Here is a 61,089-nt window from a genome sequence, read left to right as displayed (position 1 = left end):
CTCTAAGCTTACTCCATCTTTGTGGTGGAAAGAACTTTGCCAAGAAGGCATTGACTAGCTTTTCCCAAGAGTCCAGGCTTTCTTTAGGTGAGAATCCAACCATATTCTAGCTCTGTCTCTTACAGCAAAAGGGAATAGCATCAGTCTGTAGACCTCAGGGTTAACCCCATTAGTCTTGACTGTGTCACAGATTTGCAAGAATTCAGCTAAGAACTGATGAGGATCTTCCATTGGAAGTCCATGGAACTTGCAATTCTGTTGCATTAGAAACTAATTGAGCTTAAGCTCAAAGTTTGTTTGCTCCAATGGCAGGGATAGAGATGCTTCTCCCATAGAAATCAGGAGTAGGTGCAGTGAAGTCACCCAGCACCTTCCTTGCATTGTTGGCATTGTTGTTGTTTTCGGCTGCCATGTGTTCTTCTTCCTTGAAGAATTCGGTCAGGTCCTCTAAAGAGAGTTGTGCTTTAGCTTCTCTTAGCTTTCTCTTCAAGGTTCTTTCGGGTTCAGGGTCAGCTTCAACAAGAATGCCTTTGTCTCTGCTCCTGCTCATATGAAAGAGGAGAGAAAAAGAAAATGTGGAATCCTCTATGTCACAGTATAGAGATTCCTTGAAGTGTCAGAGGAAAAGAGAAATAGTAAGAAGAAGGAGAAGAAGAATTCGAACTTTAATTAGATAAGGTTCGAATTGTGCATTTAGAAGGAGTGGTACTCCATAAATAGAAGGATGTGGGAAGGGGGGAAGAGAATTTTCGAAAATTCAATTAAAAAATTTTGAAAACATTTTGAAAATTTGATTGATAATTTTCGAAAATTAAAAGTGAAAAAGAAATCAAGTGATTTTAGAAAAAGATTTTGAAATTAGAAATTAAAAAGATTTGATTGAAAACTATTTTGAAAAAAAAATGTGATTAAAAAGATTTGATTGGAAAGTTATGGTTTTAAAAAGATATAATTGAGAAGATATGATTTGAAAAACATTTTAAAAAGATTTGTTTTGAAAACAATTTGAAAAGATATGATTTAAAAAGAAATTGATGACTTGCCTAACAAGAAAAGATATGATTCAAACATAAAACCTTCCTCAACAGAAAAGGCAACATACTTGAAATGTTGAATCAAATCATTAATTGATAGTAAGTATCTTTGAAAAAGGAAAGAAATTGATTTTGAAAACATTTGATTGAAAAGATATGATTTGAAAAAGATTTGGTTTTGAAAAACTTTGAAAACTTGAAAAAAAATTGATTTGAAAACAAAATCTTCCCCCTAGCACCATCCTGGCGTTAAACGCCCAGAATGGTATACATTCTGGCGTTTAACGCCCAAAATGCTACCTTTTGGGGCGTTAAACGCCCAACCAGGTACCCTGGCTGGCGTTTAAACGCAGTCTGCCTTCTTCACTGGGCATTTTTTGAATGCTCAGCTTTTTCTGTATAATTCCTCTGCAGTATGTTCTGAATCTTCAATTCTTTGTATTATTGACTTGAAAAGACACAAATTAAAAATATTTTTGGATTTTTTAGTAATCAAAATGCAACAAGAATCAAATAACAATGCATGCAAGACACCAAACTTAGCAGTTTGTGTACTACTGACACTATATGAGACACATAAATACTCAAGCCAAAAGAATTCAAAGATCAAAACAAAGAAATATATGCATGGATTCGAAAAATGTAACAAAAACATGCATTTGACACCAATCCCAGGCATTGTTACCAAAAGCTTGCTCAAAACTTGAACAATCCCCGGCAACGGCGCCAAAAACTTGGTGCGCGAAATTGTGAACAATACTTTTCACAACTCTCATAATCCCCGGTAATGGCTCCAAAAACGTGGTAGCTCAATACCATGGCATTACACAACTTCGCACAACTAACCAGCAAGTGCACTGGGTCGTCCAAGTAATACCTTACGTGAGTAAGGGTCGATCCCACGGAGATTGTTAGCATTGAAGCAAGCTATGGTCATCTTGTAAATCTTAGTCAGGCAAACTCAAATGTATATGATGATGAACGAAAATAATATAAAGATAAAGATAGAGATACTTATGCATATCATTGGTGTAAGAGCTTCAGACAAGTGTATGAAGATGCCTTCCCTTCCGTCTCTCTGCTTTCCTACTGCCTTCATCCAATCCTTCTTACTCCTTTCCATGGCAAGCTTGTGTAGGGTTTCACTGTTGTCAGCAGCTACCTCCCATCCTCTCAGTGAAAGCGATTGCATATGTCCTGTCACGGCATAGCGGAATTCAGCTGTCGGTTCTCGGTCAGGCCGGAATAATATCCATTGATACTTTTGCGTCTGTCACTAACGCCCTAGCCTACTAGGAGTTTGAAGCACGTCACAGTCATTCAGTCATTGAATCCTACTCAGAATACCACAGACAAGGTTAGACCTTCCGGATTCTCTTGAATGCTGCCATCAGTTCTTGCCTATACCACGAAGACTCTGATCTCACGGAATGGTTGGCTCGTTTGTCAGGCGAGCACTCGGTTGTCAGGCGATCAACCATGCATCGTGCAATCAGGAATCCAAGAGATATTCACTAAGCCTCAGATGCTTGTAGAACAAGAATGGTTGTCAGTCACCTTGTTCATGAGTGAGAATGGTGATGGGCGTCAATCATCACCTTCATCATGTTGAAGAACAAGTGATATCTTGGATAAAGAACAAGCGGAATTGAATGGAAGAACAATAGTAATTGCATTAATACTCGAGGTACAGCAGAGCTCCACACCTTAATCTATGGTGTGTAGAAACTCCACCGTTGAAAATACATAAGAACAAGGTCTAGGCATGGCCGAATGGCCAGCCTCCCAAAGGTCTAAGATAGCATAAAACAAAGATAGCTACCCCCCAAAAGTCTCTCTAATACAATAGTAAAAGGTCCTACTTATAGAAAACTAGTACATAGATGAGTAAATGACATAAAAATCCACTTCCGGGCCCACTTGGTGTGTGCTTGGGCTGAGCAATGAAGCTTTTTTCGTGTAGAGACTCTTCTTGGAGTTAAACGCCAGCTTTAGTGCCAGTTTGGGCGTTTAACTCCCAATTAGGTGCCAGTTCCGGCGTTTAACGCTGGAATTTCTTGAGGTGACTTTGAACGCCGGTTTGGGCCATCAAATCTTGGGCAAAGTATGGACTATTATATATTGCTGGAAAGCCCAGGATGTCTACTTTCCAACGCCGTTGAGAGCGCGCCAATTGGGCTTCTGTAGCTCCAGAAAATCCACTTAGAGTGCAGGGAGGTCAGAATCCAACAGCATCTGCAGTCCTTTTGAGTCTCTGGATCAGATTTTTGCTCAGGTCCCTCAATTTCAGCCAGAAAATACCTGAAATCACAGAAAAACACACAAACTCATAGTAAAGTCCAGAAAAGTGAAATTTAATTAAAAACTAATAAAAATATAATAAAAACTAACTAAATCATAACAAAAACATACTAAAAACAATGCCAAAAAGTATACAAATTATCCGCTCATCACTACTCAAAATCCCTCTGAGGACAATCAGAGCCCAAAGAAGAATAATGCTGGCGCTGAACGCCCAGCCCATGCTCATTCCTGGCGTTCAACGCCAGAAACAAGCATGAATCCGGCGTTGAACGCCCAAGGGGAGCATAGTTCTGGCGTTCAGATGCCAGTAACAAATAAGGAGGTGGCGTCTAACGCCACTCCAGCTTCCACCCCTGGCATTCAAATGCCAGTGGGGGATCAATCACATACAAGTGCTGATAACAACCCTTCTAAAAAGGCTTCCCAACCCACTTCTGTAGGTAATAAACCTGCAGCAACTAAGGTTGAGGAATACAAAGCCAAAATGCCTTATCCTCAAAAACTCTGCCAAGTGGAACAGGATAAGCAATTTGCCCGCTGTGCAGACTATCTCAGGACTCTTGAAATAAAGATCCCGTTTGCAGAAGCACTTGAGCAAATACCCTCTTATGCTAAGTTCATGAAAGAGATCTTAAGCCATAAGAAGGATTGGAGGGAGACTGAAAAAGTTTACCTCACTGAAGAATGCAGTGCAGTCATTCTGAAAAGCTTACTTGAGAAGCTTAAAGATCCTGGGAGCTTTATGATACCATGCACATTAGAGGGTACTTGTACCAAGCATTCTTTATTTGATCTTGGGGCAAGTATCAACCTAATACCTGCATCTACTATCAGAAAGCTTGGTTTAACTGAAGAAATCAAACCAACCAGGATATGTCTTCAACTTGCTGATGGCTCCATTAAATACCCATCAGGCGTGATTGAGGACATGATTGTCAAGGTTGGGCCATTTGCCTTTCCTACTGACTTTGTGGTGCTGGAAATGGAGGAGCACAAGAGTGCAACTCTCATTCTAGGAAGACCTTTCCTAGCAACTGGCCGAACCCTCATTGACGTCCAAAAAGGGGAAGTAACCTTGAAAGTCAATGAGGAGGAGTTCAAGTTGAATGTTGTCAAAGCCATGCAACATCCAGACACTCCAAATGATTGCATGAGTGTTGATATTATTGACTCTCTGGTAAGAGAGGTCAATATGGCTGAGAGTCTCGAATCAAAGCTAGAGGACATCTTTAAAGATGTTCAGCCTGATCTAGAGGAATCAGAGAGAATAGTAGAACCTCTGAAAATCCCTCAGGAAAGGGAAAAACCTCCTAAACCCGAGCTCAAACCATTACCACCTTCCCTAAAATATGCATTCCTGGGAGAAGGTGATACCTTTCCTGTGATCATAAGCTCTACCTTAGAGCCACAGGAAGAGGAAGCACTAATTCAAGTGCTAAGGACACACAAGACAGCTCTTGGGTGGTCCATCAGTGATCTTAAGGGCATTAGCCTAGCTAGATGCATGCACAAGATCTTACTGGAGGGTGATGCCAAGCCAGTGGTTCAACCACAAAGGCGGCTGAATCCAGCCATGAAGGAAGTAGTGCAGAAAGAGGTCACTAAGTTACTAGAGGCTGGGATTATTTATCCTATTTCTGATAGCCCCTGGGTGAGCCCTGTCCAAGTCGTCCCTAAGAAAGGTGGCATGACAGTGGTTCATAATGAAAAAAATGAACTGGTTCCTACAAGAACAGTTACTGGGTGACGTATGTGTATTGATTACAGAAGGCTCAATACAGCTACCAGAAAGGATCATTTTCCTTTACCATTCATAGACCAGATGCTAGAAAGACTGGGAGGTCATGAATACTACTGCTTCCTAGATGGATATTCAGGTTATAATCAAATTGCAGTAGATCCCCAGGATCAGGAGAAGACGGCATTCACATGCCCTTCTGGAGTATTTGCATACAGAAGGATGCCATTTGGCCTGTGCAATACACCTGCAACCTTTCAGAGGTGCATGCTCTCAATCTTCTCTGATATGGTGGAAAAATTTTTGGAAGTCTTCATGGATGACTTTTCAGTGTTTGGAGACTCATTCAGCTCCTGCCTTAACCATTTAGCACTCGTTCTAAAGAGATGCCAAGAGACTAACCTGGTTTTAAACTGGGAGAAGTGTCACTTTATGGTGACTAAAGGAATTGTCCTTGGGCACAAAATCTCGAACAAGGGAATAGAGGTAGATCAAGCTAAGGTAGAGGTAATTGAAAAATTACCACCACCTGCCAATGTTAAGGCAATCAGAAGCTTTCTGGGGCATGCAGGATTCTATAGGAGGTTTATAAAGGATTTTTCAAAAATCGCCAAACCTCTGAGCAACTTGCTAGCTGTTGACACGCCATTTATCTTTGATAAAGAGTGTCTGCAGGCATTTGAGACTCTGAAAGCTAAATTGGTCACTGCACCAATAATCTCTGTACCAAACTGGACATTGCCATTTGAATTAATGTGTGATGCCAGTGATCATGCCATTGGTGCAGTGTTGGGACAAAGGCATGACAAGCTTCTGCACGTCATTTACTATGCCAGCCGTGTTCTAAATGACGCACAGAGGAATTACACAACCACAGAAAAAGAGCTACTTGCAGTGGTTTACGCCATTGACAAATTTAGATCCTATTTAGTAGGATCAAAAGTGATTGTGTACACTGATCATGCTGCTCTTAAATATCTACTCACAAAGCAGGATTCAAAACCCAGACTTATAAGATGGGTGTTGCTTCTGCAAGAGTTTGATATAGAAATAAGAGACAGAAAAGTGATAGAAAACCAAGTAGCAGATCACCTGTCCCGAATAGAACCAGTAGAAGGGGCGTCCCTCCCTCTCACTGAGATCTCTGAAACTTTTCCGGATGAGCAACTCTTTGCCATCCAGGAAGTGCCATGGTTTGCAAACATTGCAAACTACAAGGCAGTGAGGTTTATACCCAAAGAATACAGTAGGCAGCAATCAAAGAAATTAATTACAGATGCAAAGCACTATCTTTGGGATGAACCATATCTCTTCAAGAGATGTGCAGACGGAGTAATCCGTAGATGTGTGCCTAAGGAAGAAGCACAGAAGATCCTATGGCACTGCCATGGATCACAGTATGGAGGACATTTTGGAAGTGAGCGAACAGCCACAAGAGTCCTCCAATGTGGCTTCTACTGGCCTATTCTCCATAAAGACTCCGAGTGTTTGTACTTAATTGTGACAGTTGTCAAAGATCTGGCAATCTGCCTTACAGTTATGCCATGCCTCAACAAGGGATCTTGGAGATTGAGTTGTTTGATGTATGGGGAATTGACTTCATGGGACCTTTCCCACCATCATACTCAAACACTTATATTCTGGTGGCAGTGGATTATGTATCCAAATGGATGGAAGCTATTGCAACCCCCACTAATGACACTAAAACAGTGTTAAAATTCCTCCAGAAACACATCTTCAGCAGATTTGGTACCCCTAGAGTATTAATCAGTGATGGGGGCACTCATTTCTGCAATAAACAGCTTTACTCTGCTTTGGTTCGTTATGGAGTTAGCCATAGGGTGGCCACTCCATATCATCCACAGACTAATGGGCAAGCTGAAGTCTCAAATAGAGAACTCAAAAGAATCCTGAAACGGACTGTAATTAACCGTAGAAGGGATTGGGCAAGAAGCTTGGATGATGCTCTGTGGGCATACAGAACAGCATTTAAGACCCCTATAGGGACCTCTCCATACCAGCTTGTGTATGGAAAGGCATGTCACTTGCCAGTGGAACTGGAACATAAGGCCTACTGGGCAACCAGATTCCTAAACCTTGATGCCAAGTTAGCTGGAGAAAAACGATTGTTTCAGTTAAATGAGCTAGAGGAATTTAAACTCAATGCTTTCGAGAATGCAACAATTTACAAAGAGAAAGCAAAAAGATGGCATGATAAGAAATTGTCATCCAGAGTCTTTGAGCCGGGACAGAAAGTTCTGCTATTTAATTCCAGGCTCAAATTATTCCCCGGGAAATTAAAATCCCGGTGGAGAGGTCCATATGTGATTACAAGCGTATCACCATATGGATACGTAGAGCTTCAGGATAATGAATCCAACAAAAAGTTCATTGTTAATGGACAGAGAATTAAACATTATCTTGAAAGTAACTTCGAGCAAGAATGCTCAAAACTGAGACTTGATTAGAGCTTAGTGGAAGTCCAGCTAAAGACAATAAAGAAGCGCTTGCTGGGAGGCAACCCAACCATTTACAAAGTTTATTTACGAATTAAATAATTTTCCTTTTCTTTACAGGTATGTGTCCAAGTATCTTCAAAGGGTAAAATAGCAATTGATTGAATTCACAGAGTTACAGGGAAATTTGGAGGCTCACTGGCATGAAAAAGCCAGTAAGAAATGTTTTGGGCGTTGAACGCCCAAAAGAAGCACCCACTGGGCGTTCAACGCCAGTAAAGGTAGCCATCTGGGCGTTAAACGCCAGAAAGGAGCATCTTCTGGGCGTTAAACGCCAGAAAGAAGCACCTTCTGGGCGTTTAACGCCAGATTGACAGCGTCCTGGGCGTTCAGAAAAACGCCCAGTGACAAAGGACTTCCTGGCGTTCAACGCCAGAAAGAAGAAACAACTGGGCGTTGAACGCCCAAGAGAAGCAGCAATTGGGCGTTAAACGCCCAAAACATGCAACATTTGGGCGTTTAACGCCAGGATGGTGGGAAGGAGGTAATTTCGTTTTCAATTCAAATTTTTTCCAATTTTCATGTTTCAATTCATGATTTCTTGCATAAACATGTTTCAAATTATCATCCCTCAAATCAAATTAGTTTTCTAAAAACCCTAATTTCTAAAATCCCTTTTTCAAAAATATCAAATGTATCTTAATTCATAAACAAAAATCTTTTTCCAATCCAATTCTTTTTCAAATCTTTTTAATTTCTTCTCATATCTTTTTCAACTCATCTTATCTTTTTTTCGAAACTGCCTCTCCTTCTATTCCCCTCCTTTCCTTTCTTTTGCTTGAGGACAAGCAAACCTCTAAGTTTGGTATGATTTGCCATGATCACTGTGCTAAAACTCATTAAGATCATGGCACCTAAGGGAACAGGAAGAGCAAGGATGAACTTAAGGGAGCTGAAGCGTCAGAAATTAATTCTTGAAGGCACCCCACAGACTAGAGGAACATCCACTTCCCAAAATACAGGTTGTTAAGTTCTAATTCTAGCTTTAACTCTGTGATAGTATTATTATAGGATTTTACCTTAGAAGTTATATAGGAGTAGTAGTAATTAGCATATCTATTTTGATTTTATTTTCAATTAAGTTATAATTTATTTTTCTCATCATCATCAAACATGAATAAAATAGTAGATTTTTAGAATAAAGAGGCAATTTAATTTTTTCGAGTTCTTAATAAGGAAAATTCTAATTATTTATATGTGGTGGCAATACTTTTTGTCTTCTGAATGAATGCTTGAACAGTGCATATTTTTGATATTGAATTTTATGAATGTTAAAATTGTTGGCTCCTGAAAGAATGATGAACAAGAGAAGTGTTATTGATGATCTGAAAAATCATGAAATTGATTCTTGAAGCAAGAAAAAGCAGTGAAAAAAAAAAATTTTTTTGCGGAAAAAAAAAGAGAGAAAGAAAAAGCAAGCAGAAAAAGTCAATAGCCCTTAAAACCAAAAGGCAAGGGTAAAAAGGATCCAAGGCTTTGAGCATTAATGGATAGGAGGGCCCAAGGAAATAAATCCTGGCCTAAGCGGCTAAATCAAGCTGTCCCTAACCATGTGCTTGTGTCATGAAGGTTGGTGTGCGAAATTGTGATCACTACAACTTCGCACAACTAACCAGCAAGTGCACTGGGTCGTCCAAGTAATAAACCTTACGCGAGTAAGGGTCGATCCCACGGAGATTGTTGGTATGAAGCAAGCTATGGTCACCTTGTAAATCTTAGTCAGGCAAACTCAAATGGGTATAGTGATGAACGAATAAAACATAAAGGTAAAGATAGAGGTACTTATGTAATTCATTGGTAGGAACTTCAGATAAGCGTATGAAGATGCCTTCCCTTCCGTCTCTCTGCTTTCCTACTGTCTTCATCCAATCCTTCTTACTCCTTTCCATGGCAAGCTTATGCAAGGGTTTCACCGTTGTCAGTGGCTACCTCCCATCCTCTCAGTGAAAATGTTCTTATGCTCTGTCACAGCATAGGCTAATCATCTGTCGGTTCTCGGTCAGGCCGGAATAGAATCCAGTGATTCTTTTGTGTCTGTCACTAACGCCCCGCCTGCTAGGAGTTTGAAGCACGTCACAGTCATTCAATCATTGAATCCGACTCAGAATACCACAGACAAGGTTAGACCTTCCGGATTCTCTTGAATGCCACCATCAGTTCTCGCCTATACCACGAAGATTCCAGTTAAAGAATCCAAGAGATAAACATTAGAGCCTCGTTTGCTTGTAGAACAAGAGTGGTTGTCAGTCACTTTGTTCATGAGTGAGAATGATGATGAGCGTCACATAATCATCACATTCATCATGTTCTTGGGTGCAAATGAATATCTTGGACAAAGAACAAGCGGAATTGAATAGAAGAACAATAGTAATTGTATTAATACTCGAGGTACAGCAGAGCTCCACACCTTAATCTATGGTGTGTAGAAACTCCACCATTGAAAATACATAAGAACAAGAGTGATCATTGGTTTCGGCCCCAGAGAGGGAACCAGAAGAACCAAGATGAAAATACAATAGTAAAAGGTCCTACTTATAGAGAACTAGTAGCCTAGGGTGTACAGAGATGAGTAAATGACATAAAAATCCACTTCCGGGCCCACTTGGTGTGTGCTTGGGCTGAGCAATGAAGCATTTTCGTGTAGAGACTCTTCTTGGAGTTAAACGCCAGCTTTTATGCCAGTTTGGGCGTTTAACTCCCATTTTGGTGCCAGTTCCGGCGTTTAACGCTGGGAATTCTGAGGGTGACTTTGGACGCCGGTTTGGGCCATCAAATCTTGGGCAAAGTATGGACTATCATATATTGCTGGAAAGCCCAGAATGTCTACTTTCCAACGCCGTTGAGAGCGCGCCAATTGGGCTTCTGTAGCTCCAGAAAATCCACTTCGAGTGCAGGGAGGTCAGAATCCAACAGCATCTGCAGTCCTTTTCAGTCTCTGAATCAGATTTTTGATCAGGTCCCTCAATTTCAGCCAGAAAATACCTGAAATCGCAGAAAAACACACAAACTCATAGTAAAGTCCAAAAAAGTGAATTTTAACTAAAAACTAATAAAAAGTATACTAAAAACTAACTAAAACTACTAAAAACATACTAAAAACAATGCCAAAAAGCGTATAAATTATCCGCTCATCACAACACCAAACTTAAATTGTTGCTTGTCCCCAAGCAACTGAAAATCAAATAAGATAAAAAGAAGAGAATATACTATAGACTCCAGATCATCAATGAAACTTAGCTCCAAATTAGATGAGCGGGACTAGTAGCTTTTTGCCTCCGAATAGTTTTGGCATCTCACTTTATCCTTTGAAATTCAGAATGATTGTCTTCTTTAGGAACTCAAAATCCAGATAGTGTTATTGATTCTCCTAGTTAAGTATGATGATTCTTGAACACAGCTACTTATTGAGTCTTGGCCGTGGCCCAAAGCATTCTGTCTTCCAGTATTACCACCGGATACATACATGCCACAGACACATAATTGGGTGAACCTTTTCAGATTGTGACTCAGCTTTGCTAGAGTCCCCAATTAGAGGTGTCCAGGGTTCTTAAACACACTCTTTTTGCCTTGGATCACAACTTTATTTCTTTCTTTTTCTTTTTCTCCCCCTTTTTTTTCGCTTTTTCTTCTTCTTTTTTTTTTTTGTATTCACTGCTTTTTCTAGCTTCAAGAATCATTTTTATGATTTTTCAGATCCTCAGTAACATGTCTCCTTTTTCATCATTCTTTCAAGAGCCAACAACTTTAACATTCATGAACAAAAAATTCAAAAGACATATGCACTGTTTAAGCATACATTCAGAGAACAAAAGCATTGCCACCACATCAAACTAATTAAGCTAGTTTTAAAGATGAATTCGAAATCCTGTACTTCTTGTTCTTTTGTAATAAAAACAGTTTTCATTTAAGAAAGGTGACGGATTCATAGGACATTCATAACTTTAAGGCATAGACACTAAGACACTAATGATCATAAGACACAAACATAGACAAAAATAAGCATGAAATTTCGAAAAATAGAAAAATAAAGAACAAGGAGATTAAAGAACAGGTCCACCTTAGTGATGGCGGCTTGTTCTTCCTCTTGAAGGTCCTATGGAGTGCTTGAGCTCCTCAATGTCTCTTCCTTGCCTTTGTTGCTCCTCTCTCATGATTCTTTGATCTTCTCTAATTTCATGGAGGAGGATGGAATGTTCTTGGTGCTCCACCCTTAGTTGTCCCATGTTGGAACTTAATTCTCCTAGGGAGGTGTTCAGTTGCTCCCAATAGTCTTGTGGAGGAAAGTGCATCCCTTGAGACATCTCAGGGATCTCATGATGAGAGGAGTCTCTTGTTTGCTCCATCCTTTTCTTAGTGATGGGCTTGAGGTCATGCCTTCTCAGTTGAACTGGCTTCCCTCTTGAATCTCTCTTTCATTGAGCGCCCTCTTCATAAATATCTATGAGGACTTGGTCCAACCTTTGATCAAAGTTGACCCTTCTTCATGGCCACAACTTCATAGAAGTGGTCTTGATGCACCCTTGAGATGAATCTCTCCATCTCCCACGACTCGGAGGTGAAAGCTTTTGCCTTCCCTTTCCTCTTTTTAGAGGTTTCTCCGGCCTTGGATGCCATAAATGGTTATGGAAAAATAAAAAGCAATGCTTTTACCACACCAAACTTAAAGGGTTTGCTCGTCCTCGAGCAAAAGAAGAAAGAAGAGAGTAGAAGAAGAAGAAAGGAGGAAGAAGGGAATGGCTTTGTGATCGGCCAAAGAGGGGGAGAAGTGGTGTTGAGGTGATTGGTGAATGGGTGAAGAAGAGAGAGAGTGGTGGGGTTGGTGGGGATCCTGTGGGGTCCACAGATCCTGAGGTGTCAAGGAAAAGTCATCCCTGCACCAAATGGCATGCGAAATCACGTTTTGAGCCAATTCTGGCGTTAAACGCCGGGCTGGTGCCCATTTCTGGCGTTTAACGCCAGGTTCTTGCCCTTTCCTGGCGTTTAACGCCAGTCTGGTGCCCCTTTCTGGCGTTAAACGCCCAGAATGGTGCCAGACTGGGCGTTAAACGCCCACCTGCTAGCCTTACTGGCGTTTAAACGCCAGTAAGTTCTTCCTCCAGGGTGTGCTGTTTTTCTTCCTGTTTTTCATTCTGTTTTTGCTTTTTCAATTGATTTTGTGACTTCTCATGATCATCAACCTACAAAAAACATAAAATAACAAAAGAAAATAGATAAAATATAACATTGGGTTGCCTCCCAACAAGCGCTTCTTTAATGTCAGTAGCTTGACAGATGGCTCTCATGGAGCCTCACAAATGATCAGAGCAATGTGGGAACCTCCCAACACCAAACTTAGAGTTTGAATGTGGGGGTTCAACACCAAACTTAGAGTTTGGTTGTGGCCTCCCAACACCAAACTTAGAGTTTGACTGTGGGGGCTCTGTTTGACTCTGATTTGAGAGAAGTTCTTCATGCTTCCTCTCCATGGTGACAGAGGGATATCCTTGAGCCTTAAACACCAAGGATTCTTCATTCACTTGAATGATCAACTCTCCTCTATCAACATCAATCACAGCCTTTGCTGTGGCTAGGAAGGGTCTGCCAAGGATGATGGTTTCATCCATGCACTTCCCAGTCTCTAGGACTATGAAATCAGCAGGGATGTAATGGTTTTCAATCTTCACCAAAACATCCTCTACAGGTCCATGAGCTTGTTTTCTTGAGTTGTCTGCCATCTCTAATGAGATTCTTGCAGCTTGCACCTCAAAGATCCCTAGCTTCTCCATTACAGAGAGAGGCATGAGGTTTACACTTGACCCTAAGTCACACAGAGCCTTCTTGAAGGTCATGGTGCCTATGGTACAAGGTATTGAAAACTTCCCAGGATCTTGTCTCTTTTTAGGTAATTTCTGCCTAGACAAGTCATCCAGTTCTTTGGTGAGCAAGGGAGGTTCATTCTCCCAAGTCTCATTTCCAAATAACTTGTCATTAGCTTCATGATTGCTCCAAGGTATTTAACAACTTGCTCTTCAGTGACATACTCATCCTCTTCAGAGGAAGAATACTCATCAGAGCTCATGAAAGGTAGAAGTAAGTCCAATGGAATCTCTATGGTCTCATTTTGAGCCTCAGATTCCCATGGTTCCTCTTTAGGGAACTCATTGGAGGTTAGTGCACGCCCATTGAGGTCTTCCTCAGTGGCGTTCACTTCCTCTCCTTCCTCTCCAAATTTGGCCATGTTGATGGCCTTGCACTCTCCTTTTGGATTTTCTTCTGTATTGCTTGGAAGAGTACTAGGAGGGAGTTCAGTAACTTTCTTGCTCAGCTGTCCCACTTGTGCCTCCAAATTCCTTATGGAGGACCTTGTTTCAGTCATGAAACTTTGAGTGGTTTTGATTAGATCAGAGACCATGGTTGCTAAGTCAGAGGTGTTCTGCTTAGAACTCTCTGTCTGTTGCTGAGAAGATGATGGAAAAGGCTTGCCATTGCTAAACCTGTTTCTTCCACCATTATTGTTGTTAAAACCTTGTTGAGGTCTTTCTTGATTCTTCCATGAGAAATTTGGGTGATTTCTCCATGAAGAATTATAGGTGTTTCCATAGGGTTCTCCTAGGTAATTCACCTCTTCCATTGAAGGGTTCTCAGGATCATAGGCTTCTTCTTTAGATGAAGCATCCTTAGTACTGCTTGGTGCATTTTGCACTCCAGACAGACTTTGAGAAATCAAATTGACTTGTTGAGTCAATATCTTGTTCTGAGCCAAAATGGCATTCAGAGTATCAATCTCAAGAACTCCTTTCTTCTGATTAGCCCCATTGTTCACAGGATTCCTTTCAGAAGTGTACATGAATTGGTTATTTGCAACCATTTCAATTAGTTCTTGAGCTTCTGTAGGCATCTTCTTCAGATGAAGAGATCCTCCAGCAGAGCTATCCAAAGACATCTTGGACAGTTCAGAGAGACCATCATAGAAAATACCTATGATGCTCCATTCAGAAAGCATGTCAGAAGGACATTTTCTGATCAATTGTTTGTATCTTTCCCAAGCTTCATAGAGGGATTCTCCATCCTTCTGTCTGAAGGTTTGGACTTCCACTCTAAGCTTACTCAATTTTTGAGGTGGAAAGAACTTTGCCAAGAAGGCATTGACTAGCTTTTCCCAAGAGTCCAGGCTTTCTTTAGGTTGAGAGTCCAACCATGTCCTAACTCTGTCTCTTACAGCGAAAGGGAATAGCATAAGTCTGTAGACCTCAGGGTCAACCCCATTAGTCTTGACAGTGTCACAGATTTGCAAGAATTCAGCTAAAAACTGATGAGGATCTTCCAATGGATGTCCATGGAACTTGCAATTCTGTTGCATTAGAGAAACTAATTGAGGCTTAAGCTCAAAGTTGTTTGCTCTAATGGCAGGGATAGAGATGCTTCTCCCATAGAAGTCGGGAGTAGGTGCAGTAAAGTCACCCAGCACCTTCCTTGCATTGTTGGCATTGTTGTTGTTTTCGGCTGCCATGTGTTCTTCTTCCTTGAAGAATTCGGTCAGGTCCTCTAAAGAGAGTTGTGCTTTGGCTTCTCTTAGCTTTCTCTTCAAGGTCCTTTCAGGTTCAGGGTCAGCCTCAACAAGAATGCTTTTATCTTTGCTCCTGCTCATAAGAAAGAGAAGAGAACAAGAATATGTGGAATCCTCTATGTCACAGTATAGAGATTCCTTGAAGTGTCAAAGGAAAAGAAAAGTAGAAGACAGAAGTAGAAAATTCGAACTTATCAAAGAAGATGGAGTTCAAATTTTGCATTAAGGGATAGTGTTAGTCCATAAATAGAAGGATGTGAGAAGAAGGGAAGTGATTTTCGAAAATTAAGTAAAGATTTTTGAAAACATTTTTGAAAAACACTAATTGATTTTCGAAAATGAAAGTGGAAAAGAAATCAAGTGATTTTTTTGAAAAAGATTTTGAAATTATAAATCAAAGAGATTTGATTGAAAACTATTTTGAAAAAGATGTAGTTAAGAAGATATGATTGGTTTTAAAAAGATGTGATTGAGAAGATATGATTTGAAAAACATTTTAAAAAGATTTGATTTTGAAAATTAAAAACTTGGCTAACAAGAAAAGATATGATTCAAACATTAAACCTTTCTCAACAGAAAAGGCAACATACTTGAGATGTTGAATCAAATCATTAATTGATAGCAAGTATCTTTGAAAAAGGAAAGAAATTGATTTTGAAAACATTTGATTGAAAGGATATGATTTGAAAAAGATTTGATTTAGAAAAACTTTGAAAACTTGAAAAAATTGATTTGAAAACAAAATCCTCCCCCTTGTGCCATCTTGGCGTTAAACGCCCAGAATGGTGCACATTCTGGCGTTTAACGCCCAAAACTATACCCTTTTGGGCGTTAAACGCCCAACCAGGTACCCTGGCTGGCGTTTAAACGCCAGTCTGTCCTTCTTCACTGGGCGTTTTGAACGCCCAGCTTTTTCTGTGCAATTCCTCTGCTGTATGTTCTGAATCTTCAATTCTCTGTATTATTGACTTGAGAAGACACAAATTAAAAATATTTTTGGATTTTTAATAATCAAAATGCAACTAAAATCAAATAACAATGCATGCAAGACACCAAACTTAGCAGTTTGTATACTACTGACACTAATGAGAATGCATATGAGACACACAAAACACTCAAGTCAAGAGAATTTAAAGATTAGAGTAAGAAATCATCAATAACATCTTGAAGATCCTTAAGATACATGAATGAATGCATGCAATTGACACCAAACTTAAAATGAGACTAGTGTCTCAATAAGAAACATAACATATTTTTTTGGTTTTTATGATTTTGTAATTTTTTTGGATTTTTCGAAAATTAAGTGGAAAAGAAAATAAAGATATCAAAATTCTTAATGAGAATTCCAGGAATCATGCAATGTTAGTCTAAAGCTTCAGTCTAAAGGAATTAGACATGGCTAGCCAAGCTTCAGCAGGACATTGCATTCAAGAGCTAAATTGATGATAATCAATCAGCTTTGGTGATGATAAGAACATCACCTTGAAACACTAGAATTCATTCTTAAGAACTCTGAAGAAAAATACCTAATCTAAGTAACAAGATTGTTCCGAGGGTTACCTGAAACGTGTAGCTCGGTCGTTCAGGCAAGGTCCGAGGTAGGGGTCTGTGACCCGAGCTTGGTGTGCTGAACGGCGGGGGGATGTACCTGCAATGACACTCCGATGCTTAAGTTAGCATGGGTCCAAGCAGATATCGAGTAGAATTAGAGTGTGTGTTATACCTGGGTGCTCCAGTGTATTTATAGTAGTTGGTCGTGATCATCCCTGGATAAGATATTCTTATCTTATCTTATCTTTTGGGAGTTTTATCTTTATCTCTGTGGAACCGCCTTTCCTAGGCCTTTTCGGCCTTTAGGTTTTGGGCTTCGCTCCTTTTTAATGGGCCTTTTCCTTTGTTGGTCCGAGGTCCGACCTCAGGCGTGGGCCTTTGGGACGAGGTCGGACCTTCTGTGGATTAGCCGAGTTAGGAGAGCTCGGTCAGGGTATGAACAGTGCCCCTGCCCGAGTTCGTCCTTTTGAGAGGTCGAGCTCGGGCATAGTAGTTTCAAAATTTTGAAAACGGTCGTTTCAGCATTTATTGCTTGTTACCGTTTCTTCCTTGATTTCCGTGCGGGCTCTGTGAAGGCATTATATATTTGCCCCTTTCCTCGTTTTCTTTGTTTATTCGTTTCCCTTTTTCTGAGTTTTTCACCTCCTCTCTTCCGAGCACCTTCATCATCTCTCTGTTCTTTTTCTCCGGTTCTTTTGTGCGCCTTTTCGGAGTTTCTTCTGCGCCGCCGTTCTTGCTCTCCTTTGCGTCGGAGCTCGTCGTCCTTCTCCTCTTTCCCAGGTTTGTTTTTGCTTTTCGCTGTTCCCATATGCTTCTGTTTCTTTTTCTTCTATTGCTTGGGTTGCCCCGAAAAGAGGCGCCGCCACTGTTTTGTTTTGCCCGTGTGTGGTGGGGGCTCTTTTCTCTGATTACCTTGTTTATCGGGTTGCTGCATTTTCCTTCTAAAGAACTTTGTTTTCTTGCTTCTGCTGAATGAGTTTTTTGCTGTCTGCCTATTATGTGATTTTTGGCTTTGCTGTTTGTACTTTTCTTTGTAGGCAAGATTTTTTTATGTCTCGAAAGGTGTTTCAGGCGATGTCGACCAAGATTCCGAGTGGTCTTGGTTGGGTAGATCCTGTTCCTCTAAGGGTCCCGTCTGTTGTAGATTCTGAGTACCTGATTAGGTTCCGTAGGGAGTGTAGTATTTGTGAGAACAGGGAGTCTGAGCGGGATTACGAGCTAGTAGCCCCGGAGTCCGAGGAGAGAGTGTGCTTTCCCCCTTTAGAGAGTTCCGAGAAGCTCTTCTTCTATGCTTACGATTGTTTTTTCTCTAAGCTGGGTGTCCGACTTCCTTTCACTGACTTGGAGTCCGAGGTCCTTTGGTCTTGTAATCTTGCCCCTTCGCAACTCCATCCGAATTCTTGGGCATTTTTAAAGCTGTTCCAACTTTTGTGTCAGATTTTGGGTGTCTCCCCTTCTGTTTCCCTTTTTTCTTATCTGTTTGTGTTGACGAAGCCGGGGTCGGGTGGAGGGAAGGTGTCTTGGGTCTCTTTTAGGGCGAACGCCGGAAGGAAGTTCTGTACCTTGTATGATGAGTCATTTCATGATTTTAAGAACTACTATTTCAAGGTCCGGGCTGCTGGAGATGTCCGACCTTTCTTTCTAGATGAGAGTGGGGAGCCTTCTTTTCCTCTTTGCTGGCAGGAGAATGTAGTGTCAGTGAAGTATACCTTTGAGAGCTTAGATGAGGTGGAGCAGGCTTTTGTGGGTGTGTTGAGTAGTTTATGGGGTCGGGCACCTCACTTGGACACGAAGAAAATGTTAGGAGATCCAAGCCTTCTCCGTTCCGAGTTAGGTAGTTCCCGACCTCTCCTGAGCTTTTCATCTTAATATTTTGACTTTATTTTGGTGATTTTTCTGTTTGTGATAATCCCTTTCTTTTGTTTCTACAGAGATGTCTTCTCAGGCTGATTCCATGAAGTTCCTTCGTCGGTCGAAGAAGTCTGCGGCTGCTCGGAATATTGAGGCCGAGGCTTCTGCCCGACCTTCTCCACAGAAGACTACCATAGGTGTTCAGACTCGGTCGAAGACCATTCCTACCCCTCAATTCCGAGCTATAACTCAAGATCCTCCGACCTCCGGACCCGGCCATCTTTCTCCGTCGTCGACCTCGGGTCCTCCCCCCAAGAAACAGAAGACCTCCCGAGAGCTTGCCGGTTTCAACGACAAGGATTTTGACACTCTTGGTTGGATTGAGCAGCACATTCTCCCCGAGACTTTTATTTCTACTGATGATGCGTCCATGGAGCATCACTTTCAGTATATGGCACGGAGCTGTGTTCGGATGGCTAGTCTTCATGCCGCCATTGCTCGGGAGTTCAAGAAAGCCCCCCTCGGGGCGACCAGCTCCCGACTTGAGAAGGCACGGTCCGAGCTTGATAAGATTAGTCAGCTGAAGGACGCTAGGATTACCGAGCTGGAGGAGTCTTTGGAGGAAGAGAAGACTAGGGCTACCGCGGCTGTGGCGGCGGCGAAGACGTCTGAGGAGATGGCGAGGGTGGCGACGGAGAACTATACTAAGTTGTATGCTGAGCTTTTGGAGACGAAGGAGAAGTTGCAGTCTGCTCGGGATGATTTTTATGAGCTGGAGGATAATGTGGCCAAGGGCATGGATGCTATGTTTGTGAATTTGAGGGATCAAGTCCGGGTTCTTGCTCTGATCTGGATTTGAGCCTATTTAGTACTGATAACATGGTTGTGGAGGGAAAGATTGTTCCTGCTCCTGCCGAGGATGAGGTTCCGGTGTCCGATCCCCAGGCTCCAGCGTCCGATCCCGAGGTTCCGGTTGTGAACCCGACTTCACCTTTGGCTAAGGATGGATCTGGTGTGGAGGTTCCAAGCCGGGGTGATGGTGCTGTCCCTGCAGTCCCGATTTCGATGGTCCCTCCGGAGCCTTCTGTTGATGTGGAGACCGGGAAGGTCCTTGATCCTCTGTAGTTTCTTTAATTTTGGCTTTTTTGCCCGGCCTGTGGGCTTTTTGTTTTTTGGATGTTTTCTGCAAACACTTTGGACACCGTTTTTTGTTATTTTAGCTACTCTGTAGCTTTATTATGCCGTGCTTTGCGTTTTGACTTTCTCGTTCCGCTTTTTATGCTTTCTTAGTTGTTTTTGGGTAACAACTTTTTTAACTAGCGTTTTGACTTCTCGTTTTCGCTTTTGTGCTTTTTAGTTGTTTTCGGCTAACAACTTTTTAGCTAGCGTTTTGACTTCTCGTTTTCGCTTTTGTGCTTTTTAGTTGTTTTCGGGTAACAACTTTTTAGCTAGCGTTTTGACTTCTCGTTTTCGCTTTTGTGCTTTTTAGTTGTTTTCGGGTAACAACTTTTTAGCTAGCGTTTTGACTTCTCGTTTTCGCTTTTGTGCTTTTTAGTTGTTTTCGGGTAACAACTTTTTAGCTAGCGTTTTGACTTCTCGTTTTCGCTTTTGTGCTTTTTAGTTGTTTTCGGGTAACAACTTTTTAGCTAGCGTTTTGACTTCTCGTTTTCGCTTTTGTGCTTTTTAGTTGTTTTCGGGTAACAACTTTTTAGCTAGCGTTTTGACTTCTCGTTTTCGCTTTTGTGCTTTTTAGTTGTTTTCGGGTAACAACTTTTTAGCTAGCATTTTCTCGAAGTCCTGGTTCTTGCCGTTTTAAGGCTTCTTTCTTTTGTCCGAGCTTATTCTCGGACATCGGGATCCTTGAGTACCTCCTTTAGTCAGGTCCGACTTCGTCGTTTGGTCGGCCTTTTTAATTTATTTTCGTAACTTCTTTTCTACTTGGCTTTTTCGAGCCATTTCAGAGTTACTTTTATAACTTCTCACATTAATTTGAACCTCGTCGCTTTATCTTTGCCGACCTTGTATGGTCTTTTGGCAAATGATTTTTTGCGTTTTGCCGAGCATAAATTAATGCGCCTTGGTGGGGTACTTTTTAGGATATACTTCATCATGAGGAAGAGAAAATAAAGAAATTTGATTAGTATTAAAAAAGAAGAATATTTACAAGGTGTTTACCCTTTTGACTAGGTTGGGCGTCTTACTTAACCGGGTGTCTCATTAAAAAACCGTCGTGGGGAAAAAGAGTACACCTCGGGTTAAGTTTTTCTAGCTGTAGTACCGTCTTAAGTTACAGGCGTGCCAGGCTCTGGGTAGCTCATTGTCTTCTAAGTCGGATATCTTGTAGTAGCCTGTCCCTAAGACTTCTGTTACCTTGTAGGGCCCTTTCCAATTTGCGGCTAGCTTTCTTTCTCCCGACTTTTGTGTTCCGATGTCATTTCGGATTAAAATCAGGTCGTGAGTGGAGAAGCTTCGCTTTATTACCTTTTGGTTGTATCTGAGGGCCGTTCGCCGCTTTAAGGCTTCTTCTCTGATTCGGGCTCTTTCTCGGACCTCGGGGAGGAGGTCGAGTTCTTCCCTTTGTGCCTGAGGGTTCCCTCCTTCATTGTAGAAGATGGCTCTGGGTGATCCTTCGTCTATTTCGACGGGAATCATTGCCTCCATTCCGTAAGCTAGTCGGAATGGGGATTCTCCCGTTGTAGAGTGCGGGGTTGTCCGATATGCCCATAATACCTGGGGGAGTTCGTCGGCCCATGCTCCTTTGGCCTCTTGGAGTCTTCGTTTTAATCCGGCCAGGATGACTTTATTTGCAGCCTCTGCTTGTCCATTGGCTTGTGGGTGCTCGACCGATGTGAACTGCTGTTTGATTTTTAGCTCGGCCACCAAGTTCTGAAAACTTGTGTCTGTGAACTGTGTTCCATTGTCTGTTGTGATGGAGTAGGGGACTCCGAACCTCGTGACAATGTTTTTGTATAGGAATTTACGGCTTTTCTGAGCCGTAATAGTGGCTAAGGGTTCAGCCTCGATCCACTTTGTGAAGTAGTCGACCCCTACTATGAGGTATTTGACCTGCCCCGGTCCTTGTGGGAATGGGCCGAGTAGGTCGAGTCCCCACTTTGCGAAGGGCCATGGTGCAGTGACGCTTATGAGGTCTTCGGGTGGCGCTTTGTGAAAATTGGCATGTTTTTGGCAGGGGGGGCATATTTTCACAAACTCCGCTGCGTCTCTTTGCAAGGTCGGCCAGTAGAACCCGGCCCTGACTATTTTCTTGGATAGGGCCCGAGCTCCGAGATGGTTCCCACACATACCTTCGTGGACTTCTTCGAGGACACTTTTTGCTTCTGAGGTCGGGACGCACCTCAGGAGGGGGTTTGAGAATCCTCTTCTGTATAATACGTCGTGGATTAGCGTATAATTCTGGGCGTCTTTTGTAAGCCTTTTAGCTTCTCTTCTTTCGGCGGGGAGAGTTCCCGACTTCAGGTAGTTGAGTATGGGGGTCATCCATCCTTGTTGTTGGTCGGATATATTTAGTATTTCTTCCTCCCTTAACACGGAGGGAGATTGTAGAGTTTCTTGGAGGAGACTTCTGTTGTTCCCTCCGGGCTTGGTGCTAGCAAGCTTTGAGAGGGCGTCTGCCCGGGCGTTTTGCTCCCGAGGTATGTGCCGGATTTGTATCTCCGGGAATTGTCGTAATTGCGCCTGTGTTTGGTCCAGGTATTTTTTCATAGTAGGGTCTTTGGCTTGGTAGCTTCCGTTTACTTGTGATGTGACGACCTGGGAGTCGCTGAAGATCGTGATTCTCTTGGCTCCGACCTCTTCGGCTAGCTTTAGTCCTGCTAATAGGGCCTCATATTCGGCTTGGTTGTTCGAAGCCTGGAACTCGAATTTTAGGGATAGCTCTATCTGTGTGCCTTGATCGCTTTCGAGTATAACACCGGCTCCGCTTCCTGTTTTGTTCGAGGACCCGTCGACATACAGATTCCATGAGAGTGGGGTTCCCGGGGTCTCAGTGTATTCTGCGACGAAGTCGGCTAGATATTGAGATTTTATAGCAGTCCGGGCTTCATAGTGGAGGTCGAACTCGGACAGTTCCACCGCCCATTGTAGGATTCGTCCTGCCATGTCTGTCTTTTGTAGGATGTGTCTCATGGGTTGGTTTGTCCGGACTTTGATGGTGTGTACACTAGTGCGTAGGCGAATTTCTCTATTTTCTGATAGTTTAATTCGGCCCCTTGTAGCGCCTTGCTTACGAAGTATATGGGGTGTTGCCCCTGGTTATTCTCTCGTATTAGTGCCGAAGCGACTGCCCGATGTCCGACCGAGAGGTATAGTACGAGCTCTTCCCCCTTTAGAGGTCGGGTCAGGATTGGTGGCTGCCCGAGGAACTCCTTGAATTCTTGGAAGGCTTTTTCGCACTCCGGGGTCCATGAGAAGGGTTTCCCTTTCTTTAGGAGTGAGTAGAGGGGTAGTGATCTTATCGCTGATCCTGCCAAGAATCTTGATAGGGCGGCTAGCCTCCCATTCAGTTGTTGTACTTCTTTGACACACGTCGGGCTTTTCATATTGAGTATTGCTTGGCATTTGTCCGGGTTTGCTTCGATGCCTCTTTGAGTTAGCATGAAACCTAAGAACTTTCCGGCTTCTGCGGCGAAGGTGCACTTTGTCGGGTTAAGTCTCATGTCGTGTTTCCTGAGAGTGTCGAAGATACTGGTGAGGTCGGCCACCAAGTTTCTGTCTTCCTGTGTCTTTATCAGCATGTCATCGACGTACACCTCTAGCTGTAGCCCGATGTGTTCTGAGAACACTTTGTTCATTAGCCTCTGGTAGGTTGCCCCTGCGTTCTTCAGCCCGAAGGGCATTACTACATAGCAGTAGTTTGCCTTTGGGGTTATGAACGAGGTTTTTTCTTGATCGGGTCCATACATCGGGATTTGATTGTATCCCGAGTATGCATCCATGAAGGAAAGGTATCTGTAGCCCGAAGCTGCATCGACTAAGGCGTCGATGTTTGGTAGTGGATATGGGTCTTTGGGACAGGCTTTGTTGAGATCTGTGTAGTCGACGCACATCCTCCATTTTCCATTGGGCTTTTTTTTCCAGAACCACGTTTGCGAGCCATAGGGGGTATTTTACCTCCCTAATGAACCCTGCGTCTAGTAGTGCTTTGTACTTGTTCCTCTATTGCCTGCATGCGTTCGGGCCCGAGTTTTCTGCGTCTTTGTTGGACAGGTCGGGAACCCGGATACACCGATAGCTTGTGGCACATTAGGTCGGGGCTTATGCCTGGCATGTCGGAGGCTTTCCAGGCGAAGAGGTCGGAATTTTCCCTTAAGAGGGTTGTGAGTTCCTTCTTTAGGCCTGCTTCGAGGTTTGCCCCTATGTTTGTTATTTTTTCGGGTGTGTTCCCGATTTGGATCTTCTCGGTTTCCCCTTCTGGTTGTGGCCGAAGATCTTCTCGGGTCTGAACTCGCCCGAGTTCTATTGCGTTGACCTCTTTCCCTTTTAGGCTCAGACTTTCGTTGTAGCATCGCCGTGCTAGTTTTTGGTCGCACTTTAGGGTAGCAATTCCCTTTGCGGTAGGGAACTTCATGCAGAGGTGTGGGGTCGAGACTATAGCTGCTAGTCTGTTTAGGGTTGGTCGTCCGATGAGGGCGTTGTATGCCGAAGTGATGTCGACTACAATGTAGTCGATATTTAATGTTTTGGTTTGCTCGCCCTTTCCAAAGGTAGTGTGTAACGAGATGTATCCCAAGGGACGGATCGGGGTATCTCCTAGTCCAAACAGGTCGGTGGGATAGGCTTTTAGCTCTTTTTCTTCAAGTCCGAGCTTGTCGAAGGCCGTTTTGAATAGGATATCTGCTGAGCTTCCTTGGTCGATCAGGGTTCGATGTAAGTTGGCATTCGCTAGGATGATGGTGATTACCATAGGATCATCGTGCCCGGGTATTATCCCCAGAGCGTCTTCTCGGGTAAACGAGATGGTTGGCAGCTCGGGCAGGGGACTGTCTTCTCGGACGTGATATATTTCCTTGAGGTGTCTCTTTCGCGAGGATCTGGATGTTCCTCCGCCTGCGAAACCTCCGTTTATCATGTGTACGTGCCTTTCAGGGGTTCGTGGGGTCGGTTCGGCCCGATCTTCGTTATCTCCTCGTCTCCTCTTCCTGGTCTCTTCTCCTTTCTCTGCTATGTATCTGTCGAGTTTTCCTTCTCTGGCTAGCTTTTCTATAACATTCTTTAGGTCGTGGCAGTCGTTAGTAGAATGACCGTAGAGTCTGTGATATTCACAGTATTCGGATCGATCTCTTCCTGCCCTTTTGTGCTTCAGAGGTCTAGGTGGTGGGATTTTTTCGGTGTGGCACACCTCTCTGTAGACGTCTACCAGGGCGACTCGGAGGGGGGTGTAGCTGTGGTACTTCCGTGGCCTGTCCGAGCTGGATTCTTCTTTTTTTTTCTGTTCCCGATCTCGATCTCGGAATGAGTGGGTTGACTCTTTCCTGGAAGAGTCTCTTAGCTGGGAGGTTTCCTCCATGTTGATATATTTTTCTGCCCGCTCTTGCACCTCGTATAAGGAGGTCGGGTATCGTTTGGATAGGGATTGGCTAAACGGTCCTTCTTTTAGGCCGTTTGCTAGTCCCATGATGGCTGCTTCAGTGGGCAAGTGTTGTATGTCCAGGCAGGCTTTGTTGAATCGCTCCATGTATTCTCGGAGGGTTTCTTGGTTGCCTTGTTTGATCCCGAGTAGACTGGGGGCATGTTTTGCCTTATCCTTTTGAATAGAGAACCTTGTTAAGAATTTTTTGGTCAGGTCCTCAAAGCTGGAGATTGACCCTGGTGGTAGGTTGTCGAACCACTTCATGGCTGACTTGGTGAGAGTGGTGGGGAAGGCTTTGCACCGAATTGCGTCGGAGGCGTCGACGAGGTACATTCTGCTTCTAAAGTTGCTGAGGTGGTGACTTGGATCGGTGGTGCCGTCGTAGAGGTCCATATCTGGTGGTTTGAAGTTTCGCGGTACTTTCTCCTTCATGATCTCTTGTGTGAAGGGGTCATGATTGTTTTCGGGGGTGGTGCCGCGTTCCGTCCGGTCTTTCAGGTTGGCCTCTATTCTCCGCAGTTTTTCTTCTAATTCTCTGCGCTTGCGAGCCTCCCTTCTCAGATCTTGTTCAGTTTCCTTCTGCTTTTTTATGTCCTCTTCGAGTTGTTTCAGCCGGTCTTGTTGTGCCCGAACTGTTTCCAGAATCTCCGAACTCTTTTCTTTTTCGGGATTTTGTGGATCTTTGTCTAGGAGTGATGTCTTTGGGCGATTCTGTTTGTTTCCCCCTGGAGTGCGTGGTGATAGAGGGCTGTCCGGCCGTTCTCCGGTGTCAACTTCCTCTTCTTGTTCGGATGTAGCGTGGTTATTGTTGGGAGGGTTGTCCGCCATGGTAAAGGGATGACTTCCAGGTCCCCGGCAACGGCGCCAATGTTCCGAGGGTTACCTGAAACGTGTAGCTCGGTCGTTCAGGCAAGGTCCGAGGTAGGGGTCTGTGACCCGAGCTTGGTGTGCTGAACGGCGGGGGGATGTACCTGCAATGACACTCCGATGCTTAAGTTAGCATGGGTCCAAGCAGATATCGAGTAGAATTAGAGTGTGTGTTATACCTGGGTGCTCCAGTGTATTTATAGTAGTTGGTCGTGATCATCCCTGGATAAGATATTCTTATCTTATCTTATCTTTTGGGAGTTTTATCTTTATCTCTGTGGAACCGCCTTTCCTAGGCCTTTTCGGCCTTTAGGTTTTGGGCTTCGCTCCTTTTTAATGGGCCTTTTCCTTTGTTGGTCCGAGGTCCGACCTCAGGCGTGGGCCTTTGGGACGAGGTCGGACCTTCTGTGGATTAGCCAAGTTAGGAGAGCTCGGTCAGGGTATGAACAAAGATGAACCGTCAGTTGTCCATACTCGAACAATCCCCGGCAACGGCGCCAAAAACTTGATGCACGAAATTGTGATCACTACAACTTCGCACAACTAACCAGCAAGTGCACTGGGTCGTCCAAGTAATAAACCTTACGTGAGTAAGGGTCGATCCCACGGAGATTGTTGGTATGAAGCAAGCTATGGTCACCTTGTAAATCTTAGTCAGGCAAACTCAAATGGGTATAGTGATGAACGAATAAAACATAAAGGTAAAGATAGAGGTACTTATGTAATTCATTGGTAGGAACTTCAGATAAGCGTATGAAGATGCCTTCCCTTCCGTCTCTCTGCTTTCCTACTGTCTTCATCCAATCCTTCTTACTCCTTTCCATGGCAAGCTTATGCAAGGGTTTCACCGTTGTCAGTGGCTACCTCCCATCCTCTCAGTGAAAACGTTCCTATGCTCTGTCACAGCATAGGCTAATCATCTGTCGGTTCTCGGTCAGGCCGGAATAGAATCCAGTGATTCTTTTGCGTCTGTCACTAACACCCCGCCTGCTAGGAGTTTGAAGCACGTCACAGTCATTCAATCATTGAATCCTACTCAGAATACCACAGACAAGGTTAGACCTTCCGGATTCTCTTGAATGCCGCCATCAGTTCTCGCCTATACCACGAAGATTTCGGTTAAAGAATCCAAGAGATAAACATTAGAGCCTCGTTTGCTTGTAGAACAAGAGTGGTTGTCAGTCACTTTGTTCATGAGTGAGAATGATGATGAGCGTCACATAATCATCACATTCATCATGTTCTTGGGTGCAAATGAATATCTTGGACAAAGAACAAGCGGAATTGAATAGAAGAACAATAGTAATTGCATTAATACTCGAGGTACAGCAGAGCTCCACACCTTAATCTATGGTGTGTAGAAACTCCACCGCTGAAAATACATAAGAACAAGAGTGATCATTGGTTTCGGCCCCAGAGAGGGAACCAGAAGAACCAAGATGAAAATACAATAGTAAAAGGTCCTACTTATAGAGAACTAGTAGCCTAGGGTGTACAGAGATGAGTAAATGACATAAAAATCCACTTCCGGGACCACTTGGTGTGTGCTTGGGCTGAGCAATGAAGCATTTTCGTGTAGAGACTCTTCTTGGAGTTAAACGCCAGCTTTTATGCCAGTTTGGGCGTTTAACTCCCATTTTGGTGCCAGTTCCGGCGTTTAACGCTGGGAATTCTGAGGGTGACTTTGGACGCCGGTTTGGGCCATCAAATCTTGGGCAAAGTATGGACTATCATATATTGCTGGAAAGACCAGAATGTCTACTTTCCAACGGCGTTGAGAGCGAGCCAATTGGGCTTCTGTAGCTCCAGAAAATCTACTTCGAGTGCAGGGAGGTCAGAATCCAACAGCATCTGCAGTCCTTTTCAGTCTCTGAATCAGATTTTTGCTCAGGTCCCTCAATTTCAGCCAGAAAATACCTGAAATCGCAGAAAAACACACAAACTCATAGTAAAGTCCAAAAAAGTGAATTTTAACTAAAAACTAATAAAAAGTATACTAAAAACTAACTAAAACTACTAAAAACATACTAAAAACAATGCCAAAAAGCGTATAAATTATCCGCTCATCAAAGGTCCAAGTGAAAAGCTTGAGACTGAGTGGTTAAAGTCATGATCCAAAGCAAAAAGAGTGTGCTTAAGAGCTTTGGACACCTCTAACTGGGGACTCTAGCAAAGCTGAGTCACAATCTGAAAAGGGTTCACCCAGTCATGTGTCTGTGGCATTTGTGTATCCGGTGGTAATACTAGAAAACAAAGTGCTTAGGGCCACGGCCAAGACTCATAAAAGTAGCTGTGTTCAAGAATCAACATACTTAACTAGGAAAATCAATAATACTATCTGAATTCGGAGTTCCTATGGATGCCAATCATTCTGAATTTCAAAGGATAAAGTGAGATGCCAAAACTGTTTGGAAGCAAAAAGCTACTAGACCCGCTCATCTAATTAGAATCTGAGCTTCACTTAAAACTCTGAGATATTATTGCTTCTTAATTTCTTTTTATTCTCTTTTATTCACCTAGTTGCTTGGGGACAAGCAACAGTTTAAGTTTGGTGTTGTGATGAGCGGATATTTTATACGCTTTTTGGGGGTAATTTCATGTAGATTTTAGTATGTTTTAATTGGTTTTTAGTAGAATATTATTGGTTTTTAGGCAAAAATCATATTTCTGGACTTTACTATGAGTTTGTGTGTTTTTCTGTGATTTCAGGTATTTTCTGGCAGAAATTGAGGGAGCTGAGCAAAAATCTGAGTTAGGCTGAAAAGGGACTGCTGATGCTGTTGGATCCTGACCTCCCTACACTCGAAATGGATTTTCTGGAGCTACAGGAGCCCAATTGGCGCGCTCTTAACGGCGTTGGAAAGTATACATCCAGGGCTTTCCAGCAATATATAATAGTCTATAATTTGCGCGAAGATAGACGACGTAACTTGGCGTTGAACGCCAAGTACATGCTGCTGTCTGGAGTTAAACGCCAGAAACACGTCATGATCCGGAGTTGAACGCCCAAAACACGATATAACCTGGAGTTCAACTCCAAGAAAAGCCTCAGTTCGTGAATAGCTTTAGTCTCAGCCCCAGCACACACCAAGTGGGCCCCAGAAGTGGATTTCTGCACCAATTATCTTAGTTTACTCATTTTCTGTAAACCTAGGTTACTAGTTTACTATTTAAACAACTTTTAGAGACTTATTCTGTACCTCATGATATTTTTAGATCTGAATTACATACTTTTTGACGGCATGAGTCTCTAAACTCCATTGTTGGGGGTGAGGAGCTCTGCAGCGTCTCGATGAATTAATACAATTCCTTTGTTTTCCATTCAAACACGCTTGTTCTTATCTAAGATGTTCATTCGCGCTTAATTATGGAGAAGGTGATGATCCGTGATACTCATCACCTTCCTCAATCCATGAACGTGTGCCTGACAACCACCTCCGTTCTACATCAGATTGAATGAGTATCTCTTAGATTCCTTAATCAGAATCTTCGTGGTATAAGCCGGATTGATGGCGGCATTCATGAGAATCTGGAAAGTCTAAACCTTGTCTGTGGTATTCCGAGTAGGATTCTGGGATTGAATGACTGTGACGAGCTTCAAACTCCTGAAGGCTGGGCGTTAGTGACAGACGCAAAAGAATCAATGGATTCTATTCCAACCTGATTGAGAACCGACAGATGATTAGCCGTGCTGTGACAGAGCATAGGAACGTTTTCACTGAGAGGATGGGAAGTAGCCATTGACAGTGGTGACACCCTACATAGAGCTTGCCATGGAAGGGACCTTGTGTGTGGGAAAAGGATTTCAAGGAAAAGTAGAAATTCAAAGGACAAAGCATCTCCAAAACTCCAACATATTTCTCATTACTGCATAACAAGTAACGCTTTTATTCTCTTTTATCTTTCCAATCTAATAATTCCAACTGATAATTTTAATTAATATCCTGACTAAGAATAATAAGATAAACATAGCTTGCTTCGAACAAATAATCTCCGTGGGATCGACCCTTACTCACGTAAGGTATTACTTGGACGACCCAGTGCACTTGCTGGTTAGTTGTGCGGATCACAAATTCGCGCACCAATATCCATTGATGGAATCGATTGTATGATCCGAGGATATAATGGTTAATTGTCTTGGAAATTTTTCTGGCCCACGACATTTTATTGATGAATTTTTTGTTCAAAGCAATTAGTTATTGAATATTTACAATTTATAGTGAAGGTCATATGACATGAATAAGATAAATTGAGAAAATGAATATGAACAAAGTCGTAACATATATTGAATAATATATATTGTAAAAATAAAAGAATTCAAAGTAGAAAAATATACCTTGAAAGTTGATAATTATAGAGAAGAAGACAATATATATATATATATATATATATGTCATATATGTCAAATGTGAATATTTGAATTTTGCTTTGTAGGACGTACTTTACTTTGATAATAAAGCAATAAGATAACAGTCATTGAATGATACATTTCGCATAATGTTTTTAGCAGTTACAGTATGACGAGGGATATTCCACGTGCAATAATAGTAAATTTTGCATGTTTGCACGTATTTTTGTTTAACTTTTTGTATTAAATCAATAGTAACATAAAATTTAATAGCATAAAATATAGAACATATATTGAGGGTTGAATATAACTAATAAATTAGTAAATATTAATTACACAAAATATAAATACAAAAGTATGTGTGAATAAAATATATAATTTTACTTGTGTAAGTAGAGAGCTTTGAAAAAGTTAGCGAAATTGATAGGTGAGTTTGTACTTGAATTGGTTGAAAGTCGAGTTTGTTCTCGGATTGGTTCATTGATCAATTATGAGATGTGAAATATTATGATACATAAAAGTGAAGCAATTCGAATGTATAAAGTACATACTTTATAAAAAGTTATAATAGATTAAAATTTAATAAAAGGTATTAAATAAAATCTTAAACAAAATTGTTGAAATTGGTTCAAAAATTTGAATGTAAATCAAGTTTTATGAACCTGAGGAGCGTAAGAATTATTATATGCCCCACGGTGGGCGCCAATTATTCTTGTGTGGATGAACTTCCGAGGTATAACTCGTCTCTTGCATTGTTGTAATATGCCTTTTCTTTAATGGAGTGAGAATAACTCGGACGTCAAAGAACACAGTGGGTGGGTACCTGAAAAGACTCTCTGACTCTCAAATCAGTAAGTGTTTTAGAAGTATAAGAATTTTATGATTATAAAATGTTAAAAATTACATAGAATTTATGATGTGTATGTGTTATAATAATGCTATGAATATAGAATGTAAGATATAAAAAATAGAAATTGGTGTCATTTATAGGCATAGAATTGATGAATGGTATTCATGTTATGACCGTTTGGTCATTAAGTCGATAATAAATGTGTCGGTTACAAGTAAAGAATGAATGATAATTAAGGCCGAATTATAACTCATAATGCACAATAAAGACAGAGTTATTACACTAAGAAAATAAGCTTTCTGCCACGCTTTTAAAGCATGCCAAAAAGCGCTTAAAAGCATACCAATAGCTTTTCACCACGCTTTTTGAGCTATCGGTATGCTTTTGAAAGGGTCACATTCGCGAGTGTGTCGGTTGCTCTATCGCCACACTTTTGGTGATCTATCGCCACGCTTTATTTTTTGCCACGCTTTTAAAGATCGTTACGCTTTAAAAGAGTGGCCATATGTGCCAGATATGGCTACACTTTTAAAGCATGTCAATAGCATGATACGGGTATGCTTTAAAAGCGTGCCAATAGAGAGATAAATGGCTACGCTTTTAAAGCATGCCAATAGCGAGACATATTGCTATGCTTTTAAAGCATGCCAATAGCGAGATATAGCCACACTTTTTAAGTCGTGTGCCTAGATATGAACCTATTGCCACGCTTTTAAAGTGTGGCTATAGCTAAATCAAATTTTAAAAAAAAAATCTGGTAAAAGCCTACATGTGAACACTCAAATTTATGTTCCTACATTCAATACTTGGTAAAAGCCTACAATAATGTCATCTGTATACATGCAATGATTGCGTACATGAAATTTACAAACATTAACAAAAATGAATTTCTAAAAAGAGAATTAAGAATTATACAAGACACAATTTTTACAAATTGACTCTAATGGCTTCATTTTCTTTAGATATTTCCTTCGCTCCTCGGTTCTATCACCTAATTGACCAAAGCCATTAGCCCCTGGAAAATATCATAAGCAGAGTGTTAGACTCTTATTGCTTCTATATTTTTTGAACATTTAAAGTACGAAACATTGCAAATAGCAAACCAACATTGTGATAGTGTGAAGATACAAGTTGCTTGGTAAAAATACACATAATCATGACACATAACTCAAGTACCAGATCATCAAGAGAGCATATATAGTAACTTAATTAGCTTCTCTCCTTAATTATCTCTTGTAATCAATTGATAATAGGGGATAGTAATGAGGATTCTATACAGCCTCAAGAATGAGAAAAATGCTTAAAAGATGTGCAAGTCTTAAGAATAATAAGAATTCAAAAGGAGATAAAAGTTCCTTTAAAGTTCACCTGTATAATGACATCTTACGTGGGAGCTTTACATCCATTGATGGTTTGCATTCAATCATATTGTCCTCAACCTGAATTGCTCTAGCTTTTGGCTGAGTTACCAAATGTTAATCAGTACCAATGTCCAGCTTCATATATTGAGAAAATAACTTGAAACCAACAAAATATCGTCGCATAAATATAAGTGCAGCTGTTTAAAATTTTAAGTTATAGAGAATAGATAAAAATGGGAGGAAAAATGGAAAAAAAGCTCTGCATCGGAATAGGGAGATGATTTTAAAACCATTGATCCAATGCTTCTCTTTATGTTAATAATGCACTAGCGCAAACTGTGTAGGACAACACAAGACACCTCATACATGGCTCCTATCACTTGGATAACCTTAAAATTCTAACAATGGTCAAGTAATTATCACAAGCATACTAATTCATATTCGGATGAAGGGGAAAGTGCACTCCCAGACACAACTTCATCAATTTGTTGACTCATGGCTTCCTGAAATATGTTCTAGTCAGCAAGAATGTCCAAAAGCAACAAAAATTTCATAAAAAATTGATACAAAATTAATTGAGGCACACATGAACTACATGTCAAAATGCATAATACACTGACAAGTACCAACCTTAGACTTAGAGGAGTGCTTGGAACGTTTCTTCTTGAGTGAAGCGGAGGATTTCTTCCCCATTTCAAGCAACCTGCAAAATCACGTTTTCAAAAACAAGAGAGGGAAAAACAAGAAAGAAAAAAGGAGAAGTGGTTAAATAGGCAAAAGAGGAATCGATGGAACACATAATTGAAGGGGGAAAGCAAAAGGATAAAAGAAAGTTTGATGCTTTTTGCGGATGTGTGAATCTAATTAGCAGAAAAGACGCTTTTTTCTCTGAAACCTTTTTCGCTTCTCAAACCTATTTATACGAATAAAACCATGTCTTTGATCGAGATCAACTAACTCTCCAACACAGACTAGGAAGTGTGAACAAGTAATTCATATTTTCTTTTTTTTTAGCTTTTACAAAAGCAAAATATGAAGCAAAACAAGGATTCGTAGACTTATGAGGCAAATTCTAATGCTTGAGATTCAGAATCTGGATAGTTTTGAAGAAGAAAGAAAAAAAGGATACAGTCAAGATAAGACCAAAAAAAAATTTAAACAGGGAAAATGTGGAAGAAAAATGGCAAAATTTACCTGTCTACTCTTTTCTCCTTCCAATTTTTGCCTTTTTATAGCTTGATTCTCTTGGGCCAAATGGGGAGTCCCGACATTGTTGGTTTTCATGGATGATAACTGTAATTGTGGTTTTTTTGCTGGTGCCTATCATTTTAGCTGTCTCTTGCTTCTTGGAGGTGATGGTTGTCAATCTTTTCTGCATTGTTGGTTTGGGAGTGCAAGCATCTTTTCCTACTTCAGCAGAGCCATCTCCAGATGATGAAATCCCTAAGCATGAGCTCTCTCCTTTGCAAACATCTTCACTTCTTTCCGTATCAGCAGGAACCTGATATCCATTAATCATAATTGTTATATGAGAACTTAAGTCAATAACGAGGGAACAAATTTTTCAGATTGCAGCAATAATTACCAAGCCAAAGGGGTGTTTTGGGTTGGAGTTGCGGTGGAACAATATCTTGTGCTTCGTCTAAGAGTGGAATCAGAGTCGCTATTTTGCTATTTTCTAATATTGCACATTAGTTAAAACAACAAAAAATAGCAGAAATCATTAAGCAAGAGCTAACCACTAATCAATTCAATAAAACATCAGAAAACATTATTTAATAATCATCCAATTTTCTTGATTACAAATTAAAATAGCAGCACAATAAGAGCTCATCACTAATCAATAAAATAGCATTACAAATTAAGTCATGTCTTAAGTTAAAATCTTGGCCCCATAAATCTAATCTGCAACCCGAATCTTTCTTCCTCTAGGTGTGCCATATGCTAAATCGTAAAGAGACTAATATTATAAGTTTGAAGAGCTTCTCAAGAGGTCAGCATTATTGGCATTCACTAAAGACTTCATAATTCAAATAAAATATTGATATTGGTGAACAGTTGTATTATTAAATTTTAGACCTAAATCACAAGATGCAGAAAACTTAAATTAATAATATTATTTGTAAACTATAACATGACACTAATATATAGCCAGACTATGAGTACATTGACCAAATTACGACTCCAGAAAGAGAATGATTACACTCTTAACAGTCAACTATACTACAGGAACCAATTAGTATCACATTTTCAGATAAAAAAAGTATATGGGAACATTATGCACCAAAATCAAACAATATAGATTTGTACAAACCCATTGTTCCAGTGATAACATGGAGCCATTCACCCGAACACTTGTTCTCCAATTTCTCGATTTAGAACCTGTGTGGCGTTCCCATTCGCTAAGCGATTGCTTTTCGGTCTCACAAAAACCACACTTGCAAACAACTCTGTAAGAGAACATGAAAAACAAACCATTAACAAACAATTCTTCCTATCATAGCCAAAAGGAAGAAATGAATCCTTCAGAAGTCAGACAACATCGTCCAATTTACGATTTACATCAATTAATATCAAATGTGAAATATAATTGGATACCAGATAACCATCTTATATGATTTATTGCAGTCATGAATATGGATTTCATATAAATGCCAAATCATAATAAATTAGGATATAAGAAAATTATATTTTAGAGAAACCTTAAAATAGTGCGCTGTTTAGGTGAGCTTAGTTTTAGCTTACTTATGCCCTACATTATTTTCACCTTAATATTTCATGACTAACAAATTGAGTTATCAGAATAAAGCCTTAGTTATAGGTTGATACCCTAAACAACATGTAGCTATGTTACCCCCCAACACAAAAAAAACCCAATAAAAAGGGAACTCTTTTTATAACCACATTCTTTTTGAAGTAACTATCCAGAAGCTATCGTTTTCTACTTTAAACAATTTTCTTATGACAGTAGAGCTTATCTAAGAAGTAAGAAGTTCATTTGCAATACGGAACTAGTTTGGGTGTTTACACAAAGAAGAACTAAGACTAAACTAAAGTTTCCTCAACATTGCCAAGGAGTATTGGTGCAAATTTGGTTAACTTACAAATTGCTAAAACTAGAATCATTCATCTGAAGCATAGAGGACACACAACCATTTAACTGTTAAGGAACATATGATCTACCACCAAAAAGTAATAAATAACCATAGAATCAAAAGTAATGATGATAGTGATAAACCTAAAATAGAATAGGAAACAAATTGTGAAAAAAGAAATACTTACAAGTGAAGGCTTGAATGATAGATTCCTTCCACACCATTGCATAGAACATTGACCCTTTTTGGAAGCACTAGCTGCCCATTGTTTTTGCTCCATCTAGAACATAAGCTTCCACCATAGTCAAAAATCCAAATAATAATTGTAAAATGACACACTTTCTAAATGACCTAAAATATATATATAATAAATCAGTAGATGAGCATCACTCCATTCAATAATCATCTATTTTACAAATTAAAAGAGCAGCAAAGCAAGAGCTAATCTCTAATCAATTTAATAAAAAGTTAACAACAGAAAACATTCCATTGATTATCCAATTTTCTTGATTGATTTCTAAATGGAGCATTTTAAAAAAACAAAGATGGAGCACAACTGGTGCACGAAATTGTGATCTCAACGGCGCCAACAACTTGGTACGCACAATTGTAATCTCAACTCTTTTTCACAACTTCGCACAACTAACCAGCAAGTGCACTGGGTCGTCCAAGTAATAAACCTTACGTGAGTAAGGGTCGATCCTACAGAGATTGTCGGCTTGAAGCAAGCTATGGTCATCTTGTAAATCTCAGTCAGGCGGATTCAAATGGTTATGGAGTTTTGATAATTAAAAGATAAATAAACATAAAATAAAGATAGAGATACTTATGTAATTCATTGGTGGGAATTTCAGATAAGCATATGGAGATGTGTTGTTCATTCTGAATCTCTGCTTTCCTACTGCCTTCATCCAATCATTCATATTCCTTTCCATGGCAAGCTGTATGTAGGGGGATCACCGTTGTCAATGGCTACCGTCCATCCTCTCAATGAAAATGGTCCAGCTACAGGTTACGTAGGGCTAATCATCTGTTGATTCTCACTTGTGTCGGAATAAGATCCAATGATCCTTTTGCGTCTGTCACCACGCCCAACAGTCATGAGTTTGAAGTTTGTCACAGTCATCCCATCCCAGATCCTACTCGGAATACCACAGACAAGGTTTAGACTTTTCGGATCTCAAGAATGCTGGCAATTGATTCTAGCTTATACCACGAAGACTCTGATCGCACGGAATGGAAGGCTCTGTTGTCAGGATAGGCAACCATGAGTCGCGAACCAGGAATCCAAGAGATATACATTCAAGCTTTCGCAGGTAGAAGGAAAGTGTTTGTCAGGCACCGTTCAAAAGTGAGAATGGTGATGAGTGTCACGGATCATCACATTCATCAGATTGAAGTGCGAATGAATATCTTAGAATAAGAATAAGCTTGAATTGAATAGAAAAACAATAGTACTTTGCATTAATACTCGAGGAACAGCAGAGCTCCGCACCTTAATCTATGGTGTGTAGAAACTCCACCATTGAAAATACATAAGAACAAGGTCTAGGGATGGCCGAATGGCTAGCCTCCCAAAAGTGATCAAAATATCGTCTAAGGACTAAACGTCCAAAGATGTTCCCAAAGCTCCAAAAAAATGTGAATACAATAGTAAAAAGTTCTATTTATACTAAACTAGTTACTAGGGTTACAGAAATAAGTAAATGATGCAGAAATCCACTTTCGGACCCACTTAGTGTGTGCTTGGGCTGAGAATTGAAGCTTTCATGTGTAGAGACTTTTCTTGGAGTTAAATGCCAGTTTTTATGCCAGTTTGGGCATTTAACTGCAGCTTCTATCCTGTTTCTGGTGTTTAACGCCAGAATAGGGCAGGAAGTTAGCATTTGAACGCTAGTTTGCGTCATCAAAACTCGATCAAAGTATGAACTATCACATATTGCTGGAAAGCTCAGGATGTCTACTTTTCAACGCAATTAAGAGGGCGCCATTTGAGTTTCTGTAACTCCAAAAAATCTATTTCGAGTGCAGAGAGGTCAGAATCCAACAGCATCTGTAGTCCTTTCTCAGCCTCTGAATCAGATTTTTGCTCAGGTCCCTCAATTTCAGCCAGAAAATACTTGAAATCACAGAAAAACACACAAACTCATAGTAAAGTCCAGAAATGTAAATTTTGCTTAAAAACTAATAAAAATATACTAAAAAGTAGCTAGATCCTACTAAAAACTATCTAAAAACAATGCCAAAAAGCGTATAAATTATCCGCTCATCACAACACCAAACTTAAATTGTTGCTTGTCCCCAAGAAACTGAAAACACAATAGGATAAAAAGAAGAGAATGTACAATGAATCTCACAATATCAATAAAACTTAGTCCTTATTAGATGAGCGGGGCTAGTAGCTTTTTGCTTTTGAACAATTTTAGCATCTCACTTTATCCTTTGAAATTCAGAATGATTGGCATCTATAGGAACTCAAAATTTTAGATAGTGTTATTGATTCTCCTAGTTCAGTATGTTGATTCTTGAACACATCTACTTTATGAGTCTTGGTCGTGGCCCTAAGCACTTTGTTTTCCAATATTACCACCGGATACATAAATGCCATAGACACATAACTGGGTGAACATTTTCAGATTGTGACTTAGCTTTGCTAAAGTCCCCAATTAGAGGTGTCCAGAGTTCTTAAGCACACTCTTTTTGCTTTGGATCACGACTTTAACCACTCAGTATCAAGCTTTTCACTTGGACCTTCATGACACAAGCACATGGTTAGGGATAGCTTGATTTAGCTGCTTAGGCCAGGGATTTATTCCTTTGGGCCCTCCTATCCATTAATGCTCAAAGCCTTGGATCCTTTTTGCCCTTGCCTTTTGGTTTAAAGGGCTATTGGCTTTTTCTGCTTGCTTTTTCTTTTTCTTTCTTTTTCTTTTAGTTTTTGCCTTTTTTTTCGCTACTCTTTTTTTTCACTGCTTTTTCTTGCTTCAAGAATTAATTTCATGATTTTTCAGATTATCAATAACATTTCTCTTTGTTCATCATTCTTTCAAGAGCCAATAATTTTAACATTCATAAACTTCACTATAAAAAATATGCACTGTTCAAGCATTCATTCAGAAAACAAAAAGTATTGCCACCATATCAAAATAATTAAACTAATTTCAAGATAAAATTTGAAATATAAGTACTTCTTGTTCTTTTGTAATTAGGAACATTTTTCATTTGAGAGAGGTGAAGGATTCATGGAGTTATTCATAACTTTAAGACATAGACACTAGGCACTAATGATCATGTAATGAAGACACAAACATAGACAAACATAAAGCATCAAATTCGAAAAACAGAAAAATAAGAACAAGGAAATCAAAGAACGGGTCCACCTTAGTGATGGCGGCTAGTTCTTCCTCTTGAAGATCCAATGGAACACCTAAGCTCCTCAATGTCTCTTCCTTACCTTTGTTGCTCCTCCCTCACAGCTCTTTGATCTTCTCTAATCTCATGGAGAATGATGGAGTGCTCTTGGTGCTCCACCCTTAGTTGATTCATGTTGCAACTCAAGCCTTCCAAAGAGGTGTTGAGTTGCTCCCAATAGTTGTGTGGAGGAAAATGCATCCCTTGAGGCATCTCAGGGATTTCTTGATGAGGAATTTCCTCATGCTCTTGTTTAGGTCCATGAGTGGGCTTTCTTGTTTGCTCCATCCTTTTCTTAGTGATGGGCTTGTCCTCTTCAATGAGGATGTCTCCTTCTATGTCAATCCCAGCCGAATTGCATAGGTGACAAATGAGATGAGGAAAGGCTAACCTTGCCAAAGTAGAGGACTTGTCTGCCACCTTGTAGAGTTCTAGAGGTATGATTTCATGAGCTTCCACTTCCTCCCCAATCATGATACTATGGATCATGATGGCCCGATCCACAGTTACTTCGGATTGGTTGCTAGTAGGAATGATGGAGCATTGGATGAACTCCAACCATCCTCTAGCCACAGGCTTAAGGTGCGGTCTTTTCAATTGAACTGGCTTGCCTCTTGAGTCTCTTTTCCATTGAGCTCCTTCCACACATATGTCCATGATTACTTGGTCCAACTTTTAATCAAAGTTGACCCTTCTAGTGTAGGGGCATGTGTTTTCTTGCATCATTGGCAAGTTGAATGCCAACCTTACATTTTCTAGACTGAAATCTAAGTATTTCCCCCTAACCATTGTAAGCCAATTCTTTGGATTCGGGTTCATACTTTGATCATGGTTCCTAGTGATCCATGCATTGGCATAGAACTCTTGAACCATTAAGATTTCGACTTGTTGAATGGGGTTGGTGAGAACTTTCCAACTTCTTCTTCGGATCTCATGTCGGAACTCCGGATACTCATTCTTCTTGAGCATGAAAGGGACCTCAGGGATCACCTTCTTTTTGGCCATAACTTTATAGAAGTGGTCTTGATGGACCTTTGAGATGAATTTCTCCATCTCCCATGACTCGGAGGTGGAAGCTTTTGCCTTTCCTTTCCTCTTTCTAGAGGTTTCTCCGACCTTAGGTGCCATAAATGGTTATGGAAAAACAAAAAGCAATGCTTTTACCACACCAAACTTAAAAGGGTTGCTCGTCCTCGAGCAAAAGAAGAAAGAAAGAAGGGGAAGAAGAGGAAAATGGAGGAGATAGAGGGAGAGATAGGTTCGGCCAAGGGGGTAGGAGAGGGTTTGTGATGTGTGAAAATGAAGGTGTGAAGAGGGGTATTTATAGGGAAAGAGAGGGAGAGTGGCCGAATGGAATTGGGTGGGTTTGGGAGGAAAAAGTGTTTAAATTTGAAAGTGAGGTAGGTGGGGTTTTTGGGAAAGAGGGATGGAGGTGATTGGTGAAGAGAATATAGGGAAGAGAATAGGATTTGATAGGTGAGTGGTGTTTTGGGTAGAGTGTTATAGAGATGTGTGAGGGGGAGAGAGAGAGAGGTAGGATAGGTGGGGATCCGGTAGGGTCCACAGATCCTGAGGGGTCAAGGACTTCTCATCCCTGCTCCATTTAGGTGTGCAAAAATGCCCTTATTGTGCAATCCTGGCGTTTAACGCCAGACTGCTACTTGTTTTTGGCATTAAACGCTAGCTTTTATACCTTTCCTGGCATTTAACACCATGTTGGTGCCCTGTTCTGGCATTAAACGCCAGTCTGGTGCCCATTTCTGGCGTTAAACGCCCAGAATGGTGCCAGACTGGGCATTTAACGCCCATTCTGCTACTCTTACTGGCATTTATCCTCTAGGGTGTGCTATTTTTAATGCTGTTTTTGAATTTGCTTTGATTTTTACAGTTGTTTTTGTGACTCTACATGATCATCAACCTAAAGAAAACATAAAATAACATAGATAAATAAAAATTGGGTTACCTCCCTATAAGTGCTTCTTTAATGTCAATAGTTTGACAGTGGGCTCTCAGGGAGCCTCACAGATGATCAGAGCATAGTTGTAGCCTCTCAACACTAAACTTAGAGTTTGGCTGTGGCCTCCCAACACCAAACTTAGAGTTTGAATGTGGGGGGCTTTGTTTGACTCTGTATTGAGAGAAGCTTTTCGTGCTTTCTCTCCATGTGTACAAAAGGAGAACCTTGAGTCTTGAATACAAGGTAGTCCTCATTCAATTGAAGGACCAACTCTCCTGGCACAGGATTCGGTGGTCCAGGAACCTTTAGACTACTTAGTGGTCCAAGTAGAAAACATGTTTTTAGAGTTTTTTTATCAATTGCTACGTAGTTCTTGAACTAATTTTAATTACAAATCAACCCCATATATTTTATTTAATTATAAAAATAATTTTTTATTTTATAAATTATTATTTTATCAATTATCAATTATATTTATTAACAATCAAATACAAAAATAACAACCAATTATATCCTCCATTCATCCTAATAATTCCAATTGATTAAAAAATTAACTTTGATCTCGTTACGTTCGTCCATGGCTTCCAAATCGTGTTTCCTTGAAATTCAATCGATTGGTTTTTCAAAACAATCGATTGAATGATAACTCAATCGATTGGTTTACACTATATCACAAAACAATTGATTAAAAGTTGTAAGGTAGAATGGTAAAAAGCTTATACCAATCGATTGTTTATACTTTCCAATCGAATGAATGCCTCAAAACAATCGATTGTTGTTGTTACTTAATCGATTGAATTCACGAAAACAACATGGATTTGCCAAATACAATCGATTGGAAAGTGATGACATTGAAGTTTTAGCCAAATTCAATCGATTGGTAATGTAATCCAATCGATTGGAAGGTGATGAAGTTGAATGTTTTGCCAATTTCAATCGATTGGTAATGGTACATAAAATTTATAAAACGTCAATGATATTTTCTATTAAATTAATTTATAAAATTTTTTAGATTTGTGTCTTATGAAAAGTAAAAAAAAAAATTATAGTAGAGTAAAACTTAGCTAAAACCAAATAACATAGTGTAACATACATCTTTGATCAATATTAAAAAAAATTAGCCTAATTATGCACATAAAATCCTAAAAAATACAATTCTATCTTTTTTAATTAAGTTAGCTCTAAAATACCAATAATACTTTTTCATGTGCTGCTTTTAATCTAAAATCCTAGAAAAAAATTGATTTAAAATATTATAATGTTATTATATTGGCACAACACTTTATTTTTGTATGATAAATATAAGTACAATTTTATATAAAGTATTTAAAGTATATAAAAATGTACTCCTATTATAAAAAAAATATTTAAAAAGTCATTAAATTTTTATATGTTATTAAAATTTAATAAATACAAGTACATTTTTATATATTATTTTTAATTCATTGTACTAATAGGAGTTAAAATTAATTTATATTTAATAATTTTATACTAAAACTAATTTACTATAATTTTGTTTTATACTTCTTTTAGTATATTTTTTTTTATATTATATAGTATTTTTTCTAGTATCTTATTGTACAATGTGTAATTCGAATTACCATTTGATTCGAAATGTGAGTAATTCGAATCAATTTGATTCGAACTTCCTCCTACTCACGTGTTCCTACTAATTCAAATTGATACAATTCGAATTATGCTTTTATAATTCGTTTTAAGTTGATTCGAATTACTTGTATGCAATGGTTGGGAATAATTGGAGCTGTATTGATTCGAATTATTAAGGAATGTAATTCGAATAAAGTTGTTTCGAATTACATTAAAGTGTGCTTTGGTGAATTCTTGTATTAGATTCTTGTTTGGCTTATATGCGTAATAAACTTCTCTCCTTGGCTTAAATACGTTTTTTACCCTCAGTTTTATATTAACTCTAAATATATTAAAAGAATTTACTCAATATATTCTAACATTTAACTAATTGCAAACACTTATCCCAAAACATATTTACAAAAATTACAGCACTGGTTACTAATATTTTAACGAAACTAAATTTGTGCATAACACAAATAAATAAATTAAGCATACTTACTACTTGATACGCTGTTACCTTATCAATATCATATACTTTTTGTATTTTTTACTCTACCTTACTTGAATAAAAGCAAAAGGTAGTATTGATCGGAAAAATTAATTTTATAAATTACCAATCTATAAATTAATTTTATGTACCATTACCAATCGATTGAAATTGGCAAAACATTCAACTTCATCACTTTCCAATCGATTGGATTACATTACCAATCGATTGAATTTGGCTAAAACTTCAATGTCATCACTTTCCAATCGATTGTATTTGGCAAATCAATGTTGTTTTCGTGAATTTAATCGATTGTTTTGAGGCATTCATTCGATTGGAAAGTATAAACAATCGATTGGTATAAGCTTTTTACCATTCTACCTTACAACTTTCAATCGATTATTTTGTGATATAGTGTAAACCAATCGATTGAGTTATCATTCAATCGATTGTTTTGAAAAACCAATCGATTGAATTTCAAGGAAACACGATTTGGAAGCCATGGACGAACGTAACGAGATCAAAGTTAATTTTTTAATCAATTGGAATTATTAGGATGAATGGAGGATATAATTGGTTGTTATTTTTGTATTTGATTGTTAATAAATATAATAGATAATTGATAAAATAATAATTTATAAAATAAAAAACTATTTTTATAATTAAATAAAATATATGGAGTTGATTTATAATTAAAATTAGTTCAAGGACTACGTAGCAATTGATAAAAAAACTCTAAAAACATGTTTTCTACTTGGACCACTAAGTGGTCCAAAGGTTCCTGGACCACCGAATCCTGTGCCAACTCTCCTCTGTCAACATCAATCACAACTTTTGTTGTGGCTAGGAAAGGTCTGCCAAGGATGATGGATTCATCCTCATCCTTCCCAGTGTCTAGGATTATGAAATCAGCAGGGATGTAAAGGCCTTCAACCTTCACTAGCACATCCTCTACTAGTCCATAAGTTTTTTTCATGGATTTGTCTGCCATCTCTAGTGAGATTCTTGCAGCTTGAACCTCAAAGATTCCCAGTTTCTCCATGACAGAGAGTGGCATGAGGTTTATGCCTGACCCCAGGTCACACAGAGCCTTCTCAAAGGTCATGGTGCCTATGGTACAAGGTATTAAGAACCTTCCGGGATCCTCTTTCTTTTGAGGTAATGTCTGCCTAATCAAGTAATTCAGTTCATTGGTGAGCAATGGGGGTTCATCCTCCCAAGTCTCATTACCAAATAACCTGGTATTCAGCTTCATGATTGCTCTAAGGTACTTAGCAACTTGCTCTTCAGTAATATCTTCATCCTCTTCAGAGGAGGAATACTCATCAGAGCTCATGAATGGTGATGCCAGGGCATCTAGGCCAGTTTCACTGACCTTTTCTTTACTGTTTTAGGGTAGTTTCATGCATTTTCCTAGTGAATAAGGCAAGTTTTAGGTGAAAATACACTTACACCTTCATTTAAGCAACTATTGTGAATTTTGCATGATTTCATGAGATTTTTGCCAGAATTACATGATAACTTGATGATGCATAATCTCATGACTTTGGCTAGAGCTTTGATGCACTTTAATTGCTTGATTTCAGGACAAATGAAGCATGGAAGAACCACGTTAGCATTCACGTTAACTTAGTTAACGTGACTACTAACGTGGGATGGCAAATAGCTTGCAACGTTAATGAGAAAAGTGATCACCAATAACGCCTGCGAAGCCATTCATAGCTTACGTTAAGAGCCACGTTAACTAAGTTAACGTCGTACTTAACATAGAAGAAAAAGAAGACTCCACGTTAACGAGAAACATGAACTCCAATAACGTTTCTCCTCAACATTAGTGGTAAAAGTGAACACCATTAACATTGGGAAACTAGGCAATGCCCCACGTTAAGAGTCACGTTAACTTAGTTAACGTGAACTCTAACGTGGAAGAGGATCAACAATGCCAACGTTAGTGACACTCACTTTTGTCACTAACGTTGGATCATTAGCATTGCCTACGTTAACTCTCACGTTAAGATTGTTAACGTGAAAGTTAACATGGAGTTGAATTCAAAGAACCAAAGTTAGTGACACTCACTTTTCTCACTAACGTTGGGAGATGGCTTCATTACTACGTTAAGAGCCACGTTAACTTAGTTAACGTGGGTTCTAACATAGGGACTTAAGGCAATTGGAGCGTTAGTGACAAAGGTGAGTGTCACTAACGCTCTCAAAGGTGATAAATACCCACGTTAAGAGCTACATTAGCCAAGCTAACGTGAGATCTAACGTAGGGGCAAGAGGCAAGCAACGTTAATGGGAAAAGTGATTCCCATTAACGTTTGCGAAAAGGGGCACAAGCCAACGTTAATGGGAAAAGTGAGTCCCATTAACGTTGGCCAAGGATTGAGTAGGAAACGTGATGATTGGATTTTTGACGGTTTAGAATTTCACTAATGAAATCTTGTTGTAAAGTATAGTTTCTAAACCAAACAATAATCCTTTCATACAAAAAGTTGTTTGTCACTAGTACAAACCCCTAAAATTTATAAACTGAAGTATTTAAACATCGGGTCGTTTTCCCTAGGATTTACAATAAAGTGTCTTGTTATTGGTTGTGAGTTATTTTGGGGTTTTTGAGATTATAGACAAGAATTATAAATGGCAAAGGAAATAAACTAACAACTAACAAAGCTCTTGGCAAGATATGAGAACTAGAAGTCCTATCCTAGTTATCCTTCTCAATTGTGATGAGAATTGTGTATTGCTCCCACTTAGTTAACCTCTAACCATGGAGGAAAGTCAAGTGGATGAATCAATTCGATTCTTCAAGTCCTAATCAACTCCTAAAGGAAAGACTAGCTTTAAAGGCATTCAAATCAATTAGCAACTTCTAATTATCAACCAACAGAAGAATTAGATAACTCAAGAGTCACTAATTACTCTACCTAGGCCAAGAGGAACAAAACCTACACTAAAATCCAACCAAGCATTTCATCAAACACTTGGAGGGCACAAAAGAAAAGCAAAGCAAATTAACAACAAGAAGAGAATCTAACAACAATTATTGAAAGAAATTAACAACAATAATAAAAAAAAACACAATTATTATGATTTACCTTGAATTGAATTGAAAGAAAGTAGAAGGAACAATACTAGATCTACAACAAAATATAAGAACAACATAGAAGAGATTACACCAAAAGAATAGGAGAAGAATGAATATAACTACAAGGAATTGAGAAGATAGAAGTAGAAGAAGATGAATCTAAATCTAGATCTAAGAACTAAACCTAATCCTAATCCTAATTCTAGAGAGAAGTGAGAGCTTCTCTCTCTAGAAACTAGTTCTAACTAGTTCTAACTACCAAACTATGACTAATGGTAACTAACATGTGTTTCCCTCTTCACTCCTTGGGTTAAATAGCATCAGAAATGAGTTGGATTGGGCCCACAAGGCTTCTAAAATCACTGGCCACGTGTTGCATTAAGTGGGTCATGTGCCACCATCGGCGCGTCCGCGTACCGTGCGCGTGCGCGCCCCTATGCGCAATGCAACTATGACAAATCTTATATTGTTTCGAAGCCCCGGATGTTAGCTTTCTAACCCAACTAGAACTGCATCATTTGGACCTCTGTAGCTCAAGTTATGGTCGTTTAAGTGCGAAGAGGTCGGCTTGACAGCTTTCCGGTTCTTTCATTTCTTCATGAGTTCTCCAACTTTTCATGCTTCTTTCTTCATTCCCTTGATCCAATCTTTGCCTCCTAAACCTTAAATCACTTAACAAACATATCAAGGCATCTAATGGAATCAAGGAGAATTAGATTTAGCTATTTTAAGACCTAAAAAGCATGTTTTCACTCTTAAGCACAATTAAAGGAGAAGTTATAAAACCATGCTATTTCAATGGATAAATGTGGGTAAAAGGTTATAAAATCCCCTAAAATCAATACAAGATAAACCTTCAAAACAGGGTTTGTCAAAATGTTAGAAGTCACGTTAAGATTTCTAACGTTGGGATTAACGTGGGTATATAAGGGTGGAACGTTACTGGAAAAAGTGAATGCCACTAACGTTCTCGCACCCAAAATGTATTCAACGATTAATCTCACTAAATGCCCAAGCCTAATTCATATTTCTCTGCAAGCTGGGCCCATTAAAGATGAGAATTGCTTCAACTCAAGGTCCAGAGCCCACATCCAAGACTTAAAGAACTCACTAGAAGATCATAAGGATTAGTATATATAGGAGTAGTTTTGAACTAGAGAGAAGCTTAGCACTTTTGGGAACTACTCTCTGCATATTTACTTTTCTGTACTTCTAGCATGGATTCTTCTTTTCTACCATTTTTCATTTCTAGAGCTATGAACAACTAAACCCCTTTCGTTGGGTTAGGGAGCTCTGTTGTAATTTGATGGATCAATTCTAGTTTTCATTCTTCTTCTTCTTTCTTTTCTCTTGATCTTACTAGAAAGCTTTCGATCTTAATTCAATTGGTTAGTTGTCTTGGAAAAGAAACTCTCCATAATTGGATCTCCTTTGAACCTTGGAAAAGGGATGAGGAAATCATGCTAGAAATGCTTTCTCATGTTGGACCAATTTGGGGTTTGGATGGGTATTGTGACATTTAATCCTCCCAACACTTTGATTTGGAAATACATGTGGTATAATCAGTGACCATACATTATCTCTTCCCATGAGCAATTAAATCAAGGAATTGGGCAATTGTTCAAGCTTAGAGAGATTGGATTGCCAAGGAATTGGGATCCAATCACTTAAGATTGCCAAGAAGATTAATGAATGCATTGATTGAGGAAGAGATAAGAATGAACTTGATCCGGAGAATGCAACATCTCCTAAACCCAATGATCTCCCCATTTCTGATCTTACCCATTCTATTTACTTTCTGCCATTTAATTTCCTGCTCATTTCCCCAACTCCCCATTTAAGATTCTGCACTTTAATTTCTGTTATTTACTTTCTAGTCATTTAAATTTCTGCATCTCAATCTCAATTCTGTTTAGCTCAACTAGCATATTCTTCTAACTAAAGTTGCTTGATCAATCAATCCCTGTGGGATTTGACCTCACTCTATTGTGAGTTTTACTTGACGACAATTCGGTATACTTGCCGAAGGGAAATTTGTTGAAAGACAAGTTTTCATGCATCAAGTTTATGGCGCCGTTACCGGGGATTGATTTTGAATCAACAATGTTCAAGTTAGAAGATCACTAGATTGAGCATTTTTTTATTTTGTTATTCATTTTTTTTATTATTCAGTCAATTTACCTTACTTCGTTTTTAATTTCTTCCTCATCCCCTATACCCTCTCTATTTTCTGTTCTCTTTTTTTCAGTTGATCATAATTCAGCTCACTAACCCACTAACTGTTTGATAAATTGCATCACTCACACTAACAATTACTCTAACAAGAATAGTCTTCACTATACCTCCTGTTGTGCAATCTGTTTGTTGTATGACAGGGAGAAGAGAAGGAGTCTCAACATCCTTTGATTCAGAACCTGAAAGAACCCTTTGGAGGCTAAGAAGGGAGGCAAATGGAAAAAGGATTATTGGTGCTGATGAAGAGGAAGAATACTTTGAACCCAACATGGAAGAGAATTTGGAGAATAATCATGAAGAAGAAGCTCATAATCATGCCAGAGAAGGCCATGCAAACCGGGCTGGGCAAGAAAGGAGGGTCTTAGGATCCTATATCAATCCTAATCCAGGAAACTGTGGAAGCAGCATTCAGAAGCCCACCATACATGCCAACAATTTCAAGCTAAAACCTCAGCTCATCACCCTTGTGCAGAATAATTGCTCATTTGGAGGAGGTGCTCAAGAAGATCCTAATCAACACTTGACCACCTTCTTGAGGATTTGTGACACAGTAAAGTCCAATGGAGTCCACCCCGATGTCTATAGGTTGCTCTTGTTCCCCTTTTCACTCAGGGACAAGGCATCCAAGTGGCTTGAATCCTTTCCAAAGGAGAGCTTGACTAATTGGGAAGAGGTAGTGAACAAGTTTTTGGCAAGGTTTTACCCCCCTCAAAGGATCAATAGGCTGAGAACTGAAGTGTAGATGTCCAGACAGCAAGATGGGGAGACACTTTATGAAGCTTGGGAAAGGTTCAAAGATCTAACAAGGAGATGTCCACCAGAGATGTTTAATGGGTGGGTCCAACTTCACATCTTCTATGAAGGTCTTTCCTATGAGTCAAAGAAGGCTATGGATCATTCATCAGGAGGCTCTCTAAACAAGAAGAAAACCATTGAAGAAGCCATAGATGTCATTGAAACAGTTGCTGAGAATGACTACTTCTATGCCTCTGAAAGAAGTAACACTAGAGGAGTAATGGAGCTGAACCACATGGATGCACTATTAGCCTAAAACAAGATGATCACCAAACAGCTAGCAGATCTTACCAAGAAGGTGAAAGAGAACTAAATTGCAGCAGCCATTGATGACAAGTCATCATATACCCATTTTTCAAGCTAATTTCACTTGTTTTGTTAGCATTTATGCACTTTCTTGCATCCTAAGTAGGTTATTTGGAGTGAAAATGCATAACTTCTTTAAATCAAGCAACCACCATGAAATTAATGTTAAATCATGAGGTTTGATCTAATTTTGATTGAATTTTAATTGATTTATAAGCCTCTTGAATTTAGTGATACTTTGAGTGGTTGTTTGGTTTATTATAGGTGAAGAAAAGAAAAGAAAATGAAAAGCGTGGCCTAAGAAGCGTAACACAAGAAAAGGAAAGCGTGGCCAAAGAGGAGAGAAGCGTGCCGCAACTAATGGGGGAAGCAACATTGCCCTCCACAAGGGCACACTGCCCTCTAAGAGGGCAACATGAGGTGACCAAGCAAAGGAAGGCAATTCTGCCCTGCCCACTCCAAAGGCAGAGCACAAAATGTGCCTTGGAACCAAGAGAAAGCAAATTCTGCCCTGCCCTTGTGGAGAGCAGAATCGGGCACCTCAAGGAAAGAAATCAAGGAAAAAAGGTCACCCATGCATGCTACAAGGTTCGAACAAGGAACCATGAGGAAGCTAAGCACTAAGGTCCACTACCGTGCCAAGAAACCAAGAAAATAATTAGCTTGTTTGCTTCCTCCGTGATTCGAACTCGGGCGTGCAATGTGGCAACTCTGCCCTGCCCTTGGCGCGGGCAGGGCAGCATTTGAATTGGCACGATCTTGGCGCACCACTCCTCAATCTGGCGCACCAATTTCCTTCCCTGGCAGCACCAAGCGCGCGCGCTCCCATCCCTGGCGCACCAAACCGTTCCTGCCCTGCCCTTGGCGCGGGCAGGGCAGCGTTTTGCGTCCATGGCGCACCAATCTTCCTTCTGGCGCACCAATTTCCTCCTCTGGCAGCACCAACGCGCGCACCAACTCAACTCTGGCGCATCAACTTTTCTGCCCTGCCCTTGGCGCAGGCAGGGCAGCATCTTGCCGCACCAGGACGTGCCAGACGCGCACCACGCAGCACCAACTTGCACCAAGGCCGCACCAAGCTTCCGCACCATGCACCAATTTTCTGCCCTGCCCTCCACAAGGGCAGGGCAGCCTCCTGGGAGTGACTTTTTGGGCCAAAATTCAAATTAAAAATTCATTTGAATTCATTTCTTCACCAACTCAAAAGCCCATCCAAATCCCAAAATCCAAGAATAGAAAGTGTATAAATAGGAGTTAGTTTGATTGAATTAGGACCTTTACTTTGAGCTTTGAATTTTTGCTTTTTACCTTGGCTTTTGAATTTCAATTTCTTTGAGCTTTCTTGAGAGACTTGTCCGAGCACTAAGAGGATCAAGGGAGAATTGATTGATCTCCTTCCTCATTCTCACTTGGGCAATTCTACTCTTCTGTTTTCTGAGTATTGGGTGTGTGAAATTGGGGAAATTCTGTCCCCATTTCCCATTCAAGCTCTTTGCACTTTGTTTTCTACATAATTAAATTCCAATTCTGTTCTTCTATTGCTTCTTCTTTAATTTTCTGTCAATTGCTTAGATAATTCAGATCTGGGAAGGAAATTGGGTTTTAGGCTCTGCTACCTAAGCCCTTGGGATCCTGAGATCACAATTCATTTTGGGTTCTTCTGTGAACCTTTGCTGCATTTTATTTTGTCTCTGTTTGAATGCTAATTGTTTCTGATTTAAATTCTGCTTAATCAATTGCTGCAATTTACTTCTTCTTTGTTTAGATCTTGCAATCCCATTCCTCAATTCCCTTTTATATTCAAGCCATTTATCTTTCTTGCCATTTAAGTTACTGCAATTTAAGTTTCTTTCACTTTAAGTTTCAGTCATTTACTTTCTTGCTCTTTAAGATTCTGCAACTTTACAATTTTGTTCTTCAATTTACTGCACTTTTCCCTTCCCCCTTTACATTTACTGTCATTTAATTCTAGTTAAACACAAATCACTCAACCAAAACTTTATTCGCTTGACTAAATCACCCACTAAACTAAAATTGCTCAATCCTTCAATCCCTGTGGGATCGACCTCACTCATGTGAGTTATTATTACTTGATGCGACCCGGTACACTTGCCGGTGAGTTTTGTGTTGGATCGTTTTCCACACATCAAGTTTTTGGCGCCGTTGCCGGGGATTGAAATAGATTGACAATGATTAAGTGAAGTGGAGGTCTAGATTAAGCATTTTTTTTCTTTTTCTGTTATTCTAACTCTTACTAACACACTAACTGTTTGAATTTTTGCTTAAACTAACCAACCAAAACTTCATTCTAGCTACAGATTGAAGTTCCATAGTATTTCTGGGTTTGTGTGTTTATTGTTGTGTGTTTGTATGTCAGGTATAGGAAGATCCTCTACTATCCACTCTGAAATTGATCAAAGGACTCTTCGGAGAATAAGAAGAGCTGAAAGAGGGAAGAATATTGTTGGAGAAGAAGAAGAATCTGAGGAGGAATTCCAAGATATGGAAGGAGATACCAATCAACCAGGAGGAGGAGCCAACAATAACCAACAGAGAAGAGTCTTGGCTTCATACACATTTTCAAATTCCAAGCATTGTGGGAGTAGCATTCTTCCTCCCAATGTCAATGCAAACAATTTTGAACTCAAGCCACAACTCATCACTCTGGTTCAAAACAATTGTTCTTTTGGAGGAGGACCTTTGGAGGATCCAAATCAACATCTGTCTACCTTTTTAAGAATCTGTGACACAGTGAAGACAAATGGTGTACCTCCTGATAGCTACAAGCTGCTACTCTTCCCATTCTCTCTCAGAGATAAAGCCACTCAATGGTTAAAGACCTTTCCAAAAGAAAGCATCAACACTTGGGATGACTTGGTGAGCAAGTTTCTTGCCAAATTTTACCCCCCTCAAAGAGTTCTAAGGTTGAAAACAGAAGTTCAAACATTCACTCAATTGGAGGCCGAGAGCTTATATGAAGCATGGGAAAGATATAAGGCTCTATTGAGGAAGTGTCCACCAGAGATGTTCACTGAGTGGGACAAGTTGCAAAACTTCTATGAGGGACTCACTCATAAAGCTCAAGAAGCTCTTGATCACTCTGCCGGAGGCTCTCTACAACTCATGAAGACCACAGAAGAAGCTCAAAACCTCATTGATATGGTGGCCAACAACCATTATTTCTTTGCTCATCAAAGACAACGCCAACCATCACAGAGAAGAGGAGTCATGAAGTTGGAAGGAGTTGATTCAATCTTAGCTCAAAACAAGATGATGCAGCAACAGATTCAACAACAATTTGAGCAAATGGCTAAGAGAATTGATGGCTTGCAAGTGGCAGCAGTGAGCACCACAAGCCAACCTCCAACCACTTGGGTGCAAAATGAAGAAACTCAAGAGGAGCAACAACAAGAGCAAGTCCAATACATGCACAACCAAAATCCTGGAACAAATGAAGTCTATGGTGATACCTACAATCCATCTTGGAAGAACCATCCCAACCTCAGATGGGGAGACAACCATAATCAAAACCAACAACCATGGCAAAGAAACACAAGCCAAAACAATTGGAAGAACACAAACCATAACCCCCAGCCAAACACTAACCAAAACTCATACAGAAAACCACAAAACAACTACCCAAATTCTAGCCAATACCCACCTAATAGCCACCCAACTAACCAAAACACTTATCTTCATCCATCAACACCCCAAAATCAAACCATCTCCCAAGACTCACAGAGAATCACCAATCTAGAGCTACTCATGGAGAAACTAATGAAGAGCCAAGAATTGACAACCAAGAATCAAGAAGCCTCCATGAAGAACCTAGAAAGGCAGATTGGACAAATCTCTAAGAAGATCTCTGTTGAGAAGCCATCAAATTCACTACCTAGTGACACCATTCCCAACCCAAAGGAAGAATGCAAGGTTGTGCAACTAAGAAGTGGAAGAGTGTTAACAGATGGGAGCCAAGGAGCAACAAAGAAGCTTCTGGAGAATGACACTGAGCCAATAAAGAAGGATGAAACCATTAACAAGGATACAATAACCAAGAGTGCTCAAGAAAAGCTCACAGAGGAAGACAACCAGCCACAGACTCTGAAGAAAGGAAAACCAATCATGGAAGAATCAATTCCAAAACAGCATCAAGTGGTGAAGAGCTCAACACCACCTCTACCTTATCCACAGAGATTTTACAAGGAAACAAAGGACCAGCACTTCCACAAATTTCTTGAGATTTTCAAGAAGTTGGAAATTAACATACCTTTGGCAGAGGCTTTGGAGCAAATGCCCCTGTATGCCAAGTTCTTAAAGGAGCTCATCAACAAGAAAAGAGATTGGAATGAGAAGGAAACGGTAATGCTCAGTGAGGAATGCAGTGCACTCATTAAAAAGGGACTCCCTCCCAAACTTGAGGACCCTGGAGGTTTCTTCTTACCATGCACTATTGGGAACTTATTCATTAACAAAGGGATGTGCGATCTAGGAGCAAGCATAAATCTAATCCCATATTCTTTAGTGAAAAAGCTTGGCATAGAAGAGGTGAAACCAACATAGATGACTTTGGAATTGGTGGATCAATCAATAGTCTATCCTAAGGGGCTGATTGAGAACCTTTTAGTTAAAGTTGGCAAGTTCATCTATCCGGCAGACTTTGTGATCCTGGATTCTTCAGAAAATGGAAATGACTCCATAATACTTGGTCGACCATTTTTGGCCACTGCTAGAGCCATTGTGGACATAGAGCAAGGAGAGTTAACCCTTAGGATGCATGAGGAGAGCATCATCCTGAAAGTCTTCCCAAAATCACAAAGGGATGAAGAAACAAGCAAAATGAGTGATAGTCTCCTTCCAAAGCAATCAACTGAAAAGGAAGCAGGGGTAATCAGCAAAAAGGAAGGCATCACAACTCAAGTAACTGCCAAGAAAGGAAGATTAACAAGCAAGAAAAAGATGAAGAACAAGAAAAAGGCTCACAAAGGGTGGAAGAACAAGAAAATCCCAACTGAAGGATTCTCTAAGGGTGATAAGGTGCAATTAGTATACCAACAGCAGGGAGCAGAAGATTATTACACTGTCAACCAAATACTTTCTCTTGAGCATATGGAAATTGAGCATCAAAGCACACAGAGAAAGCTAACAGTGAGAGGTGACAAGCTGAGACATCACCAACATCAACCACCTTAAAGGGAGGTTAATGTCAAGCTAATGACAATAAAAGAGCGCTTGTTGGGAGGCAACCCAACCTGAGGTAGTTATCTTTTTCATAGCTTTTCAATAAAAATGTTGAATAATTGGTATGCATTATAAGAAGCTAAGTTTGGTGTTGCACACCAAAACAATTTGAGGGAGAATGAAAACTTCTAAGTTTGGTGTTCCACCAAAAATATCATTTAAAAACACATTCTCACCTCTTGCATGATTCTAGCTCCAAGCAATCAAACATATTATTCAACTGTTAAATTGTTTTCTAGCTTTAATTCCATTAACCTTTAGCAAGAATACATGGTTTCAAATATGGTTGACTTGGTACATCTGAGACAGTGGTAAAACAATTAAGTTTGGTGTTCACACACCAAAACAAATCATGGAACCACACTCAGTATTATGCTCACTAACCATATAATCAAGGGCTTGAGAAGCAAGCAACTTTGAGGATTATGCAGGACATGAGTCAACAATTGAAGACACTATGCATCCTAACTCAAAGAAAACACAGCAGAAAGAAAAATCAAAGGGTTGCAACTCCAAAGGTTGTATCTGAACTTAATCCTTTCTGCTGTGTATTGTTTCGAACATGGAAACCATTGTATGCCTTGCTAAAGTGTTCATCTAGTTGCAAGTGAAATTGTTTGTTGGAAATGATAAGTTTGCATAATGCTTGTATCCATCACTTAGCTTTAAATATTGCTTTGTTTCCCATATGCTTAAATAAAAGAGTTTGGTTTGAATTGAAAAGTAAAATATCCAATGTTGCATGAGTATGAATGGAAGTTGGTGGTGGCATATGTGTTTGATTAAATGCATGACTCATGGAATAAGTGTTGCATAATATCATTCTCATTAATTGTGAGTTAGCTTGCTGTTACAAAGACTTTTATCAAGAATGAAACAACCCTTGGTAACAAAAACAGAAAGAAAAGGGAAAGAAAAAGCCAAAGTGGCAAGAAAAACAAAGAATAAAGGTTGGACACCAATGGCTTGAACCTTAGGATAAATGCCTGTGGTGTTCTTGTACTGAGATCTGCTTGGATGAGTAAATTCTAAGGGGTATTTTGAAACCCGGTCACTTAGATCAACTGATTTGGGATGGCCAATTGAAATTCCACAATAAAGAGCAACTTAGATACAAAGCACTTAGTGATCCAAAGAGATGCTGGGCATCAATGATCCTAGGAAGACTTAATGAGCCAAGTGTCTGTGGTGGAGAGATGTTGAGCAAAAAGAAAAGAAAATAAAGCCAAAGGCTATGCTGCAGCATTTGACACCCAACCTCTAACAGAATAATAAGCTTGTTAAAGCATTATAAGCCAAGAAGAGTTAGTAAGGGAGAAATCAAAAGGTGAGTCTTATAACAGCAAGTTTAGCAAACCTTTGATGCAAAATGTGTATTATGCAGCAGCAACAATAAATGAGTTGTCATTGTCTGCATAAATGCCCCATAGATCAAGTTCTGCTATCTGCATAATAAGGATATGCATTCTTTTCTTATTCATTTCATTTACTCTTAGTTTTGATGCTTGCTTGGGGACAAGCAAGGTTTAAGTTTGGTGTTGTGATGACAAGTCATCATATACCCATTTTTCAAGCTAATTTCACTTATTTTGTTAGCATTTATGCACTTTCTTGCATCCTAAGTAGGTTATTTGGAGTGAAAATGCATAACTTCTTTAAATCAAGCAACCACCATGAAATTAATGTTAAATCATGAGGTTTGAGCTAATTTTGATTGAATTTTAATTGATTTATAAGCCTCTTGAATTTAGTGATACTTTGAGTGGTTGTTTGGTTTATTATAGGTGAAGAAAAGAAAAGAAAATGAAAAGCGTGGCCTAAGAAGCGTAACACAAGAAAAGGAAAGCGTGGCCAAAGAGGAGAGAAGCGTGCCGCAACTAATGGGGGAAGCAACATTGCCCTCCACAAGGGCACACTGCCCTCTAAGAGGGCAACATGAGGTGACCAAGCAAAGGAAGGCAATTCTGCCCTGCCCACTCCAAAGGCAGAGCACAAAATGTGCCTTGGAACCAAGAGAAAGCAAATTCTGCCCTGCCCTTGTGGAGAGCAGAATCGGGCACCTCAAGGAAAGAAATCAAGGAAAAAAGGTCACCCATGCATGCTACAAGGTTCGAACAAGGAACCATGAGGAAGCTAAGCACTAAGGTCCACTACCGTGCCAAGAAACCAAGAAAATAATTAGCGTGTTTGCTTCCTCCGTGATTCGAACTCGGGCGTGCAATATGGCAACTCTGCCCTGCCCTTGGCGCGGGCAGGGCAGCATTTGAATTGGCACGATCTTGGCGCACCACTCCTCAATCTGGCGCACCAATTTCCTTCCCTGGCAGCACCAAGCGCGCGCGCTCCCATCCCTGGCGCACCAAACCGTTCCTGCCCTGCCCTTGGCGCGGGCAGGGCAGCGTTTTGCGTCCCTGGCGCACCAATCTTCCTTCTGGCGCACCAATTTCCTCCTCTGGCAGCACCAACGCGCGCACCAACTCAACTCTGGCGCATCAACTTTTCTGCCCTGCCCTTGGCGCAGGCAGGGCAGCATCTTGCCGCACCAGGACGTGCCAGACGCGCACCACGCAGCACCAACTTGCACCAAGGCCGCACCAAGCTTCCGTACCATGCACCAATTTTCTGCCCTGCCCTCCACAAGGGCAGGGCAGCCTCCTGGGAGTGACTTTTTGGGCCAAAATTCAAATCAAAAATTCATTTGAATTCATTTCTTCACCAACTCAAAAGCCCATCCAAATCCCAAAATCCAAGAATAGAAAGTGTATAAATAGGAGTTAGTTTGATTGAATTAGGACCTTTACTTTGAGCTTTGAATTTTTGCTTTTTACCTTGGCTTTTGAATTTCAATTTCTTTGAGCTTTCTTGAGAGACTTGTCCGAGCACTAAGAGGATCAAGGGAGAATTGATTGATCTCCTTCCTCATTCTCACTTGGGCAATTCTACTCTTCTGTTTTCTGAGTATTGGGTGTGTGAAATTGGGGAAATTCTGTCCCCATTTCCCATTCAAGCTCTTTGCACTTTGTTTTCTGCATAATTAAATTCCAATTCTGTTCTTCTATTGCTTCTTCTTTAATTTTCTGTCAATTGCTTAGATAATTCAGATCTGGGAAGGAAATTGGGTTTTAGGCTCTGCTACCTAAGCCCTTGGGATCCTGAGATCACAATTCATTTTGGGTTCTTCTGTGAACCTTTGCTGCATTTTATTTTGTCTCTGTTTGAATGCTAATTGTTTCTGATTTAAATTCTGCTCAATCAATTGCTGCAATTTACTTCTTCTTTGTTTAGATCTTGCAATCCCATTCCTCAATTCCCTTTTATATTCAAGCCATTTATCTTTCTTGCCATTTAAGTTACTGCAATTTAAGTTTCTTGCACTTTAAGTTTCAGTCATTTACTTTCTTGCTCTTTAAGATTCTGCAATTTTACAATTCTGTTCTTCAATTTACTGCACTTTTCCCTTCCCCCTTTACATTTACTGTCATTTAATTCTAGTTAAACACAAATCACTCAACCAAAACTTGATTCGCTTGACTAAATCACCCACTAAACTAAAATTGCTCAATCCTTCAATCCCTGTGGGATCGACCTCACTCATGTGAGTTATTATTACTTGATGCAACCCGGTACACTTGCCGGTGAGTTTTGTGTTGGATCGTTTTCCACACATCAGCCATCACCTCATCACCAGCTCATGAAGGAGTAAACATAGGAGAAGAAGGTGACTGGGAGCAAGCCAACTATGTGGGAAACTCACCTAGACAAGTCCATGATCCATACTCCAAAACTTACAACTCTGGATGGAGGAATCACCCCAACATTGGATGGGAAAATCAACAAGACCAAGGGCAAGATCAGAGACACCACAACTTCAACTCCAACAACAATGCTACTCATCAAAACACCTCACAGAGATACTATCAACATCCATCTAACCAACCTTCTCAACCACCTAATCTCAACCCACCATCATTAACAAATGATAGGCTTTCAAAGATTGAGGCTCTACTTGAAAACATATGTGATGAGCGGATATTTTATACGCTTTTTGGAGGTAATTTCATGTAGATTTTAGTATGTTTTAATTAGTTTTTAGTAGAATATTATTAGTTTTTAGGCAAAAATCATATTTCTGGACTTTACTATGAGTTTGTGTGTTTTTCTGTGATTTCAGGTATTTTCTGGCTGAAATTGAGGGACCTGAGCAAAAATCTGATTTAAAGGCTGAAAAAGGACTGCTGATGCTGTTGGATCCTGACCTCCCTGCACTTGAAATGGATTTTTTGGAGCTACACGGGTCCAATTGACGCGCTCTCGATTGGGTTGGAAAGTAGACATCCAGGGCTTTCCATCAATATATAATAGTCCATACTTTGCGTGAAGATAGATGACGTAAACTGGCGTTCGGCACCAGTTCCATGTTGCAATCTGGCGTCCAGCGCCAGAAACAGGTTACAAGTTGGAGTTCAACGCCCAAAACACGTTACAACCTGGCGTTCAACTCCAGAAACAACCCAAGCACGTGAGAAGCTTAAGTCTCAGCCCCAGCACACACCAAGTGGGCCCCAGAAGTGGATTTCTGCACCAATTATCTTAGTCTACTCATTCTCTGTAAACCTAGGTTACTAGTTTAGTATTTAAACAACTTTTAGAGACTTATTGGGCATCTCATGACATTTTTAGATCTGAATTTCATACTCTTTGACGGCATGAGTCTCTAAACTCCATTGTTGGGGGTGAGGAGCTCTGCAGCGCCTCGATGAATTAATGCAATTACTTATGTTTTCCATTCAAACACGCTTGTTCTTATCTAAGATGTTCATTCGCGCTTAACTATGAAGAAGGTGATGATCCATGACACTCATCACCTTCCTCAATCCATGAACGTGTGCCTGACAACCACCTCCGTTCTACATCAGATTAAATGAGTATCACTTAGATTCCTTAATCAGAATCTTCGTGGTATAAGCTGGAATTGATGGCGGCATTCATGAGAATCCGGAAAGTCTAAACCTTGTCTGTGGTATTCCGAGTAGGATTCTGGGATTGGATGACTATGACGAGCTTCAAACTCGCGAGTGTTGGGCATGATGACAAACGCAAAAGTATCAATGGATTCTATTCCGACATGATCGAGAACCAACAGCTGATTAGCCGTGCTGTGACAGAGCATTTAGACCATTTTCACTGAGAGGATGAGAAGTAGCCATTGACAACGGTGACACCCTACATATAGCTTGCCATGGAAGGAGCCTTGCGTGTGGGAAGAAGAATACAAGAGGAAAGCTTAAATGAGAAAGACAAAGCATCTCCAAAACCCCAACACATTCTCCATTACCGCACAACAGGTAATTAATTCACGTCTTTTATTTTTCTAATAATTCAAACTGATAATTTTAATTGATATCCTAACTAAGAATAATACAATAAACATAGCTTACTTCAAACCAATAATCTCTGTGGGATCGACCCTTACTCACGTAAGGTATTACTTGGACGACCCAGTGCACTTGCTGGTTAGTGGTACGAGATCATAAGAAATTTTGATTTTGATATTGGGATTAAAATTTCGTGCACCAAGTTTTTGGCGCCGTTGCCGGGGATTGTTCGAGTTTGAACAACTAAAGGTTTATTTTATTGCTTAGATTTGGAACAATTTATTTTTGTTTCTATAGAGTCATTAAATTCCGAGTCCTTTATCCCCTTTTCAAAAATTTTTCAAAAAATATTATTTTTCTTTATCAAATTTCTAATTTTTCGTGAGTTTAGTATTTTGTTCTAAGTTTGGTGTCAATTACATAGTTTATGTTTCCCCTTTAAATTTTCGAATTTATGCTCTTTGGTCTTCAAGTTGTTCTTGTTGACTTTTCTTGTTGATCTTTAATTTTTCTTGTTCTGTGTCTTTTCTTGTTTCGCTTGTGTTTTTCCAAAGCATTAGTCTTCCACAAAGAATATACCTATTCAAAACAAGTGTTACATTTACTGCCCAATTGGCTAGAGCGTTGATCTATGTTCTTGGTAATTGGGTATCTTCTTTTTAAAATCTTTTTCAAAAATAATTTTTCTTGATTTAATCTTGTGCCAAACTTTAAGTTTAGTGTTTTCTTGTCAATCCTTTTATAATTTTCAAAAATTTTATTGAAGTTTTCTAAAAATTTTAAGTTTGGTGTTCTTTCTTTTGTTCTTGTGTTCTTGTGAATCTTCAAGGTGTTCTTGAGTGTTTCTTGTGTTTTGATCTTAAAATTTTTAAGTTTGGTGTTCCTTGGTGTTTTCTCTCCAAAATTTTTGAAAATAAGGAGCATTAGATCTAAAAATTTTAAGTCTTGTGTCTTTTA

At 39.9% G+C, this 61,089-nt stretch overlaps 1 long non-coding RNA gene and 1 other non-coding gene across 3 annotated transcripts; one reads left to right on the top strand and one right to left on the bottom strand.

Annotated features, from left to right (window-relative positions):
* Positions 1 to 14,568: 14,568 nt before the first annotated feature.
* Positions 14,569 to 14,676, top strand: LOC130953860 (small nucleolar RNA R71). The gene has a single exon (XR_009076021.1). It is a non-coding gene; the product is annotated as a small nucleolar RNA R71 (small nucleolar RNA).
* A 17,310-nt stretch (positions 14,677 to 31,986) lies between these two features.
* LOC130951363 (uncharacterized) lies at positions 31,987 to 35,965 on the bottom strand. Of its 2 annotated transcripts, XR_009073944.1 has the most exons (6): positions 35,838 to 35,965; positions 34,870 to 35,005; positions 34,141 to 34,233; positions 33,750 to 34,056; positions 32,563 to 33,258; positions 31,987 to 32,209 (listed from the first exon to the last, which is right to left on the bottom strand). It is a non-coding gene; the product is annotated as an uncharacterized LOC130951363 (long non-coding RNA). The 2 variants fall into 2 exon arrangements; XR_009073945.1 differs by lacking the exons at positions 34,870 to 35,005; positions 35,838 to 35,965 and having other exon boundaries at positions 32,563 to 33,058; positions 33,186 to 33,258; positions 34,141 to 34,380.
* Positions 35,966 to 61,089: the final 25,124 nt, after the last annotated feature.

Source organism: Arachis stenosperma, chromosome 9, assembly GCF_014773155.1.
Source record: "Arachis stenosperma cultivar V10309 chromosome 9, arast.V10309.gnm1.PFL2, whole genome shotgun sequence".
Taxonomy (NCBI): domain Eukaryota; kingdom Viridiplantae; phylum Streptophyta; class Magnoliopsida; order Fabales; family Fabaceae; genus Arachis; species Arachis stenosperma.
Note: the sequence above shows the minus strand (reverse complement) of the source record. Positions and strands in the feature narration are given on the sequence as shown.